This window comes from Hemitrygon akajei, chromosome 30, assembly GCF_048418815.1.
Source record: "Hemitrygon akajei chromosome 30, sHemAka1.3, whole genome shotgun sequence".
Taxonomy (NCBI): domain Eukaryota; kingdom Metazoa; phylum Chordata; class Chondrichthyes; order Myliobatiformes; family Dasyatidae; genus Hemitrygon; species Hemitrygon akajei.
Window position 1 is genome coordinate 30400948 of NC_133153.1, and position 72089 is coordinate 30473036.

Sequence of the window (72089 nt, forward strand, 5' to 3'; positions counted from 1 at the left end):
GTGTTCTGCGTTGCTGCTATCCCTCAACTCAGGATCTGTGTTCTGCGTTCCTGTTCTCCCTTAACCCAGGATCTGTGCTCTGCATTCCTGTTCTCCCTTAACCCAGGCTCTGTGTTCTGCGTTGCTGTTCTCCCTCAACCAAGGCTCTGTGTTCTGCGTTGCTGCTATCCCTCAACTCAGGATCTGTGTTCTGCGTTGCTGCTATCCCTCAACTCAGGATCTGTGTTCTGCGTTCCTGTTCTCCCTTAACCCAGGCTCTGTGTTCTGCGTTGCTGCTATCCCTCAACTCAGGATCTGTGTTCTGCGTTCCTGTTCTCCCTTAACCCAGGATCTGTGTTCTGCGTTCCTGTTCACCCTTAACCCAGGCTCTGTGTTCTGCGTTGCTGTTCTCCCTCAACCCAGGCTCTGTGTTCTGCGTTCCTGTTCTCCCTCAACCCAGGCTCTGTGTTCTGTGTTCCTGTTCTCCCTCAACCCAGGCTCTGTGTTCTGTGTTCCTGTTCTCCCTCAACCCAGGCTCTGAGTTCTGCGTTGCTGTTCTCCCTCAACCCAGGCTCTGTGTTACTGCGTTCCTGTTCTCCCTCAACCCAGGCTCTGTGTTCTGTGTTCCTGTTCTCCCTTAACCCAGGCTCTGTGTTCTGTGTTCCTGTTCTCCCTCAACCCAGGATCTGTGTTCTGCGTTCCTGTTCTCCCTTAACCCAGGCTCTGTGTTCTGCGTTGCTGTTCTCCCTCAACCCAGGCTCTGTGTTCTGTGTTCCTGTTCTCCCTCAACCCAGGATCTGTGTTCTGTGTTCCTGTTCTCCCTCAACCCAGGCTCTGTGTTCTGCGTTCCTGTTCCCCCTTAACCCAGGATCTGTGTTCTGCGTTCATTTTCTCCCTAGACCAAGGCTCTGTGTTCTTGTCTTGTCAAAGTGCCTTGCCCAGCCAGGTGCTGGGATTCCCTCTTCTTGTGCTGGGGTTCCCTTCTCCTGTCCAGGAGTCTCACATCCAGCCCTGCGCCTCTCCTCATCCTGTAGCCACGTCTTGACCTTGCCTGGTTCTGGGGTCCGAGCCCGAGTCAAGACCCAGGTTCTGGGTCCTTGTCCAGTCTCTGGCTCGGAGTCCAAACCCAGGCTCCTAGTTCCCAGTTCCATGTTTTGGTTCTGCTATCCTCGTCAAATCCTAGCCCAGTCCTGGAATCCTCGTCTTGTCCGGAACCTCTGTCATGTCCAGCGTCCTTTCTTCCTCACTTCCCCTGCTTCCTTCTCGCACCTAGCCCTGTTCCTGGTAGTTCAGTGTCTGTGTCTTGCTTTTGGGTCCACTCCCAATGCGCCCCTTTATGACATCATAGACCTTATAAAAGCATTTGACACTGTAAATCATCCTGCTCTTTGGCAGGTACGTTCTGTCCAAAGTCGGGTGGTCAGAAAAATACCTCAAGATCCTGCAGCTCCTACACAATGATATGAGTGAAAGAGTCATCAGCATCAGCAGCTCTGAAACGGCACCTTTTAGGTTTGAGACTAGGGTCAAATAGGGTCGCATCACTCCCCCCACTCTGGCATTTTCATTGTAACCATTCTTCACCTCACAGGCCAAGACCTCCCACAAGGAGTCCAGATTCTCTATAGGACAAGGGGGGGTGTGCTCTTTATCCTTAACAGGTTCAAAGCATAGAGCAAAGTGTCAACTACTTCCATCATGGAAATCCAATCTGCAGATGACAACTCAAACACTGCTCACTCTGAGGAGGATGTGCAGTACATAATGGATGCTTTTTCCAGAGCTTACAATCTCCTGGGACTTGAGCTAAACATCAAGACAAAACAGAAGTCCTGCACCAAGACCCACAAGTGACCAGATATACCAGCATGAGAAGAATCATACTCGACTATGAGCGATCGATGATGATGTGCAGAAGAGCATCTCTGAATACATAACACATTGAACCTTGAAGTGGATGGCTACAGCAGCAGATTAGAATGAACATGCACTCAGTAGCCACTTTACTAGGTATAGGAGGTCATTAATCAACTAGCTATTAGGTGCATAAAAACCAATTATAAGTGTATTGTACTCAAGCAAAAATCAATGCAATTATTAAAAAATCGATCAGGTGTCACACAGATGAAAGCTCCAGTCTGAACACATTTTAGGGCATCACAGTTTGGAGTGAATACAACAACCTTTAAGGGGTGATAGGATAAAATATGAGGAGAATTTGCATTGTCCAGGCTTGTAATGAATTGAATCTTGATATTGCAATGGAGTAGAGATACAACATTAATACAAGTGTAGGGGGGAGTTCAGGTGCAAGCATTTTGCATGTCACAAACTCAGGGCATTTTGAACTCTCTCCACAAAAGTTGCTTAGAACGTTACTTGATTGATGAGGATTGATAGAATTTTGAGCAAGTATGTAAAGGTTAATACATCCAAAACATTGATGGTATCTGAATGAAACAGCAGGCTTGAGGGACTGTGTGGCTCATTCCTTGTGAATCCTATGGATATTGCTACCCATATATGTGCAGATGATATATGTATATACATTTCTGCAAGATGAAAACTAATAGTTATATATGTTACTCGTGATCCATACAAGCAGCACCAAAGATACCCTTGACATTGAAATTTGACCTATGCTGCATCAGCAAATATATTTTAGACCAAGCTACCACTAGAATAAAATTAATTTGCCATGCACTAAAATGCCATTAAAATCAGAAATGTTTCAAATAAATATTTATTTATATACTGTTCAGCTCAATTAATTATGCTGTAACTATTTTAATTTTTTTTAAAGTACATTTTTGTACATAATCGGTGGCATTACATGGAATATGGCAAAGGAATATTACTTTATTAGCACAACTCAATTAGTTGTAACTATTTTAAAAACAAAAGTAATGTTTGTACATCATCAGTGGCATAACATGGGTGTCACAGCAGTGTAATGGAACCTGATGCTTAGACATCGAAGAAACATTCCAACATATGTGATGTAAGAAGTGACTGCCCATCATATGATCAACAAATCTGAGAAATGTAGCAATTCCTGCTTAGCAACACAATAGACAATAGGTGCAGAAGTAGACCATTCGGCCCTTCGAGCCTGCACCGCCATTCTAAGATCATGGCTGATCATCTACTATCAATACGCAGTTCCTGCCTTGTCCCCATATCCCTTGATTCCCCTATCCATAAGATACCGATCTAGCTCCTTCTTGAAAGCATCCAGAGAATTGGCCTCCACTGCCTTCAGAGGCAATGCATTCCAGACCCCCACAACTCTCTGGGAGAAGAAGTTTTTCCTTAACTCTGTCCTAAATGACCTACCCCTTATTCTCAAACCATGCCCTCTGGTACTGGACTCTTCCAGCATCTGGAACATATTTCCTGCCTCTGTCTTGTCCAATCCCTTAATAATCTTATATGTTGTAATCAGATCCCCTCTCAATCTCCTTAATTCCAGCGTGTACAAGCCCAGTCTCTCTAACCTCTCTGCGTAAGACAGTCCAGACATCCCAGTAATTAACCTTGTGAATCTACGCTGCACTTCCTCTATAGCCAGGATGTCCTTCCTTAACCCTGAAGACCAAAACTGTACACAATACTCCAGGTGTGGTCTCACCAGGGCCCTGTACAAATGCAAAAGGATTTCCTTGCTCTTGTACTCAATTCCCTTTGTAATAAAGGCCATTAGCCTTCTTCACTGCCTGCTGCACTTGCTCATTCACCTTCAGTGACTGATGAACAAGGTCTCCTAGATCTCTTTGTATTTCTCCCTTACCTAACTCTACACCGTTCAGATAATAATCTGCCTTCCTGTTCTTACTCCCGAAGTGGATAACCTCACACTTATTCACATTAAACGTCATCTGCCAAGTATCTGCCCACTCACTCAGCCTATCCAAGTCACCCTGAATTCTCCTAACATCCTCATCACATGTCACACTGCCACCCAGCTTAGTATCATCAGTAAACTTGCTGATGTTATTCTCAATTCCTTCATCTAAATCGTTGATGTAAATCGTAAACAGCTGTGGTCCCAATACCGAGCCCTGTGGCACCCCACTGGTCACCACCTGCCATTCTGAAAGACACCCATTCACCGTTACCCTTTGCTTTCTATCTGCCAACCAGTTTTCTATCCATGTCAATGTCTTCCCCCGAATGCCATGAGCTCTGATTTTACCCACAAATCTTCTATGTGGGACCTTATCAAATGCCTTCTGAAAATCGAGGTACACTACATCCACTGGATCTCCCTTGTCTAACTTCCTGGTTACATCCTTGAAAAACTCCAATAGATTAGTCAAGCATGATTTGCCCTTGGTAAAGCCATGCTGGCTGGGCCCAATCCTATCACTGCTATCGAGATATGCCACTATTTCATCTTTAATAATGGACTCTAACATCTTCCCCACTACTGATGTTAGGCTGACAGGATGATAGTTCTCTGTTTTCTCCCTCCCTCCTTTCTTAAAAAGTGGGATAACATTAGCCATTCTCCAGTCCTCAGGAACTGATCCTGAATCCCAATGCATCCGCAATTTCCAGAGCCACCTCCTTTAGTACCCTAGGATGCAGACCATCTGGACCTGGGGATTTGTCATCCTTCAGTCCCATCAGTCTACTCATCACCGTTTCCTTCCTAATGTCAATCTGTTTCATTTCCTCTGTTACCCTATGTCCTTGGCCCATCCATACATCTGGGAGATTGCTTGTGTCTTCCCTAGTGAAGACAGATCTAAAGTACTTATTAAATTCTTCTACCATTTCTCTGTTTCCCATAACAATTTCACCCAATTCATTCTTCAAGGGCCCAACATTGTTCTTAACTATCTTCTTGCTCTTCACATACCTAAAAAAGTTTTTGCTATCCTCCTTTATATTCCTGGCTAGCTTGCGTTCATACCTCATTTTTTCTCCCCGTATTGCCTTTTTAGTTAAGTTCTGTTGTTCCTTAAAAATTTCCCAATCATCTGTCCTCCCACTCACCTTAGCTCTGTCATACTTCCTTTTTTTTAATGCTATGCAATCTCTGATTTCCTTTGTCAACCACTGTGGCCCCTTTCCCCCCTTTGAATCCTTCCTTCTCCAGGGGATGAACTGATTTTGCACCCTGTGCATTATTCCCAGGAATATCTGCCATTGCTGTTCCACTGTCTTTTCTGCTAGGATATCCGTCAAATTAATTTTGGCCAGCTCCTCCCTCATGGCTCCATAGTCTCCTTTGTTCAACTGCAACACTGACACCTCCGATCCGCCCTTATCCTTCTCAAATTGCAGATAAAAACTATCATATTATGGTCATTACCTCCTAATGGCTCCTTTACTTCAAGATCGCTTATCAAATCCTGTTCATTACACAACACTAAATCTAGAATAGCCCTGTCCCTGGTCGGCTCTCGTACATGCTGTTCCAAGAATGCATCCCTTAGGCACTCTACAAACTCCCAATCCTGGGGTCCAGCACCAGCCTGATTCTCTCAGTTCACCTGCATGTTGAAATCCCCCATAACTACTGCGACATTACCTTTGCCACATGCCAATGTTAACTCCCTATTCAACTTGCACCCAATATCCATGCTACTGTTTGGTGGCCTGTAGACAACACCCATTAGGGTCCTTTTGCCCTTACTGTTCCTCAGTTCTAGCCACACAGACTCCACTTCTCCTGATCCCCCCTTGCAAAGGACTGAATCTCATTCCTCACCAACAGGGCCACCCCACCCCCTCTGCCCACATTTCTGTCCCTACAATAGCACGTAAACCCTTGTACATTCATTTCCCAGGTCTGATCTCCCTGCAGCCATGTCTCCGTTATCCCAACAACATCATAGTTACCCATTCGCACCTGAGCTTCAAGCTCATCCGCCTTATTTCTGACACTTCGTGCATTCAGATATAGAATTTTTAGCCCATTTCTCCTCTCTCTGTTTAAATCGCTGCCTATTGTGCTTAACCCAGCTCCCCAAACTCCCATCAGGCTATACGCCCCTAGAATTTTGTTGTCCTTCCTAAATTTACTTATTCTTTCTGCACATTTAACTCCATGTTCCATCAGACCATCCCTCTGTACATGTGTCCTCCTCATCACTTGTTCCGCCTCACCTTTCTCTACTACACACTTAATATTCCGGAACCGTGTAGTCCCCACCTGTCCTTTATTCTTCATCTCGCCATCCTCTCTCGCATTTTGGATCCCCGCCCCCTGCAAATTTAGTTTAAACCTTCCCAAGAAGCACTTGCAAACTTTCCTGCAAGAATGTTAGTACCGCTCCAGTTCAGGTGTAAACCGTCCCGTCGGAACAGATCCCACCTTCCCTGGAACAAAGCCCAATTATCTAAAAACCTGAAGCCCTCCCTCCTGCACCACCCTCTCAACCACATATTAATCTGTATAATCCTTCTGTTCCTTGCCTCACTCGCACGTGGCACAGGTAGCAATCCTGAGATTGTTACCCTGGAGGTCCTGCCCTTCAGCTTCACACCTAACACCCTGAACTCACTACGCAGGACCCCCTCACTCATCCTACCCACGTCGTTGGTCCCTACATGGACCACAACATCTGGGTTCTTGCCCTCCCTCTCGAGAATAACCTGCACCCGATCTGAGATGTCCCAGACCCTGGCACCAGGGAGGCAACATACAATCGGAGACTCCCGATCTTCCCCCCAAAATCTCCTATCTGCCCCCCTGACTATAGAATCCCCTATCACTACTGCTCTCTTCTCTTCCCTCCTCCCCTTCCTAGTCGAGGGTCCAACCTCAGTGCCAGAGACAGGACCACTGCAGCTTGCTCCTGGTAGGTATCCAAAACGGTATACTTATTGTTGATGGGAACAGCCACACGGGTGCTCTGCTCTCTCTGTCTGCTTCCCCTGCCTCTCATGACTGTCACCCATTTGCCTATCTCCTGATCTCCTGTCTTTTTGGTGTGACTACCTCCCGATAACTCTTATCTATCTCTGCCTCTGCCTCCTGAATGATCCGTAGTTCATCCAGCTGCTGCTCCAATTCCCTAACTCGGTCTGATAGGATAACACACACAAAATACTGGAGGAACTCAGCAGGTCAGGCAGCATCAATGGAAATGAATAAACAGTCAAAAAGAATCAACAGTGCTGATGAAGGGCCTCACCTCAAAATGGTGTAATGTTCACTTGTTACTATCGATGCTGTCTGACCTGCTGAGTTCTGCCAGCATTTGTGAATATTACTCTGGAATTCCAGCTGAATCTCTTGTGCTTATGAAATTCTACTCAGCTCCAACATTGTATCTATCTATCTGTAATTAATACTCCTTTATCAGAGCTTCAGTCAGATACTTGCATAATAATGCCCAGGGTTATTGATCAGAAAGTGTAGTTGGAAGATACTTCATTTACTTATGTGATGAAGAAAACTCCATTACTCATTCATCAGCTTCAGATAGACAAACCCGTGGGGAGGAATAGGTAGAGAAGAGAGTCACAAAGAGAAAGTGTGGAGAGCGTGGGATGGGGGGGGGCGGGGTAGGGAAAGATGTGCCTCCTGTGTAAATGGCGAAGTTACCAAAAATGATGTGCTGAGCGGAGTGACTCCAGGAGGATATGCATTTGATGAGGAAATATTACAAACTAGCTCAAACAACCAAAGAGGGACATTTTTGCCTGTTAAATCACGGCCTACAACAATGGTGATGAAGAACTGGAATGGGCAGCTATGACAAATTGTAAAGGGACAGCGATGTGACCTCTTACCATTTGTCAATTGATAGAGACATGACAGAATAGTTCGGAGAGTAGTCTTTCAGGCACAGAATTCCAAAGTTTTTTATGGTAGTATATGAATCACAAGGTAGTATATAATATTTTAAATAATCATAGATAACCCTGAGTTTTCCTGTTTGATTTCATTTAGGTATTTGCATTTTGTTCCTGTTCATATCTTTGTACAAAAGATTTAAATCCACTGATATATATTACTAATGTTTAAGAGGTTCACTACATTTACAATATCTGAAAAGGAGGCTTCATGTATTGAAAACAAGAAAATCCTATTTAATTAAGTTGAAACAATTTAGAGCACCATCTTCCAACACAAATTAGAGAAACCTTACTCATTCTTTTGCTTTTTCCTCCGTGCAATGTGACAAATTTTCTTCAGTGCTACAATCACAAGCACTGTGACCATGAGTAACATGGACAACAGAAAGACCATCACATCAACACAGTAGTAAACGTACCAGGGCAGTCGGTAGGATTCAGAGCGCAAATGCCCTGCTCCTTTGTGTCGGGCAACATACTCAATCCAGAAAACAGCTCGCTCCATTGGCGACTCTGGCTGGTCCCGGTGGAGGGCAGAGAGTTTCTTCATGTTGTCCTGGTAAAATGTGCCATTTATCACTTCATTCAGTACCTGCAATAGATCCGCTGAATGCATGGCTGCAACATTAAGCACCTTTGCTCCACCTCGAGATTCAAGTCGAAGTAAATTGTCAGACTGGTCTAAAATTAGAGGCATGCCAATCACTGGCACCCCATGGTAGATGGCCTCGTAAATGCCATTGGTACCACCATGAGAAATGAAGACTCGTGTGTTGGGGTGTCCCAGAAGGTCGTTCTGAGGGATCCATTTTGACAGTAGTGTATTATTACCTACATTGGGAGGGATTTCTCCATCATATCTCCAAATCACCTTCTGGGGTACTTGAGCAAATGCCTCAGCTATTTCCATTGTAATCTGCTTTGGCAAAGAATTGATAATAGATCCTAATGACATTACAATAAGTCCATGCTTTCCTGAGCTTTGAACAAACTCTTCAAACTCTGCCACTAGTGGTCTGGCTGCTTTACACTGGAAGCCTCCAATGTAGACAATATTTGGCATGGTGGGTCTTGGAAATTCAAATACAAAATCTACTCTCATCAGCCACACATCAGCCCTCAGCAGAATTGTCTTGATATCTGTGTCTGGACCCAAATATCGATGACAGAGCTCATTGTAGTTGGGATAAATGGTAAGTTCTACAATGGATTGAAAGATTAGATGTTGGATGAAGTTTTGTGTTCTTTGAAGAAAGGACATTTTGTCTGTTAGGTTTGAGCCTAAGGTTGGGACATAAGAAAGGGGGGATGGGGCAAACAAGAAGTGAGCCTCACCAGATTCTAACCATCGAACATTATACACCAAGGGAAGTTTTAAATAATAAGCAAGCATTGATCCAGTAACAAAAAAAGGGTCTGAAAGCACCAGGTCAAAGTTTGCCTTTTCAAGTTGGCTTAGTAATGTTTTGTTTTGAAATATTTCACTGGTAATAAAATGGAAAACCTTCTGACAGTTCTGAAAACACTGTAGAATTTCAGATTGGAACTCAATATTGTCACTGAAGCTCCACCCATCCTGCCCAAGCTGCAGTGCTTTTTGAAGAATTTTACCAACTATATCCTTTCTTTCAAGGTTTTTCATTGGAATTACAATAGATTGATATAGGTCGGGCCTTTCTTTGATGTACCAACTTTTCTCAACATAAATCACAGTGAAGTTGTGTCCACGAGGTTTCAGTTCCTCCAAGAGAACTCTCATGTTGATCCAATGACTTCCATCGACAGGTACAACTAATATATTAGCTGACTGAGCGATGGGACAAAGCAAACTGATGATAATACCAAAGACAAATGGAACAAGTGCTCGGCTTATCCATCCAGAACCTTCCATATTAAGACGAATATCCAAAACCTGTTTGACAATGGAAAAGAAATACTGTTAACAAAACATCAATTTGTTATTCAATTAAATGTGCTAGGTTTTCTAAAATTGACTCCTTCTACCTTAGGCCACAAACTTATCAATCACATCTCGTATGTTACATTCAACAATAGCTTATCAAATATTAGGCCAAAACTGATCAGTAAATGTTGCACTTCCATTTTGAACTTATGGTTCTTTTGGGAGCCAGCATGGATTCTATGGGCCTCTTCTGACCAATACCCCAACTTCTCTTCCCCGTTCCATGGACAGAGAAGTCCTTAAGTTTCTCCCACAATCTCTTATTCCATTTATGAAGGAGAAACTTGCTTGAGCACATTCAGCTAGTGCTGAGGAATCTGCCTGTTGGGTCTATGCCAACTTAGACCTAGAATGGAAGATCAACTTTGTGCTTTACAATGGAGGAGAATGGCTCCAGAAGAAATTAGTTTACATTTCATCATGCACTTAATTTCAAATATTTAAATATTTTACATACTTCATCATGATTGCTTCTGTAAGGTAATCCAAAGTCTTAACACGCATGAATTTGATGTGGATAAATCTCCCTGCCTCCGAGTCTTAATTGCCTTTTACATATATTAGTGGCATTTTACAATATGGTCAGTTTATTTTTTTTTATTTGGGAGATACAATACAGTATAGAATAGGTCCTGAGCAGCACCACCTACAAACTTCGATTTAAACCTAGATTAATCACAGGACAATTTACAATAACCAATTAATCTATTAAACAGCATGTCTTTGGAATGTTGTGGGAAACCGGAGGATATGGAGGAATCGCAACCATTCTATGGGGGTGGGGCTGGGTGTTGGATAGGTACAAATTCCTTAGAGAGGACACTGAGATTGAACTCCTAACTCCAATGCCCTGGGCTGCAATAGTGTTGTGCTAACTGCAATGCCACTCATTATCCACCCGCACTTTGTTGGGAGTTGGGAAGCAATTGACACACCCAGAGGACCACACTGTGGTCAAAGGGAGAATGTTTATACTACACAGAAAACACTCCACCCACCCCCCCATTATATTTGCTGTTCCAGTTTCCTTAGAGATCTGTGGTAGCTTGATTGTCCAATGTAAATTACCCTGGCGATGGACAAGTGGGATGGATGGGTTGGAAGACAAAATGTATGACAGAACATCGGGGAGATAAGGAAAGGAGCAAATGGGACCAATGTGTTTTTCTTTTGGGAGCCAGTGTGGACTCTGTGGGTCAAGCAACCTGACCAAAAGCCGACAGTAACTCAGATAACCTCACACCACAACAGGTACTTAATAAAGTTGCCACTGAGAGTATGTTTACTCTTAGATTGCACAGTTAATTACACGTGATCTGGTAAACCGTACTTTTGCTGTACATTTGGAGACGCTGACCCTGGCCAAATCTTTTGGATTTATGTTCATCCAAGCTTCCTGCTTTTGGCCATCTGACAGGTGCAGGAATCTGTTACTTTGTCAAATTGTAACCAGTAAAAACATCTTTACACCAGTAGGTAATTGTGAGTTTCAACTTACTGGTGTTTCAACTCTCCCAACACTCTCTGAATCCCGGAGAAGGAAACTAAATTCTATCCGTGTCCGCATCTTTTACAAAGTTGGTTTCTGTAAACGGAACATCGCCGCTCACCGGGACAATTAACATTTATCTCAAACATTATTTTCAGTTTTTAACAGTTATAACAACTTAATCCCCACGCTATTAAGTGAAGGAGAGGATAAGAGGGAGTCGAATATTCATCGGTGAACCAGCCTTTCCTCCGATGCTGCTTCTAAATATGTTCACATTGCGAGAACTAGGCACACAACTTCAGACCAGATTATGATTGCATCTGTAAGATTACTTGTACTTTAAAGTTTCTGTACTTTTTGTCAACTAAATGTAACATCTCACTTACTTTTTAAGCCAATATTGAGCGTCCGAGAAATCCTCATCCTGGAGATAGAGATCAAGCAATACGCAGCAAAATTCAAGACTTTCCACATGGACCGGATATTCCAGGATCGCCAGAAACCGACTGTAAAAATATCTAAATTGCCTAGTCTTTGGTTTATTTCGGTCAGAGCTACCTCATTCATAGGGCGTGCATTCGGGCCGAGTAGGCGATGCCGATCACTAATTGTTCTCCGCAAAGTTGCTGGCGACACACCTCCTTCAACTGCCGTAGTCCATGCCGAATCATTTCAGAGGGTAAAAAGCGATTTGCTGCGTCTTTGGAGGGGCGCATGTAGCACGGGGGATATCCATCACTGAGGGGATTCCTTCATCCAGAACCTGGAACCCAGCTGGCATCTCTCCCTCATACCCTCTTCCCTTGTGCTGCGTCCCGCACCTCCTGCCAAGAAAGACCCATTGCTTTCCAGAAACCAGATACTGCCGAGCACTCCCGATTGTTCCATGACATCCAACTGGAATGAATGTTACAGCACGTTACCAAAACAAGCCCGACTAACTTACACAGCATTCATAGGCTGAGCAAATGGCTCCTTATCTCCACCACATCCAAAAATCTAGTCTATGAAGGTTATCATAAGACACTGCGTTTGCAGAAAAGCTGTTGAAAGCGTAAAGGCATAGCAGTGGATATACTATAAAACAGGTTCTTAACTAGGGCATTACATAGGATAAGAACTGTTGTCACTTAGATGATCCCCAAGAACTGCCCATTAAATAAAGACAATTTTTTTCCCCTTCGTAAGGTTAAAAACTGAAGAGAAATACTCCTTGAGAGCCTCACACATCTTCTGTGATTCGCTATAAATATGTCCACTTTGGTCTTTAAGGAGCCCTAATTTCTTTCCAGTTACCAGTTTAAACCCTTAATACCGTTATAAAACTCTTGGATTTTCCTTCATCTTCTCTGTCACATCGATCTCATGCTCCCTTTTTTCCCTTCCTCACTCCCATTTGGATTAGACTCCTGCAAACTCCACACTCCTTCCAGGATTCGTTTGATCCCAGTTGCCTGAACCTGACCCATGGCTCCTTCATTCTGAGCAGAACCTCAATACTGCACAGTTAAGTTTAATTTCATACAGCTCCCCAGAGCAGAGTTCAATTTCTTTTTCTGTATTAAAGACCCTTCACTCAGTGGCAACTTTGGATGGTACACCTGTACACCTGCTCATATATGGAAATCTCCAGTTACCTATAAATGTGGCAGCAACTCAATGCATAAAAGCATGCTGATATGGTCAAGTTGCTGTTCAGCCCAAACATCAGAATGGCGAAATAACTCTAACCTTGGAATGATTGGTGGTGCCATTTTGGGTGGTTTGAATTTCTCACAAATGGCTGACCTCCTGGAATGTTCAGTCACAAATCTCTAGAAAATGGTGTGAAAAATGAAAATAGCATGTCTTGTTAATGTGTGAGGTTAGTGGTGAATGGCCAGACTGGTTCTAGCTGACAGGAGGGAGACAAAAACTCAAATAACCATGCATGACAGTGCTGTGCAGAAAATTCTATGAGACTTACTCAAGTTTTCCTTCCTGGGTCAGCGTGGGAACTGGTTGATAACTTCAATGTCAGCAGTTGTGTTATGATTAGCTGGATCCTGGAAGTGTTTCTTTCATCGAGAATTGATGGCATCATTGTCCTTTAGCAGCCTTTGCCCATCTTTGGAGCAAAGGGGGTTTAGGCCACAATGCTTTGGACCATACACTGTGTAGTGGCAAGAAAGAAACCCCTGTTTTCACCAGGGTCAACAATCTGCTGTATTTTTAGGGCCCTCTCCATCCACCACTGTTTCTTTATTTCCTTTACTCTACCCTGGACTATAGCTTGACTTTGGAATCAGCTTGTCTTTTTGCCTTGCAGTTGATGTCCTTCTGCCAGACACAGAACGCTTTCCTTTTGCTGTTGATTAGCTCTTGTATTTCATTGTCAATTTCATCAAACAAATCTGGGTTTTTTCCCTGGTCTTGTCTGCAACAATGTTTTTTGCAAGTATCAAGGATGGATGGCTTGCAAAAAATTGAGGAACAACAAGGCCACTGGTTTTGTAGAGACTTTTAACAGGATTCCTCAAGAAAGTTGGCACAGAACTTTTAAATCATACTCATGACATGCTTGTCAAGATCTGGGACCAGGAGTAGATTCCAGCTGAACTCAGAGACACTGTGATTGTCACACTCCTCAAAAAGGGTGACAGATCAGCCTACAGAAATTATAGAGGGATCTCCTTCCTCTCTACAACAGGAAAGGTACCCACCCGAATTTTAAGTGACTGGCTTTCACCTCTAACAGAAGATCTCCTGCCTGGGTCTCAGTGTGGCTTCCTTCCAGACAGAGCAACATCTGATATGATTTTTATAGCACCTCAATTGCAGGAGAAAGCCCAGGAACAAAGTGTCCCACTTTATTTGGCCTTCATAGACCTTATAAAAGCATTTGCCACTGTAAATCGTCCTGCCCTTTTGGTAGGCAGGCACTGTCCAAAATCAGGTGCTCAGAGAAATACCTCAAGATCCTGCAGCTCTTACACAATGATATGAGTGAAAGAGTCATCAGAGACTGGGAAATAAATACAAGGAAGACTCTATCACAGTTTGCCAGTTTGTTGGTCAATTCTCGTGTGATACTTTGTTCCCTGTTACGATTAGAACCATTAGTTCTAAGTTCTGCTCTAGTTTCTAGAGAGTCCCTGTGGATTCCATCTCCTTGTCAAGATCCCTCTGGTTTCCTGCTCTACGTTCAGGTCTACGCCAGCCTCCCCAACTGAGTCATCGTGCCAGTGTCCTGCACTTGAGTTCTCCTCCGTTGCCCTCGTGTAACAGTTTCCTGCCTCTAGCGTATCCAATGCCTTAATAATCTTATATGTTTCAATCAGAATGCCTTTCGTCCTTCTAAATTCCAGTGTGTACAAGCCCAGTGGCTCCAATCTTTCAACATATGACAGTCCCGCCATCCCGGAAATCAACCTCGTGAACCTATGCAGCTCTCCCTCAATAGCAAGAATGTCCTTCCTCAAATTTGGAGACCTAAACTGAACACAATACTTCAGGTGTGGTCTCACCAGGGCCCTGTACAACTGCAGAAGGACCTCTTTGCTCCTATACTCAACTCCCCTTGTTATGAAGGCCAACATGCCATTAGCTTTCTTCACTGCCTGCTGTACCTGCATGCTTACTTTCAGTGACTGATGAGCAAGGACACCTAGATCTCGTTGTACTTCCCATTTTCCGAACATGACACCATTCAGATAGTAATCTGCCTTCCTGTTCTTGCCACCAAAGTGGATAACCTCACATTTATCCACATTAAACTGCATCTGCCATGCATCTGCCCACTCACCCAACCTGTCCAAGTCACCCTGCATTCTTCTAACATCCTCCTCATATTTCACACTACCACCCAGCTTTGTGTCATCTGCAAATTTTCTAATGTTACTTTTAATCCCTTCATCTAAATCATTAATGTATATTGTAAATAGCTGTGGTCCCAGCTAGTCACTGCATGAAAATGCCATGAAAATCAGAAACATTTCAAAGGAATATTTATTTACTTACAGTTCAGCTCATTTAATTATGCTGTAACTATTTTAATTTTTAAAAAGTACATTTTTGTACATAATCAGTGGCATTACATGGAGAATGGCAAAGGAATATTACTTTATTAACACAACTCAATCAGTTGTAACTATTTTAAAAACAAAAGTAATGTTTGTACATCATCAGTGGCATAACATGGGTGTCACAGCAGTGTAATGGAACCTGATGCTTAGACATCTAAGCAACATTCCAACATATGTGATGTAAGAAGTGGCTGCACATCATATGAAGAACCAGTTTGAGAAATGTAGCGATTCCTGCTCAGCAACACACACAAAATCCTGGAGGAACTCAGCAGGTCAGGCAGCATCAATGGAAATGAATAAACAGTCAAAAAGAATCAACAGTGCTGATGAAGGGCCTCACCTCAAAATGGTGTAATGTTCATTTGTTACTATCGATGCTGTCTGACCTGCTGAGTTCTGCCTGCATTTGTGAATATTACTCTGGAATTCCTGCAGAATCTCTTGTATTCATGAAATTCTACTCAGCACCGACATTGTATCCATCTATCTGTAATTATTGCTGTACTTCTTTATCTGAGCTTCAGTCAGATACTTGCATAATAATGCCCACGGTTATTGACCAGAAAGTGTAGTTGGAAGATAGTTCACTTACTTCTGTGGTTTAAAAAAATTCCATTACTCAGTCATCAGCTTCAGATGGACACGAGAGAGTCTGCAAATCCTGGAAATCTTGAGCAATGCAGACAAAGAATGCTGGAGTAACTCGTCAGGCAGCAACTACAGAGAGGAATAAATAGTCAACGGTTTAGGCTGAGAACCTTCATCTGAATGGAAAGGTAGAGGGCAGAATCCAGAATAATGTGAGGATAGGGAAGGAGTACTGTCCGGCAAGGGAGAGTGGGAAACTCTCCTCTGGTGAGCTGCAGTTGGGCAGATGGGGGAGGGGTTGGTGTATGAAGCTGGATGGAGCTAAGTGGAATGGCAGAAGGGCTGAAGAAGAAGAAGTCTGATAGGAGATTTGGTGCCACACGGAAGTGACAGGGAGGTGAAGAGAAGAGGTGAGAGGGTAACCAGAATGGGGAATAAAAAAATAAGAGAGAAGGCGGAGAGAGGATGAAATACTGGAAGTTAGAGAACTCGATATTCATGTAATCAGATTGGAGGCTGCCCAGACGTAATATGAGGTGTTGGTTCTCCAACCTGAGGGTCAACTCTCGTGGCAATAGAGGAGGCCATGCCGATAGTAGATAACCCCCAACATACTTGCAGGTGAAGTGCTGCTTCACCTCGAAGGATTGTTTGGGACACAAAATGGTGGTGTGGCAGGGACGTGTAGAGGCGGGTGTAGCACTGTCTCACTGCAAGGTTAAGTGCCAGGTGGGAAACCAGTGGGGAGGGACACGTAGAAAAGAGAATCACAAAAGGAAAGTGTGGGGAGAGTGGGATGGGGGGGGGGGTTAGGGAAAGAAGTGCGTCCTGTGTAAATGGCAAAGTTTTCGAAAATGATGTGCTGAGCTGAGTGACTGCAGGTGGATATGCATTTGTTGAGGAAATATTGCAAACTAGCTCAAACAACCAAAGAGGGACATTTTTGCCTAACTCATATATTTATTGTTGCCTGAATCCGTAACAATGGGAATGGTAATTGGAAATGAAATGCTTGACTACTAGGAAGTTACAAGGTATATAGAGATGTGTCAAGGAGTAGGAAATCCCAACAACAATCTGCATCAAATTCCAGCACATATCAGAGCAGCAAATTTCAGCTGGTTGTAATAAAGTTAAATCCAGGAATCAGAGAATGTTGCGTAAAGAGTTTCTGAAATCAGAAAAGACAACACCTGCCTTGAAAAATATAGGACAGAGATTTGTTTTGCTTTTGTGTATATGTTACATTCAAGAATGTATTACCAAATATTGTATTAGGCCAAAACTGATTGATAAATGTTACAGTTCCATTTTGAACTTCTGGTTTTCTGGGAGCCAGCATGGCATAATTGGGCCACTTCTGACCAATACCCCAACTTCTCTTCCCTGTCCCATGGACAGAGAAGTCCTTAAGTTTCTCCCAGAATCTCTTATTCCATCTATGAAGGAGAAGTTTTCTTGAGCACATTGAGCCTAGTGCTGAGGAATCTGCCTGTTGGGTCTATGCCAACATAGACCTACAATGGAAGATCAACTTTGTGCTTTACAATGGAGGAGAATGGCTCCAGAAGAAATTAGTTTACATTTTATCATACACTTAATTTCAAATATTTAGAAGTTTTACATACTTCATGATTGCTTCTGTAAGGTAATCCAAAGTCTTAACACTTATGAATTTGATATGGATAAATCTCCCTGCCTCTGGTCCTTAATTGCCTTTTACATATATTAGTGGCATTTTACAATATGGTCAGTTTAGTTTTATTTATTTAGGAGATACAGTACAGTATAGAATAGGTCCTGAGCAGCAGCACCTACAAACTTCGATTTAAACCTACATTAATCACAGGACAATTTACAATAACCAATTAAGCTATTAAACAGCATGTCTTTGGAATGTTGGAGGAAACCAGAGGATACGGAGGATTTGCAACCATTTTATGGGGGTAGAGGGGAGGTGGTTGGGTACATACAAATTCCTTAGAGAGGACACTGAGATTGAACTCCTAACTCCAATGCCCTGGGCTGCAATAGTGTTGTGCTAACTGCAATGCGACTCATTATCCACCCGCACTTTGTTGGGAGGTGGGAAGCAATTGACACACCCAGAGCTCCACACTGTGGTCAAAGGGAGAATGTTTATACTACACAGAAAACATCACCCCAATTACATTTGCTGTTCCAGTTTCGTCAGAGATCTGTGGTAGTTTGATTGTCCAATGTAAATTACCCTAGCGATGGACAAGTGGGATGGATGGGTTGGAAGACAAAATGTATGAAAGAACATTGGGGAGATAAGGAAAGGAGCAAATGGGACCAATGTGGTTTTCTTTTGGGAGCCAGTATGGACTCTGTGGGTTAAGCAACCTGACCAAAAGCCGTCAGTAACTCAGATAACCTCACACCACAACAGGTACTTAATAAAGTTGCCACTGAGTTGCCACACTCCACCACCCCCCCCCCCCCCTCCCCTCGGGCTTGTTGATGAAAGGCAATTTACTCCCGACCGAACCGGCAGTGTATAAATCTCCGGCTTCAGCCGTTCGGCGTGAGGGCGTTAACGAAGTCACCGAAGCTAGTGCGGGAGAAAGTTCTCAAGCCAAGTCTCCTCCCGAAGCACGTGCCAGCAAGCCGCCTTCCCTCGCCAGAGCGGGTCCGGCAAGGTTAACCCGCCAGGGTGAGTCAAGAGCTCACCGCTGCTTGGAGCAAACTTGTGCCCAGTTATAGTACCGTCTATCGTTGTGTGGTCTCTGTATCCATATCCAGTGTTTAAAAGGGGTCCCGGCCCTGTACCTTAGAAGGGTCCTGACCCTGTGTCAAGAAGAGACCCGACTCCGTCCTGTGACTAAGGAGGATTCCCGGCTCAGAGTTTTATGTCCCGTGTCTTAGTCTGTCCCGTGAATAAAAAGAGTCCCGGTTCAGTGTTCTATGTCCTGTGTTCGAGTACCAAGTCCAAGCTCCGGGGTTCAAGTACCACGTCCTGGCTCTGATCCCCGAGCTCCGGGTCCAAGTCCACACCCCGAATCCAAGCCTAGTCCAGGGCCTGAGTCCTTGTCCATTACACCTATTCCCGTTTCCACTTTACTCTCCTTGATTTCTCTCTGTTCTATCCTTGCGTCACGGCTCTCCTTGTAACTAGTAATAAACTCTTTTTAGTTAACCCTACAAAACGTGTTTGGGTCCTACCCCAGCACCCTTGCCCCCACATTGGTACAGTTTCTTCGTCACATTTCTAACCAGTAAAAACATCTTTACACCAGTCCTGGGTAGATAATTTAGTCTAGTGTAGTTGAGTGCATTTTTTCTGTTTTTTTACGTACAAACGTTGCAGTTCAGTCTAGTTTCTATAATGTGTCACGTAACCCATGGTCCTGAAAAACGTTGTCTCATATTTACTATGTACTGTACCAGCAGTTATGGTCGAAATGACAGTAAAAGTGACTTGACTTGAGGTAATTGTGAGTTTTTAATTTACTGGTGTTTTAACTCTCCCAACACTCTCTGAAACCCGGAGAAGGAAACTAAATTCTGTCCCTGTCCGCATTTTTTACAACGCTGGATTCTGTAAACGGAACATCGCCGCTCACCGGGAAAATTAACATTTATCTCAAACATTATTTTCAGTTTTTAACATTTACAACAACTTAATCCACCTCCCCCACCCCCGCCCCGCAGTATTAAGTGAAGGAGAGGATAGGAGGGAGTCAAATATTCATCGGTGAACCAGCCTTTCCCCCGATGCTGCTTCTACATATGTTCACATTGCGAGAACTAGGCACACAGCTTCAGAACATGTTATGATTGCGTCTGTAAGATTACCTGTACTTTAAAGTTTCTGTACTTTTTGTCAACTAAATGTAACTTTTCACTTACATTGAAGCCGATATTGAGCGTCCGAGGAAATCTCGTCCTGGAGATAGAGATCAAGCAATACGCAGCGAAATTCAAGAATTTTCACACGGACCGGATTTTACAGGATCACCGGAAACCGAGTGTAAAGATATCTAAACTGCCTAGTCGTGATTTATATCGGTTAGGGCTACCTGAATCATAGGGCGTGCATTCGTGCCACGTAGGCGATGCCAATCACTAATTGTTATGGGAAAGTTGTTAGCGACACACCTCCTTCAACTGCCGTAGTCCATGCCGAATCATTTCAGAGGGTAAAAAGCGATTTGCTGCGTCTTTGGAGGGGCGCATGTAAGCACGGGGGATATCCATCACTGAGGGGATTCCTTCATCCAGAACCTGGAACCCAGCTGGCATCTCTCCCTCATACCCTCTTCCCTTGTGATCCGCCCCGCACCTGCTGCCGAGAAAGACCCATTGCTTTCCAGAAACCGGATACTGCCGAGCACTCCCGATTGTTCCATGACATCCAACTGGAATGAATGTTACAGCACGTTACCAAAACAAGCCCAACTAACTGACACAACATTCATAGGCTGAGCAAATGGCTCCCTATCTCCGCCACATCCAAACCTCTAGTCTATGAAGGTTTACATAACACACTGCGTTTGCAGAAAAGCTGCTGAAAGCGTAAAGGCATAGCAGTGGATATACTATAAAACAGAACTAGCGCTTTACATAGGATAAGAACAGATGTCATTTAGATGACACCCAAGACCTGCCCATTAAACAAAGACAAAATCTTATTTCCCTTCATAAGGTTAAAAACTGAAGAGAAATACTCATTGAGAACCTCACACATCTTCTGTGATTCGCTACAAAGATGTCCACTTTGGTCTTTAAGGAGCCCTAATTTCTTTCTAGTTACCATTTTAAATCCTTAATACCATTATAAAACTCTTGGATTTTCCTTCATCTTCTCTGCCGCATCTATCTCATGCTCCCTATTTTCCCTTCTTCACTCCCATCTTGAGTAGACTCCTGCAAACCCCACACTCCTTCCAGGATTCGTTTGATCCCAGTTGCCTGAACCTGACCCATGGCTACTCCTTCATTCTGAGCAGAACCTCAACACCGCACGCTTAATTTTGATTTCATACAGCTCCCCAGAGCAGAGTTCAATTTCTTTTTCTGTATTAAAGACCCTACACTCAGTGGCAACTTTAGATGGTACACCTGTACACCTGCTCATATATGGAAATCTCCAGTTACCTATAAATGTGGCAGCAACTCAATGCATAAAAGCATGGTTAAGAGGTTCAGTTGTTGTTCAGACCAAACATCAGAATGGTGAAGAAATGTGATCAAAATCACTCTAACCTTGGAATAATTGGTGGTGCCATTTTGGGTGGTTTGAATTTCTCACAAATGGCTGACCTCCTGGAATGTTCAGTCACAAATCTCTAGAAAATGGTGTGAAAAATGAAAATAGCATGTCTTGTTAATGTGTGAGGTTAGTGGTGAATGGCCAGACTGGTTCTAGCTGACAGGAGGGAGACAAAAACTCAAATAACCATGCATGACAGTGCTGTGCAGAAAATTCTATGAGACTTACTCAAGTCTTCCTTCCTGGGTCAGCGTGGGAACTGGTTGATAACTTCAATGTCAGCAGTTGTGTTATGATTAGCTGGATCCTGGAAGTGTTTCTTTCATCGAGAATTGATGGCATCATTGTCCTTTAGCAGCCTTTGCCCATCTTTGGAGCAAAGGGGGTTTAGGCCACAATGCTTTGGACCATACACTGTGTAGTGGCAAGAAAGAAACCCCTGTTTTCACCAGGGTCAACAATCTGCTGTATTTTTAGGGCCCTCTCCATCCACCACTGTTTCTTTATTTCCTTTACTCTACCCTGGAATATAGCTTGACTTTGGAGTCAGCTTGTCTTTTTGCCTTGCAGTTGATGTCCTTCTGCCAGACACAGAACGCTTTCCTTTTGCTGTTGATTAGCTCTTGTATTTCATTGTCAATTTCATCAAACAAATCTGGGTTTTTTTCCTGGTCTTGTCTGCAACAATGTTTTTTGCAAGTATCAAGGATGGATGGCTTGCAAAAAATTGAGGAACAACAAGGCCACTGGTTTTGTAGAGACTTTTAACAGGATTCCTCAAGAAAGTTGGCACAGAACTTTTAAATCATACTCATGACATGCTTGTCAAGATCTGGGACCAGGAGTAGATTCCAGCTGAACTCAGAGACACTGTGATTGTCACACTCCTCAAAAAGGGTGACAGATCAGCCTACAGAAATTATAGAGGGATCTCCTTCCTCTCTACAACAGGAAAGGTACCCACCCGAATTTTAAGTGACTGGCTTTCACCTCTAACAGAAGATCTCCTGCCTGGGTCTCAGTGTGGCTTCCTTCCAGACAGAGCAACATCTGATATGATTTTTATAGCACCTCAATTACAGGAGAAAGCCCAGGAACAAAGAGTCCCACTTTATTTGGCCTTCATAGACCTTATAAAAGCATTTGCCACTGTAAATCGTCCTGCCCTTTTGGTAGGCAGGCACTGTCCAAAATCAGGTGCTCAGAGAAATACCTCAAGATCCTGCAGCTCTTACACAATGATATGAGTGAAAGAGTCATCAGAGACTGGGAAATAAATACAAGGAAGGCTCTATCACAGTTTGCCAGTTCGTTGGTCAATTCTCGTGTGATACTTTGTTCCCTGTTACGATTAGAACCATTAGTTCTAAGTTCTGCTCTAGTTTCTAGAGAGTCCCTGTGGATTCCGTCTCCTTGTCAAGATCCCTCTGGGTTCCTGCTCTACGTTCAGGTCTACGCCAGCCTCCCCAACTGAGTCAACGTGCCAGTGTCCTGCACTTGGGTTCTCCTCCGTTGCCCTCGTGTAACAGTTTCCTGCCTCTAGCGTGTCCAATGCCTTAATAATCTTATATGTTTCAATCAGATCCCCTCTCGTCCTTCTAAATTCCAGTGTGTACAAGCACAGTGGCTCCAATCTTTCAACATATGACAGTCCCGCCATCCCGGAAATCAACCTCGTGAACCTATGCTGCTCTCCCTCAATAGCAAGAATGTCCTTCCTCAAATTTGGAGACCTAAACTGAACACAATACTTCAGGTGTGGTCTCACCAGGGCCCTGTACAACTGCAGAAGGACCTCTTTGCTCCTATTCTCAACTCCCCTTGTTATGAAGGCCAACATGCCATTAGCTTTCTTCACGGCCTGCTGTACCTGCATGCTTACTTTCAGTGACTGATGAGCAAGGACACCTAGATCTCGTTGTACTTCCCATTTTCCTAACATGACACCATTCAGATAGTAATCTGCCTTCCTGTTCTTGCCACCAAAGTGGATAACCTCACATTTATCCACATTAAACTGCATCTGCCATGCATTTGCCCACTCACCCAACCTGTCCAAGTCACCCTGCATTCTCCTAACATCCTCCTCATATTTCACACTACCACCCAGCTTTGTGTCATCTGCAAATTTTCTAATGTTACTTTTAATCCCTTCATCTAAATCATTAATGTATATTGTACATAGCTGTGGTCCCAGCTAGTCACTGCATGAAAATGCCATGAAAATCAGAAACATTTCAAAGGAATATTTATTTATTTACAGTTCAGCTCAATTAATTATGCTGTAACTATTTTAATTTTTTAAAAGTACATTTTTGTACATAATCAGTGGCATTACATGGAGAATGGCAAAGGAATATTACTTTATTAACACAACTCAATCAGTTGTAACTATTTTTAAAACAAAAATAATGTTTGTACATCATCAGTGGCATAAAATGGGTGTCACAGCAGTGTAATGGAACCTGATGCTTAGACATCTAAGCAACATTCCAACATCTGTGATGTAAGAAGTGACTGCACATCATATGATCAACCAGTTTGAGAAATGTAGCAATTCCTGCTCAGCAACACACACAAAATCCTGGAGGAACTCAGCAGGTCAGGCAGCATCAATGGAAATGAATAAACAGTCAAAAAGAATCAACAGTGCTGATGAAGGGCCTCACCCCAAAATGGTGTAATGTTCATTTGTTACTATCGATGCTGTCTGACCTGCTGAGTTCTGCCTGCATTTGTGAATATTACTCTGGAATTCCAGCAGAATCTCTTGTTTTTATGAATTTCTACTCAGCACCGACATTGTATCTATCCATCTGTAATTAATACTGTACTGTTAAGGTTCCGACCTGAACACGGGGTCAAAGGGCTCTGCTGACAGCTCTGGACCACTGCAGCCCTTAAATTCTACCTTCTTTCACCTGGTCATGTGGGTGCCCCTTCCCTAATCAGACTCTCGCCAATTACCCACTTATCTCCTCAATACCCGGTCCACTTAAACCCTGCGTCGACGCACACTTTCTGCCTGTTCGTCCCAGTCCTGAACTGAGTCGTTCTGCCTGTTCGTCCCAGTCCTGAACTGAGTCGTTCCAGCCTGCTATAGTGAATTTGTTGAATTATGTGTTTCCGGATTCTGCCTCTTTGGAACCCGATTCTCGCCTGAAGCATCCGTAATCGTCTGCCCTCGCCGGACAGCCTTTCTCGAGTAAGTCCTCCGCCTGCCATTCCGTCTTCGTGCCTGCCTCCTGGTGTTGAAAGACTGTTGCCCCTGGGGCCGCTACTAAAATCCTGGTAAAAGAACATTCTTTGGTCTGGACTTGAGTCCTACCGCAACCGGCCCCTCCTGACAGAACGAACAGGCCATATGGACCCAGCAGACACCAACCAGGGACGTGAGGCCCTTTCCCGACAGGGAGTGTTATTAGGGAGGCACGAAGCGCAGTTCGCCTCTGTCACCCAGTCAATGGAAGCCTTCTCCGCCTCTCTGACCAGTATGGCCTCCCAGCTACAGCAGATTCAGCTAGCGCCGAGACCTAACCCTCCGGTTGCGGCAACATCAGCCCCCCAGGCACCAGCCCTACCAACCCGAGAGCCCCGGGTACCTCCACCCGAAACTTACAATGGCGACCCAGGCACCTGCAGATCCTTCCTCGTTGATTTTTGAGCTGCAGCCCGCTAACTTTCCCACCGATCGATCCCGTATAGCCTATGTGATCACGTTGTTGTCGGGAAGAGCAAGAGAGTGGGGTACGGCCGTGTGGGACAGCAGAGCCCCGTTTTGCCACACTTTTGAAAACTTTTGTGAGGAGATGAACAGAGTCTTCGACCGCTCCCAGCAGGGGCGAGAGGCAGCTAGGGAGAAATTGCGGATTCGTCAGGGTACCCGCTCGGTTTCGGACTACGCCACTGAGTTCCGCACGCTAGCCGCCACTCCCCACTGGGATTCGGAAGCCCAATCGGACGTGTTCCTCTATGGATTGAGCGAGGAGGTTAAGGATGAACTAGCCGCCCGCGACCTGCCTAGCGACTTCCAAGAGCTGGTCGATTTGGCCATTAAAATTGACAGCCGCATAAAACAGCGTCAGCGGGAACGTGAGATCCGGGGTTCTCGAACAACCACCAGGGGACGTCTGACATTCTTCCAGCCCGCACCCACGTCTCCTTCACCGGATCCTCAGTCACCCCCATCCAGCCCAACAGAACCCATGCCGATCGATCATGCCTATCTGTCCCTTTCGGAGCGAAGGAGGAGACTTCGGACCAGCTCTTGTCTATACTGTGGTCAGGCTGATCACTATGTATCCAGTTGTCCTGCAAAAAGACCACGCTCGTTCGTAAAGAGGGGACTACGGAGGAGCAATGTTTCCTTTTCCCGATACCCCATCACTCGGACACTGTTACCCGCTTTTATACTGGCTGAAGGGAGGAGACATACTCCATTACTCGGTCATTAGCTTCAGATGGACACGAGAGAGTCTGCAAATCCTGGAAATCTTGAGCAATGCAGACAAAGAATGCTGGAGTAACTCGTCAGGCAGCAACTACAGAGAGGAATAAATAGTCAACGGTTTAGGCTGAGAACCTTCATCTGAATGGAAAGGTAGAGGGCAGAATCCAGAATAATGTGAGGATAGGGAAGGAGTACTGTCCGGCAAGGGAGAGTGGGAAACTCTCCTCTGGTGAGCTACAGTTGGGCAGATGGGGGAGGGGTTGGTGTATGAAGCTGGAAGGAGCTAAGTGGAATGGCAGAAGGGCTGAAGAAGTCTGATAGAAGATTTGGTGCCAGACGGAAGTGATAGGGAGGTGAAGAGAAGAGGTGAGAGGGTAACCAGAATGGGCAATAAAAAAAATGAGAAGGCAGAGAGAGGATGAAATACTGGAAGTTAGAGAACTCGATATTCATGTAATCAGCTTGGAGGCTGCCCAGACTTAATATGAGGTGTTGATCCTCCAACCTGAGGGTCAACTCTCGTGGCAATAGAGGAGGCCATGTCAATAGTAGATAACCCCCCAACATACTTGCAGGTGAAGTGCTGCCTCACCTCGAAGGATTGTTTGGGACACAAAATGGTGGTGTGGCAGGGACGTGTAGAGGTGGGTGTAGCACTGTCCCACTGCAAGGTTAAGTGCCAGGTGGGAAACCAGTGGGGAGGGACAGGTAGATAAGAGAATCACAAAGGGAAAGTGTGGGGAGATTGGGATGGGGGGGGGGGGGTAGAGAAAGATGTACTTCCTGTGTAAATGGTGAAGTTACCAAGAATGATGTGCTGACCGGAGTGACTCCAGGTGGATAAGCATTTGTTGAGGAAATACTGCAAACTAGCTCAAACAACCAAAGACGGACATTTTTGCCTGTTAAATCACAGCCTACAACAATGGTGATGTGGAACAGGAATGGGCAGCTATGACAAATTGCAAATGACAGTGATGTGACCTCTTGCCATTTGTCAATTGATAGAGACATGACAGAATAGTTTGGAGGGTAGTCTTTCAGGCACAGAATTCCATGTTTTTTATGGTAGTATATGAATCACAAGGTAATGTATCATATTTTAAATAATCATAGATAAACATGAGTTTTCGTGTTTGATTTGATTTGGGTATTTGCATTTTGTTCCTGTTCATATCTTTGTACAAAAGATTTAAATCCACTGATATATATTACTAATGTTTGAGGTTCACTACATTTACAATATCTGAAAAGGAGGCTTCATGTATTCAAAACAAGAAAATCCTATTTAATTAAGTTGAAAGAATTTAAAACACCATCTTCCAAAACAAATTAGAGAAACCTTACTCATTCTTTTGCTTTTTCCTCTGGGCAATGTGACAAAGTTTCTTCAGTGCTACAACCATCAGCACTGTGACCATGAGTAACATGGACAACAGTAAGACCATCACGTCCACACAATAGTAAGCATACCAGGGCAGTCGGTAGGATTCAGAACGCAAATGGCCTGCTCCTTTGTGTCGGGCAACATACTCAATCCAGAAAACGGCTCGCTCCATTGGCGACTCTGGTTGGTCCCGGTGGAGGGCAGAGAGTTTCTTCATGTTGTCCCGGTAAAATGTGCCATTTATCACCTCATTAAGTGCCTGTAATAGATCTGCTGAATGCATGTTTGCAACATTAAGCATCTTTGCTGCACCTCGAGATTCAAGTCGAAGTAAATTGTCAAACTGGTCTAAAATTAGAGGCATGCCAATCACTGGCACCCCATGGTAGATGGCCTCGTAAATGCCATTGGTACCACCATGAGAAATGAAGACTCGTGTGTTGGGGTGTCCCAGAAGGTCGTTCTGAGGGATCCATTTTGTCAGTAGTGTATTATTACCTACATTGGGAGGGGTTTCTCCATCATATCTCCAAATCACCTTCTGGGGTACTTGAGCAAATGCCTCAGCTATTTCCATTGTAATCTGCTTTGGCAAAGAATTGATAACAGATCCTAACGACATCACAATAAGTCCATGCTTTCCTGAGCTTTGAACAAACTCTTCAAACTCTGCCACTAGTGGTTGGGCTGGTTTACACTGGAAGCCTCCAATGTAGACAATATTTGGCATGGTGGGTCTTGGGAATTCAAATACAAAATCTACTCTCATCAGCCACACATCAGCCCTCAGCAGAATTGTCTTGATATCTGTGTCTGGACCCAAATATCGATGACAGAGCTCATTGTAGTTGGGATAAATGGTAAGTTCTACAATGGATTGAAAGATTAGATGTTGGATGAAGTTTTGTGTTCTTTGAAGAAAGGACATTTTGTCTGTTAGGTTTGAGCCTAAGGTTGGGACATAAGAAAGGGGGGATGGGGCAAACAAGAAGTGAGCCTCACCAGATTCTAACCATCGAACATTATACACCAAGGGAAGTTTTAAATAATAAGCAAGCATTGATCCAGTAACAAAAAAAGGGTCTGTAAGCACCAGGTCAAAGTTTGCCTTTTCAAGTTGGCTTAGTAATGTTTTGTTTTGAAATATTTCACTGGTAATAAAATGGAAAACCTTCTGACAGTTCTGAAAACACTGTAGAATTTCAGATTGGAACTCAATATTGTCACTGAAGCTCCACCCATCCTGCCCAAGCTGCAGTGCTTTTTGAAGAATTTTACCAACTATATCCTTTATTTCAAGGTTTTTCATTGGCATTACAATAGATTGATATAGGTCGGGCCTTTCTTTGATGTACCAACTTTTCTCAACATAAATCACCGTGAAGTTGTGTCCACGAGGTTTCAGTTCCTCCAAGAGAATTCTCATGTTGATCCAATGACTTCCATCGACAGGTACAACTAATATATTAGCTGACTGAGCGATGGGACAAAGCAAACTGATGATAATACCAAAGACAAATGGAACAAGTGCTCGGCTTATCCATCCAGAACCTTCCATATTAAGACGAATATCCAAAACCTGTTCGACAATGGAAAAGAAATACTGTTAACAAAACATCAATTTGTTATTCAATTAAATGTGCTAGGTTTTCTCAAATTGACTCCTTCTACCTTAGGCCACAAACTTATCAATCACATCTCGTATGTTACATTCAACAATAGCTTATCAAATATTAGGCCAAAACTGATCAGTAAATGTTGCACTTCCATTTTGAACTTATGGTTCTTTTGGGAGCCAGCATGGATTCTATGGGCCTCTTCTGACCAATACCCCAACTTCTCTTCCCCGTTCCATGGACAGAGAAGTCCTTAAGTTTCTCCCACAATCTCTTATTCCATTTATGAAGGAGAAACTTGCTTGAGCACATTCAGCTAGTGCTGAGGAATCTGCCTGTTGGGTCTATGCCAACTTAGACCTAGAATGGAAGATCAACTTTGTGCTTTACAATGGAGGAGAATGGCTCCAGAAGAAATTAGTTTACATTTCATCATGCACTTAATTTCAAATATTTAAATATTTTACATACTTCGTCATGATTGCTTCTGTAAGGTAATCCAAAGTCTTAACACGCATGAATTTGATGTGGATAAATCTCCCTGCCTCCAAGTCTTAATTGCCTTTTACATATATTAGTGGCATTTTACAATATGGTCAGTTTATTTTTATTTATTTGGGAGATACAATACAGTACAGAATAGGTCCTGAGCAGCACCACCTACAAACTTTGATTTAAACCTAGATTAATCACAGAACAATTTACATTAACCAATTAATCTATTAAACAGCATGTCTTTGGAATGTTGTGGGGAACCGGAGGATATGGAGGAATCGCAACCATTCTATGGGGGTGGGGCTGGGGGTTAGATAGGTACAAATTCCTTAGAGAGGACACTGAGATTGAACTCCTAACTCCAATGCCCTGGGCTGCAATAGTGTTGTGCTAACTGCAATGCCACTCATTATCCACCCGCACTTTGTTGGGAGTTGGGAAGCAATTGACACACCCAGAGGACCACACTGTGGTCAAAGGGAGAATGTTTATACTACACAGAAAACACTCCACCCCCTGTCCCATTATATTTGCTGTTCCAGTTTCCTCAGAGATCTGTGGTAGCTTGATTGTCCAATGTAAATTACCCTGGCGATGGACAAGTGGGATGGATGGGTTGGAAGACAAAATGTATGACAGAACATCGGGGAGATAAGGAAAGGAGAAAATGGGACCAATGTGGTTTTCTTTTGGGAGCCAGTGTGAACTCTGTGGGTCAAGCAACCTGACCAAAAGCCGTCAGTAACTCAGATAACCTCACACCACAACGGTACTTAATAAAGTTGCCACTGAGAGTATGTTTACTCTTAGATTGCACAGTTAATTACATGTGATCTGGTAAACCGTACTTTTGCTGTACATTTGGAGACGCTGACCCTGGCCAAATCTTTTGGATTTATGTTCATCCAAGCTTCCTGCTTTTGGCCATCTGACAGGTGCAGGAATCTGTTACTTTGTCAAATTGTAACCAGTAAAAACATCTTTACACCAGTAGGTAATTGTGAGTTTCAATTTACTGGTGTTTCAACTCTCCCAACACTCTCTGAATCCCGGAGAAGGAAACTAAATTCTATCCGTGTCCGCATCTTTTACAAAGTTGGTTTCTGTAAACGGAACATCGCCGCTCACCGGGACAATTAACATTTATCTCAAACATTATTTTCAGTTTTTAACAGTTATAACAACTTAATCCCCACGCTATTAAGTGAAGGAGAGGATAAGAGGGAGTCGAATATTCATCGGTGAACCAGCCTTTCCTCCGATGCTGCTTCTAAATATGTTCACATTGCGAGAACTAGGCACACAGCTTCAGACCAGATTATGATTGCATCTGTAAGATTACTTGTACTTTAAAGTTTCTGTACTTTTTGTCAACTAAATGTAACATCTCACTTACTTTTTAAGCCAATATTGAGCGTCCGAGAAAGTCTCATCCTGGAGATAGAGATCAAGCAATACGCAGCAAAATTCAAGACTTTCCACACGGACCGGATATTCCAGGATCGCCAGAAACCGACTGTAAAAATATCTAAATTGCCTAGTCTTTGGTTTATTTCGGTCAGAAACACCTCATTCATAGGGCGTGCATTCGGGCCGAGTAGGCGATGCCGATCACTAATTGTTCTCCGCAAAGTTGCTGGCGACACACCTCCTTCAACTGCCGTAGTCCATGCCGAATCATTTCAGAGGGTAAAAAGCGATTTGCTGCGTCTTTGGAGGGGCGCATGTAGCACGGGGGATATCCATCACTGAGGGGATTCCTTCATCCAGAACCTGGAACCCAACTGGCATCTCTCCCTCATACCCTCTTCCCTTGTGCTGCGTCCCGCACCTCCTGCCAAGAAAGACCCATTGCTTTCCAGAAACCAGATACTGCCGAGCACTCCCGATTGTTCCATGACATCCAACTGGAATGAATGTTACAGCACGTTACCAAAACTAGCCCAACTAACTGACACAACATTCACAGGCTGAGCAAATGGCTCCTTATCTCCACCACATCCAAAACTCTAGTCTATGAAGGTTTACATAACACACTGCATTTGCAGAAAAGCTGTTGAAAGCGTAAAGGCATAGCAGTGGATATACTATAAAACAGGTTCTTAACTAGGGCATTACATAGGATAAGAACTGTTGTCATTTAGATGATCCCCAAGAACTGCCCATTAAATAAAGACAATTTTTTTTCCCCTTCGTAAGGTTAAAAACTGAAGAGAAATACTCCTTGAGAGCCTCACACATCTTCTGTGATTCGCTACAAAGATGTCCACTTTGGTCTTTAAGGAGCCCTAATTTCTTTCCAGTTACCAGTTTAAACCCTTAATACCATTATAAAACTCTTGGATTTTCCTTCATCTTCTCTGCCACATCAATCTCATGCTCCCTTTTTTCCCTTCCTCACTCCCATCTTGAGTAGACTCCTGCAAACCCCACACTCCTTCCAGGATTCGTTTGATCCCAGTTGCCTGAACCTGACCCATGGCTACTCCTTCATTCTGAGCAGAACCTCAATACTGCACAGTTAAGTTTAATTTCATACAGCTCCCCAGAGCAGAGTTCAATTTCTTTTTCTGTATTAAAGACCCTACACTCAGTGGCAACTTTAGATGGTACACCTGTACACCTGCTCATATATGGAAATCTCCAGTTACCTATAAATGTGGCAGCAACTCAATGCATAAAAGCATGGTTAAGAGGTTCAGTTGTTGTTCAGACCAAACATCAGAATGGCGAAGAAATGTGATCAAAATCACTCTAACCTTGGAATGATTGGTGGTGCCATTTTGGGTGGTTTGAATTTCTCACAAACGGCTGACCTCCTGGAATGTTCAGTCACAAATCTCTAGAAAATGGTGTGAAAAATGAAAATAGCATGTCTTGTTAATGAGTGAAGTTAGTGGTGAATGGCCAGACTGGTTCTAGCTGACAGGAGGGAGACAAAAACTCAAATAACCATGCATTACAGTGCTGTGCAGAAAATACTATGAGGCTTACTCAAGTCTTCCTTCCTGGGTCAGCGTGGGAACTGGTTGATAACTTCAATGTCTGCAGTTGTGTTATGATTAGCTGGATCCTGGAAGTGTTTCTTTCATTGAGAATTGATGGCATCATTGTCCTTTAGCAGCCTTTGCCCATCTTTGGAGCAAAGGGGGTTTAGGCCACAGTACACTGTCTAGTGGCAAAAAAGAAACCCCTGTTTTCACCAGGGTCAGCATTCTGCTGTATTTTTAGGGCCCTCTCCATCCACCACTGATTCTTTATTTCCTTTACTCTACCCTGGACTACAGCCGGACTTTGGAGTGAGCTTGTCTTTTTGCCTTGCAGTTGATGTCCTTCTGCCAGACACAGAACGCTTTCCTTTTGCTGTTGATTAGCTCTTCTATTTCATTGTCAATTTCATCAAACAAATTTGTTTTTTTTCCTGGTCTTGTCTGCAACAATGTTTTTTGCAAGTATCAAGGATGGATGGCTTGCAAAAAATTGAGGAACAACAAGGCCATTGGTTTTGTAAAGACTTTTAACAGGATTCCTCAAGAAAGTTGGCACAGAACTTTTAAATCATACTCATGACATGCTTGTCAAGATCTGGGACCAGGAGTAGATTCCAGCTGTACTCAGAGACACCGTGATTGTCACACTCTTCAAAAAGGGTGACAAATCAGCCTACAGAAATTATAGAGGGATCTCCTTTTTCTCCACAAAAGGAGGGGTACGTACCTGAATTTTAAGTGACTGGCTTTCACCTCTGACTGAAGATCTCCTGCTTGGGTCTCAGTGTGGCTTCCTTCCAGACAGAGCAACATCTGATATGATTTTTATAGCACCTCAATTGCAGGAGAAAGCCCAGGAACAAAGTGTCCCACTTTATTTGGCCTTCATAGACCTTATAAAAGCATTTGCCACTGTAAATCATCCTGCCCTTTTGGAAGGCAGGCACTGTCCAAAATCAGGTGCTCAGAGAAATACCTCAAGCTCCTGCAGCTCTTACACAATGATATGAGTGAAAGAGTCATCAGAGACTGGGAAATAAATACAAGGAAGACTCTATCACAGTTTGCCAGTTCGTTGGTCAATTCTCATGTGATACTTTGTTCCCTGTTACGATTAGAACCATTAGTTCTAAGTTCTGCTCTAGTTTCTAGAGAGTCCCTGGGGATTCCGTCTCCTTGTCAAGATCCCTCTGGTTTCCTGCTCTACGTTCAGGTCTACGCCAGCCTCCCCAACTGAGTCAACGTGCCAGTGTCCTGCACTTGAGTTCTCCTCCGTTGCCCTCGTGTAACAGTTTTCTGCCTCTAGCGTGTCCAATTCCTTAATAATCTTATATGTTTCAATCAGATCCCCTTTCGTCCTTCTAAATTCCAGTGTGTACAAGCCCAGTGGCTCCAATCTTTCAACATATGACAGTCCCGCCATCCCGGAAATCAACCTCGTGAACCTATGCTGCACTTCCTCAATAGCAAGAATGTCCTTCCTCAAATTTGGAGACCTAAACTGAACACAATACTTCAGGTGTGGTCTCACCAGGGCCCTGTACAACTGCAGAAGGACCTCTTTGCTCCTATACTCAACTCCCCTTGTTATGAAGGCCAACATGCCATTAGCTTTCTTCACGGCCTGCTGTACCTGCATGCTTACTTTCAGTGACTGATGAGCAAGGACACCTAGATCTCATTGTACTTCCCATTTTCCGAACATGACACCATTCAGGTAGTAATCTGCCTTCCTGTTCTTGCCACCAAAGTGGATAACCTCACATTTATCCACATTAAACTGCATCTGCCATGCATCTGCCCACTCACCCAACCTGTCCAAGTCACCCTGCATTCTTCTAACATCCTCCTCATATTTCACACTACCACCCAGCTTTGGGTCATCTGCAAATTTTCTAATGTTACTTTTAATCCCTTCATCTAAATCATTAATGTATATTGTAAATAGCTGTGGTCCCAGCTAGTCACTGCATGAAAATGCCATGAAAATCAGAAACATTTCAAAGGAATATTTATTTATTTACAGTTCAGCTCAATTAATTATGCTGTAACTATTTTAATTTTTTAAAAGTACATTTTTGTACATAATCAGTGGCATTACATGGAGAATGGCAAAGGAATATTACTTTATTAACACAACTCAATCAGTTGTAACTATTTTAAAAACAAAAGTAATGTTTGTACATCATCAGTGGCATAACATGGGTGACACAGCAGTGTAATGGAACCTGATGCTTAGACATCTAAGCAACATTCCAACATATGTGATGTAAGAATTGACTGCACATCATATGATCAACCAGCCTGAGAAATGTAGCAATTCCTGCTCAGCAACACAGACAAAATACTGGAGGAACTCAGCAGGTCAGGCAGCATCAATGGAAATGAATAAACAGTCAAAAAGAATCAACAGTGCTGATGAAGGGCCTCACCTCAAAATGGTGTAATGTTCATTTGTTACTATCGATGCTGTCTGACCTGCTGAGTTCTGCCTGCATTTGTGAATATTACTCTGGAATTCCTGCAGAATCTCTTGTATTCATGAAATTCTACTCAGCACCGACATTGTATCCATCTATCTGTAATTATTGCTGTACTTCTCTATCTGAGCTTCAGTCAGATACTTGCATAATAATGCCCAGGGTTATTGACCAGAAAGTGTAGTTGGAAGATTGTTCACTTACTTCTGTGGTTTAAAAAAATTCCATTACTCAGTCATCAGCTTCAGATGGACACGAGAGAGTCTGCAAATTCTGGAAATCTTGAGCAATGCAGACAAAGAATGCTGGAGTAACTCGTCAGGCAGCAACTACAGAGAGGAATAAATAGTCAACGGTTTAGGCTGAGAACCTTCATCTGAATGGAAAGGTAGAGGGCAGAATCCAGAATAATGTGAGGATAGGGAAGGAGTACTGTCCGGCAAGGGAGAGTGGGAAACTCTCCTCTGGTGAGCTACAGTTGGGCAGATGGGGGAGGGGTTGGTGTATGAAGCTGGAAGGAGCTAAGTGGAATGGCAGAAGGGCTGAAGAAGTCTGATAGGAGATTTGGTGCCAGACGGAAGTGATAGGGAGGTGAAGAGAAGAGGTGAGAGGGTAACCAGAATGGGCAATAAAAAAAATGAGAAGGCAGAGAGAGGATGAAATACTGGAAGTTAGAGAACTCGATATTCATGTAATCAGCTTGGAGACTGCCCAGACTTAATATGAGGTGTTGATCCTCCAACCTGAGGGTCAACTCTCGTGGCAATAGAGGAGGCCATGTCAATAGTAGATAACCCCCAACATACTTGCAGGTGAAGTGCTGCCTCACCTCGAAGGATTGTTTGGGACACAAAATGGTGGTGTGGCAGGGACGTGTAGAGGTGGGTGTAGCACTGTCCCACTGCAAGGTTAAGTGCCAGGTGGGAAACCAGTGGGGAGGGACAGGTAGATAAGAGAATCACAAAGGGAAAGTGTGGGGAGATTGGGATGGGGGGGGGGGGGGTAGAGAAAGATGTACTTCCTGTGTAAATGGTGAAGTTACCAAGAATGATGTGCTGACCGGAGTGACTCCAGGTGGATAAGCATTTGTTGAGGAAATACTGCAAACTAGCTCAAACAACCAAAGATGGACATTTTTGCCTGTTAAATCACAGCCTACAACAATGGTGATGTGGAACAGGAATGGGCAGCTATGACAAATTGCAAATGACAGTGATGTGACCTCTTGCCATTTGTCAATTGATAGAGACATGACAGAATAGTTTGGAGAGTAGTCTTTCAGGCACAGAATTCCATGTTTTTTATGGTAGTATATGAATCACAAGGTAATGTATCATATTTTAAATAATCATAGATAAACATGAGTTTTCCTGTTTGATTTGATTTAGGTATTTGCATTTTGTTCCTGTTCATATCTTTGTACAAAAGATTTAAATCCACTGATATATATTACTAATGTTTGAGGTTCACTACATTTACAATATCTGAAAAGGAGGCTTCATGTATTCAAAACAAGAAAAGCCTATTTAATTAAGTTGAAAGAATTTAAAACACCATCTTCCAAAACAAATTAGAGAAACCTTACTCATTCTTTTGCTTTTTCCTCTGGGCAATGTGACAAAGTTTCTTCAGTGCTACAACCATCAGCACTGTGACCATGAGTAACATGGACAACAGTAAGACCATCACAATAGTAAGCATACCAGGGCAGTCGGTAGGATTCAGAAATCAAATGGCCTGCTCCTTTGTGTCGGGCAACATACTCAATCCAGAAAACGGCTCGCTCCATTGGCGACTCTGGTTGGTCCCGGTGGAGGGCAGAGAGTTTCTTCATGTTGTCCCGGTAAAATGTGCCATTTATCACCTCATTAAGTGCCTGTAATAGATCTGCTGAATGCATGTTTGCAACATTAAGCATCTTTGCTGCACCTCGAGATTCAAGTCGAAGTAAATTGTCAAACTGGTCTAAAATTAGAGGCATGCCAATCACTGGCACCCCATGGTAGATGGCCTCGTAAATGCCATTGGTACCACCATGAGAAATGAAGACTCGTGTGTTGGGGTGTCCCAGAAGGTCGTTCTGAGGGATCCATTTTGTCAGTAGTGTATTATTACCTACATTGGGAGGGGTTTCTCCATCATATCTCCAAATCACCTTCTGGGGTACTTGAGCAAATGCCTCAGCTATTTCCATTGTAATCTGCTTTGGCAAAGAATTGATAACAGATCCTAACGACATCACAATAAGTCCATGCTTTCCTGAGCTTTGAACAAACTCTTCAAACTCTGCCACTAGTGGTTGGGCTGGTTTACACTGGAAGCCTCCAATGTAGACAATATTTGGCATGGTGGGTCTTGGGAATTCAAATACAAAATCTACTCTCATCAGCCACACATCAGCCCTCAGCAGAATTGTCTTGATATCTGTGTCTGGACCCAAATATCGATGACAGAGCTCATTGTAGTTGGGATAAATGGTAAGTTCTACAATGGATTGAAAGATTAGATGTTGGATGAAGTTTTGTGTTCTTTGAAGAAAGGACATTTTGTCTGTTAGGTTTGAGCCTAAGGTTGGGACATAAGAAAGGGGGGATGGGGCAAACAAGAAGTGAGCCTCACCAGATTCTAACCATCGAACATTATACACCAAGGGAAGTTTTAAATAATAAGCAAGCATTGATCCAGTAACAAAAAAAGGGTCTGTAAGCACCAGGTCAAAGTTTGCCTTTTCAAGTTGGCTTAGTAATGTTTTGTTTTGAAATATTTCACTGGTAATAAAATGGAAAACCTTCTGACAGTTCTGAAAACACTGTAGAATTTCAGATTGGAACTCAATATTGTCACTGAAGCTCCACCCATCCTGCCCAAGCTGCAGTGCTTTTTGAAGAATTTTACCAACTATATCCTTTATTTCAAGGTTTTTCATTGGCATTACAATAGATTGATATAGGTCGGGCCTTTCTTTGATGTACCAACTTTTCTCAACATAAATCACCGTGAAGTTGTGTCCACGAGGTTTCAGTTCCTCCAAGAGAATTCTCATGTTGATCCAATGACTTCCATCGACAGGTACAACTAATATATTAGCTGACTGAGCGATGGGACAAAGCAAACTGATGATAATACCAAAGACAAATGGAACAAGTGCTCGGCTTATCCATCCAGAACCTTCCATATTAAGACGAATATCCAAAACCTGTTCGACAATGGAAAAGAAATACTGTTAACAAAACATCAATTTGTTATTCAATTAAATGTGCTAGGTTTTCTCAAATTGACTCCTTCTACCTTAGGCCACAAACTTATCAATCACATCTCGTATGTTACATTCAACAATAGCTTATCAAATATTAGGCCAAAACTGATCAGTAAATGTTGCACTTCCATTTTGAACTTATGGTTCTTTTGGGAGCCAGCATGGATTCTATGGGCCTCTTCTGACCAATACCCCAACTTCTCTTCCCCGTTCCATGGACAGAGAAGTCCTTAAGTTTCTCCCACAATCTCTTATTCCATTTATGAAGGAGAAACTTGCTTGAGCACATTCAGCTAGTGCTGAGGAATCTGCCTGTTGGGTCTATGCCAACTTAGACCTAGAATGGAAGATCAACTTTGTGCTTTACAATGGAGGAGAATGGCTCCAGAAGAAATTAGTTTACATTTCATCATGCACTTAATTTCAAATATTTAAATATTTTACATACTTCGTCATGATTGCTTCTGTAAGGTAATCCAAAGTCTTAACACGCATGAATTTGATGTGGATAAATCTCCCTGCCTCCAAGTCTTAATTGCCTTTTACATATATTAGTGGCATTTTACAATATGGTCAGTTTATTTTTATTTATTTGGGAGATACAATACAGTACAGAATAGGTCCTGAGCAGCACCACCTACAAACTTTGATTTAAACCTAGATTAATCACAGAACAATTTACATTAACCAATTAATCTATTAAACAGCATGTCTTTGGAATGTTGTGGGGAACCGGAGGATATGGAGGAATCGCAACCATTCTATGGGGGTGGGGCTGGGGGTTAGATAGGTACAAATTCCTTAGAGAGGACACTGAGATTGAACTCCTAACTCCAATGCCCTGGGCTGCAATAGTGTTGTGCTAACTGCAATGCCACTCATTATCCACCCGCACTTTGTTGGGAGTTGGGAAGCAATTGACACACCCAGAGGACCACACTGTGGTCAAAGGGAGAATGTTTATACTACACAGAAAACACTCCACCCCCTGTCCCATTATATTTGCTGTTCCAGTTTCCTCAGAGATCTGTGGTAGCTTGATTGTCCAATGTAAATTACCCTGGCGATGGACAAGTGGGATGGATGGGTTGGAAGACAAAATGTATGACAGAACATCGGGGAAATAAGGAAAGGAGAAAATGGGACCAATGTGGTTTTCTTTTGGGAGCCAGTGTGAACTCTGTGGGTCAAGCAACCTGACCAAAAGCCGTCAGTAACTCAGATAACCTCACACCACAACGGTACTTAATAAAGTTGCCACTGAGAGTATGTTTACTCTTAGATTGCACAGTTAATTACATGTGATCTGGTAAACCGTACTTTTGCTGTACATTTGGAGACGCTGACCCTGGCCAAATCTTTTGGATTTATGTTCATCCAAGCTTCCTGCTTTTGGCCATCTGACAGGTGCAGGAATCTGTTACTTTGTCAAATTGTAACCAGTAAAAACATCTTTACACCAGTAGGTAATTGTGAGTTTCAATTTACTGGTGTTTCAACTCTCCCAACACTCTCTGAATCCCGGAGAAGGAAACTAAATTCTATCCGTGTCCGCATCTTTTACAAAGTTGGTTTCTGTAAACGGAACATCGCCGCTCACCGGGACAATTAACATTTATCTCAAACATTATTTTCAGTTTTTAACAGTTATAACAACTTAATCCCCACGCTATTAAGTGAAGGAGAGGATAAGAGGGAGTCGAATATTCATCGGTGAACCAGCCTTTCCTCCGATGCTGCTTCTAAATATGTTCACATTGCGAGAACTAGGCACACAGCTTCAGACCAGATTATGATTGCATCTGTAAGATTACTTGTACTTTAAAGTTTCTGTACTTTTTGTCAACTAAATGTAACATCTCACTTACTTTTTAAGCCAATATTGAGCGTCCGAGAAAGTCTCATCCTGGAGATAGAGATCAAGCAATACGCAGCAAAATTCAAGACTTTCCACACGGACCGGATATTCCAGGATCGCCAGAAACCGACTGTAAAAATATCTAAATTGCCTAGTCTTTGGTTTATTTCGGTCAGAAACACCTCATTCATAGGGCGTGCATTCGGGCCGAGTAGGCGATGCCGATCACTAATTGTTCTCCGCAAAGTTGCTGGCGACACACCTCCTTCAACTGCCGTAGTCCATGCCGAATCATTTCAGAGGGTAAAAAGCGATTTGCTGCGTCTTTGGAGGGGCGCATGTAGCACGGGGGATATCCATCACTGAGGGGATTCCTTCATCCAGAACCTGGAACCCAACTGGCATCTCTCCCTCATACCCTCTTCCCTTGTGCTGCGTCCCGCACCTCCTGCCAAGAAAGACCCATTGCTTTCCAGAAACCAGATACTGCCGAGCACTCCCGATTGTTCCATGACATCCAACTGGAATGAATGTTACAGCACGTTACCAAAACTAGCCCAACTAACTGACACAACATTCACAGGCTGAGCAAATGGCTCCTTATCTCCACCACATCCAAAACTCTAGTCTATGAAGGTTTACATAACACACTGCATTTGCAGAAAAGCTGTTGAAAGCGTAAAGGCATAGCAGTGGATATACTATAAAACAGGTTCTTAACTAGGGCATTACATAGGATAAGAACTGTTGTCATTTAGATGATCCCCAAGAACTGCCCATTAAATAAAGACAATTTTTTTTCCCCTTCGTAAGGTTAAAAACTGAAGAGAAATACTCCTTGAGAGCCTCACACATCTTCTGTGATTCGCTACAAAGATGTCCACTTTGGTCTTTAAGGAGCCCTAATTTCTTTCCAGTTACCAGTTTAAACCCTTAATACCATTATAAAACTCTTGGATTTTCCTTCATCTTCTCTGCCACATCAATCTCATGCTCCCTTTTTTCCCTTCCTCACTCCCATCTTGAGTAGACTCCTGCAAACCCCACACTCCTTCCAGGATTCGTTTGATCCCAGTTGCCTGAACCTGACCCATGGCTACTCCTTCATTCTGAGCAGAACCTCAATACTGCACAGTTAAGTTTAATTTCATACAGCTCCCCAGAGCAGAGTTCAATTTCTTTTTCTGTATTAAAGACCCTACACTCAGTGGCAACTTTAGATGGTACACCTGTACACCTGCTCATATATGGAAATCTCCAGTTACCTATAAATGTGGCAGCAACTCAATGCATAAAAGCATGGTTAAGAGGTTCAGTTGTTGTTCAGACCAAACATCAGAATGGCGAAGAAATGTGATCAAAATCACTCTAACCTTGGAATGATTGGTGGTGCCATTTTGGGTGGTTTGAATTTCTCACAAACGGCTGACCTCCTGGAATGTTCAGTCACAAATCTCTAGAAAATGGTGTGAAAAATGAAAATAGCATGTCTTGTTAATGAGTGAAGTTAGTGGTGAATGGCCAGACTGGTTCTAGCTGACAGGAGGGAGACAAAAACTCAAATAACCATGCATTACAGTGCTGTGCAGAAAATACTATGAGGCTTACTCAAGTCTTCCTTCCTGGGTCAGCGTGGGAACTGGTTGATAACTTCAATGTCAGCAGTTGTGTTATGATTAGCTGGATCCTGGAAGTGTTTCTTTCATTGAGAATTGATGGCATCATTGTCCTTTAGCAGCCTTTGCCCATCTTTGGAGCAAAGGGGGTTTAGGCCACAGTACACTGTCTAGTGGCAAAAAAGAAACCCCTGTTTTCACCAGGGTCAGCATTCTGCTGTATTTTTAGGGCCCTCTCCATCCACCACTGATTCTTTATTTCCTTTACTCTACCCTGGACTACAGCCGGACTTTGGAGTGAGCTTGTCTTTTTGCCTTGCAGTTGATGTCCTTCTGCCAGACACAGAACGCTTTCCTTTTGCTGTTGATTAGCTCTTCTATTTCATTGTCAATTTCATCAAACAAATTTGTTTTTTTTCCTGGTCTTGTCTGCAACAATGTTTTTTGCAAGTATCAAGGATGGATGGCTTGCAAAAAATTGAGGAACAACAAGGCCACTGGTTTTGTAGAGACTTTTAACAGGATTCCTCAAGAAAGTTGGCACAGAACTTTTAAATCATACTCATGACATGCTTGTCAAGATCCGGGACCAGGAGTAGATTCCAGCTGAACTCAGAGACACTGTGATTGGCACACTCCTCAAAAAGGGTGACAGATCAGCCTACAGAAATTATAGAGGGATCTCCTTCCTCTCTACAACAGGAAAGGTACCCACCCGAATTTTAAGTGACTGGCTTTCACCTCTAACAGAAGATCTCCTGCCTGGGTCTCAGTGTGGCTTCCTTCCAGACAGAGCAACATCTGATATGATTTTTATAGCACCTCAATTGCAGGAGAAAGCCCAGGAACAAAGTGTCCCACTTTATTTGGCCTTCATAGACCTTATAAAAGCATTTGCCACTGTAAATCATCCTGCCCTTTTGGTAGGCAGGCACTGTCCAAAATCAGGTGCTCAGAGAAATACCTCAAGCTCCTGCAGCTCTTACACAATGATATGAGTGAAAGAGTCATCAGAGACTGGGAAATAAATACAAGGAAGACTCTATCACAGTTTGCCAGTTCGTTGGTCAATTCTCATGTGATACTTTGTTCCCTGTTACGATTAGAACCATTAGTTCTAAGTTCTGCTCTAGTTTCTAGAGAGTCCCTGTGGATTCCGTCTCCTTGTCAAGATCCCTCTGGTTTCCTGCTCTACGTTCAGGTCTACGCCAGCCTCCCCAACTGAGTCAACGTGCCAGTGTCCTGCACTTGAGTTCTCCTCCGTTGCCCTCGTGTAACAGTTTTCTGCCTCTAGCGTGTCCAATTCCTTAATAATCTTATATGTTTCAATCAGATCCCCTTTCGTCCTTCTAAATTCCAGTGTGTACAAGCCCAGTGGCTCCAATCTTTCAACATATGACAGTCCCGCCATCCCGGAAATCAACCTCGTGAACCTATGCTGCACTTCCTCAATAGCAAGAATGTCCTTCCTCAAATTTGGAGACCTAAACTGAACACAATACTTCAGGTGTGGTCTCACCAGGGCCCTGTACAACTGCAGAAGGACCTCTTTGCTCCTATACTCAACTCCCCTTGTTATGAAGGCCAACATGCCATTAGCTTTCTTCACGGCCTGCTGTACCTGCATGCTTACTTTCAGTGACTGATGAGCAAGGACACCTAGATCTCATTGTACTTCCCATTTTCCGAACATGACACCATTCAGGTAGTAATCTGCCTTCCTGTTCTTGCCACCAAAGTGGATAACCTCACATTTATCCACATTAAACTGCATCTGCCATGCATCTGCCCACTCACCCAACCTGTCCAAGTCACCCTGCATTCTTCTAACATCCTCCTCATATTTCACACTACCACCCAGCTTTGGGTCATCTGCAAATTTTCTAATGTTACTTTTAATCCCTTCATCTAAATCATTAATGTATATTGTACATAGCTGTGGTCCCAGCTAGTCACTGCATGAAAATGCCATGAAAATCAGAAACATTTCAAAGGAATATTTATTTATTTACAGTTCAGCTCAATTAATTATGCTGTAACTATTTTAATTTTTTTAAAAGTACATTTTTGTACATAATCAGTGGCATTACATGGAGAATGGCAAAGGAATATTACTTTATTAACACAACTCAATCAGTTGTAACTATTTTAAAAACAAAAGTAATGTTTGTACATCATCAGTGGCATAACATGGGTGTCACAGCAGTGTAATGGAACCTGATGCTTAGACATCTAAGCAACATTCCAACATCTGTGATGTAAGAAGTGGCTGCACATCATATGAAGAACCAGTTTGAGAAATGTAGCAATTCCTGCTCAGCAACACACACAAAATCCTGGAGGAACTCAGCAGGTCAGGCAGCATCAATGGAAATGAATAAACAGTCAAAAAGAATCAACAGTGCTGATGAAGGGCCTCACCTCAAAATGGTGTAATGTTCATTTGTTACTATCGATGCTGTCTGACCTGCTGAGTTCTGCCTGCATTTGTGAATATTACTCTGGAATTCCTGCAGAATCTCTTGTATTCATGAAATTCTACTCAGCACCGACATTGTATCCATCTATCTGTAATTATTGCTGTACTTCTCTATCTGAGCTTCAGTCAGATACTTGCATAATAATGCCCAGGGTTATTGACCAGAAAGTGTAGTTGGAAGATAGTTCACTTACTTCTGTGGTTTAAAAAAATTCCATTACTCAGTCATCAGCTTCAGATGGACACGAGAGAGTCTGCAAATTCTGGAAATCTTGAGCAATGCAGACAAAGAATGCTGGAGTAACTCGTCAGGCAGCAACTACAGAGAGGAATAAATAGTCAACGGTTTAGGCTGAGAACCTTCATCTGAATGGAAAGGTAGAGGGCAGAATCCAGAATAATGTGAGGATAGGGAAGGAGTACTGTCCGGCAAGGGAGAGTGGGAAACTCTCCTCTGGTGAGCTACAGTTGGGCAGATGGGGGAGGGGTTGGTGTATGAAGCTGGAAGGAGCTAAGTGGAATGGCAGAAGGGCTGAAGAAGAAGAAGTCTGATAGGAGATTTGGTGCCACACGGAAGTGACAGGGAGGTGAAGAGAAGAGGTGAGAGGGTAACCAGAATGGGGAATAAAAAAATAAGAGAGAAGGCGGAGAGAGGATGAAATACTGGAAGTTAGAGAACTCGATATTCATGTAATCAGATTGGAGGCTGCCCAGACGTAATATGAGGTGTTGATCCTCCAACCTGAGGGTCAACTCTCTTGGCAATAGAGGAGGCCATGCCGATAGTAGATAACCCCCAACATACTTGCAGGTGAAGTGCTGCCTCACCTCGAAGGATTGTTTGGGACACTAAATGGTGGTGTGGCAGGGACGTGTAGAGGCGGGTGTAGCACTGTCTCAATGCAAGGTTAAGTGCCAGGTGGGAATCCAGTGGGGAGGGACACGTAGAAAAGAGAATCACAAAGGGAAAGTGTGGGGAGAGTGGGATGGGGGGGGGGGGGGTTAGGGAAAGAAGTGCGTCCTGTATAAATGGCAAAGTTTTCGAAAATGATGTGCTGAGCTGAGTGACTGCAGGTGGATATGCATTTGTTGAGGAAATATTGCAAACTAGCTCAAACAACCAAAGAGGGACATTTTTGCCTGTTAAACCACGACCTATAACAATGGGGATGTGGAACAGGAATGGGCAGCAATGACAAATTGCAAGGGACAGTGATGTGACCTCTTGCCATTTGTCAATTGATAGAGACATGACAGAATAGTTCGAAGAGTATTCTCTCAGGCACAGAATTCCATGTTTTTATGGTAGTATATGAATCACAAGGTAATGTATCATATTTTAAATAATCATAGATAAACATGAGTTTTCCTGTTTGATTTGATTTGGGTATTTGCATTTTGTTCCTGTTCATATCTTTGTACAAAAGATTTAAATCCACTGATATATATTACTAATGTTTGAGGTTCACTACATTTACAATATCTGAAAAGGAGGCTTCATGTATTCAAAACAAGAAAATCCTATTTAATTAAGTTGAAAGAATTTAAAACACCATCTTCCAAAACAAATTAGAGAAACCTTACTCATTCTTTTGCTTTTTCCTCTGGGCAATGTGACAAAGTTTCTTCAGTGCTACAACCATCAGCACTGTGACCATGAGTAACATGGACAACAGTAAGACCATCACGTCCACACAATAGTAAGCATACCAGGGCAGTCGGTAGGATTCAGAACGCAAATGGCCTGCTCCTTTGTGTCGGGCAACATACTCAATCCAGAAAACGGCTCGCTCCATTGGCGACTCTGGTTGGTCCCGGTGGAGGGCAGAGAGTTTCTTCATGTTGTCCCGGTAAAATGTGCCATTTATCACCTCATTAAGTGCCTGTAATAGATCTGCTGAATGCATGTTTGCAACATTAAGCATCTTTGCTGCACCTCGAGATTCAAGTCGAAGTAAATTGTCAAACTGGTCTAAAATTAGAGGCATGCCAATCACTGGCACCCCATGGTAGATGGCCTCGTAAATGCCATTGGTACCACCATGAGAAATGAAGACTCGTGTGTTGGGGTGTCCCAGAAGGTCGTTCTGAGGGATCCATTTTGTCAGTAGTGTATTATTACCTACATTGGGAGGGGTTTCTCCATCATATCTCCAAATCACCTTCTGGGGTACTTGAGCAAATGCCTCAGCTATTTCCATTGTAATCTGCTTTGGCAAAGAATTGATAACAGATCCTAACGACATCACAATAAGTCCATGCTTTCCTGAGCTTTGAACAAACTCTTCAAACTCTGCCACTAGTGGTTGGGCTGGTTTACACTGGAAGCCTCCAATGTAGACAATATTTGGCATGGTGGGTCTTGGGAATTCAAATACAAAATCTACTCTCATCAGCCACACATCAGCCCTCAGCAGAATTGTCTTGATATCTGTGTCTGGACCCAAATATCGATGACAGAGCTCATTGTAGTTGGGATAAATGGTAAGTTCTACAATGGATTGAAAGATTAGATGTTGGATGAAGTTTTGTGTTCTTTGAAGAAAGGACATTTTGTCTGTTATGAGCTAGTGACTGGGAGATAAGAAAGGGGGGATGGGGTAAAGAAGAAATGAGCCTCACCGGATTCTAACCATCGAACATTATACACCAAGAGAAGTTTTAAATAATAAGCAAGCATTGATCCAGTAACATAATAAGGGTCTGTAAGCACCAGGTCAAAGTTTGCCTTTTCAAGTTGGCTTCGCACTGTTTGGTTTTGAAGTATTTCACTGGTAAACCAATGTCACATTATGAGCATTCTGCACATATTGCAGAATTTCATATTGGAACTCAATAATATCTGTGAAGCTCCACCCATCCTGTCCAAGCTGCAGTGCTTTTTGAAGAATTTTACCAACTATATCCTTTATTTCAAGGATTTCATTGGAATTACAATAGATTGATATAGGTCGGGCCGTTCTTTGATGTACCAACTTTTCTCAACATAAATCACCGTGAAGTTGTGTCCACGAGGTTTCAGTTCCTCCAAGAGAATTCTCATGTTGATCCAATGACTTCCATCGACAGGTACAACTAATATATTAGCTGACCAAGTGATGGGACAAAGCAAACTGATGATAATACCAAAGACAAATGGGACAAGTGCTCGGCTTTTCCATCCAGAACCTTCCATGTTAAGAAGAATATCCAAAACCTGTTCGAGAATTGAAAAGAAATACTGTTCACAAAACAACAATTTGTTATTGAATAAATATAGTGTTTTATCTGGACATCATAACCAATTAGTCCTGTGGTTAGATTGAGTTATCATAAGTATTCTTATGCCATGGAAGTGGTGGAGGTCTCAAGATGGCGCTTATGGAGTGAAGCGGTTTTAGGCTTTGCTCCAAACCTCTTACTTTTTTTTAACCTACAAACACCCCGTAATTGATCTTTTTATACCTATTCTAAAGGGGTTTAAACATATGAAATTTTTTTCAACTCTTTGAATCACTTTCAACTCGCTGAAATGTCTAAAGCAAAGGAATCGAAACAGACGAAAGAACCGGTAACTTTAAAAGCAATTGCGAATCTTATGGACGACAGACTTGGAAAACTGGAGAGTAAATTAACCGCAAAGCTTTCTACGTTTGATGAAATTTTAAAGAAATTTGACGTAAAACTTCAAGCACTTACACTGGAATCACAAAAACAACAAGCAAGTATTTTAGTTCTTGAAGAAGCCGCTCGCCAGAGAGATCGTATAATTGAAACTTTGCAACAACAGCAAACTTCGACTTCTCAACAGATGGATCGTTATAAATCTAAAATCACCAATCTTGAAAACTGCTCTCGAAGACAAAATCTTTGGTTAATTGGGATTCCGGAAAAATTTGAGAATGGCGATCTCACTGTTTTCTTCTCCAAATTTTTAGTGGATGTCTTTGGCTCAGAAGTACTGGATTCCCCTCTAATAATCGACCGTGCACATCGCATTTCTCGTTTTCATTCAGATTCAAGTTTGAAACCACGACAAGTAATTCTCCGGATCCATTACCCTCATACCAAAGAACGTTTGATTCGGGCTGCACGGAAAAAGGGTATGATCAGCTTTCAAGATTTTAAATTCCGTATTCTGGAAGACTACAGTCCCGAAGTTTTAAGGGCAAGACTGGCTTTTAAATCGGTTATGTCGGAAATTCATCAGAAAGGCTACAAGCAAGCACTGTTATTTCCAGCACATTTGAGAGTTTCTCTCGAAGACGGAACTTATCGGCTGTTCAAATCTCTAGCGGATGCTCAAAGATTTCTGGAAGAATAACATTTTATTGGGTTGACTAATGTAATAATTAGTCTATAGATTTGGATCTTTTATAAAATGATGTTTTTTTATTATGTATGGCTTACATGTATTTTTTATACATGGTAAAAGTTCGTTTTTGGTTTATTCTGTTTGTTATTTTTTCATATTATTAATCTGTTAGTTTTGAAAGTAATTTATTAGGGTTTTCTTTTAAATTCGTATATACTTTTTTATATTTTTAACATTTAAATATTAAGATTTTTAAAAAATAAAATGTTGTTTCTTCTTCTGAAAGGCTTTAGTGCTTGGAACGTCACATCTGTTTTGATGTGTTTGAATAAGTTTTAAATTTTCTTTTAAAACACTAATTCAGTATTATTCATTTATGGGTTTTATCATTTTAATTTTTATTTTTTAAAATCCTTTTGTTTTATTTATATATATATATATATATATAAATATAATACTAACTTTATATTTTAATTTTTGTCATACCAACCCTTATAATATGGGTGGTTTGTATCTTTTATTCAACTTTTTTTTTGTTTGAGTTGCCGTCTTGAGACATGGGGGTAATTTTACTGTTAGATTGCTTGCTTGCCTCTTTTTGGCTTTTTTCCTGGGGTTTTGAGGGTGGAGGGAGGGGGATTTTTCTTCTTTACTTTTGCTTGCTTTATGCTTAGTTTTACTTCATGGGCTCATATGAAACTACAAAAATGGTTGCAGTGTCGTGACTTCCGGTTCCTCCTTAAACTTACTTCCCTCTTCCAGATTCATGAGTTCATCTTTTTTTAACCTTATGTGTTAATTGTAATAAATATTGTCAATATGGATAGGGTTATTAATTTTGTTTCTTGGAATACTAACGGTTTAAATCATCCGATCAAATGGAAAAAAATATTCAAAGTATTCCATAGAATGAATGCTAATGTTATCTTTGTACAAGAGACTCATGTAATGAAGGTGGATAGTCAACGCTTTTGTGGGTTTTTGAAAGGACAACAATATCACTCGAATTCTCAAGCCAAAGTAAGAGGCGTTTCCATTTTTATAGATTCTTCAACCTCCTTTATACATCATGAAACAATTTCAGACCCACAAGGTAGATTTTTGCTTATTACTGGTCTACTTTTTAATCAAAAAGTTGTTTTAGTTAATGTTTATGCTCCAAATACTGATTGTCCTGAATTTTTTAAGTGTCTATTTACATCCTTTCCTAATTTGAATCAGTACAGACTGATAATGGGTGGGGATTTTAACTGTTGTTTAAACCCTTCGATGGATAGATCCAAGCCCACACAAGTTCTTCCAAATAAATCAGCCTCTCTTATTAACTCCTTTATGACTGATTCAGCAGTTTGCGAAATTTGGTATTTTTTACACCCCAATGACAAAGAGTTTTCATACTTTTCTCATGTTTATCATAATTATTCAAGAATTGATTACTTTTTCATTGATCACTGTTTACTTACAGATGTTATCGATTGTAAATATGACTCTATTACCATTTCTGATCATGCACCTTTGAAGTTATCTATTAAGATAATGGATTCATTTATTAATGCTAAATCTTGGAGGTTCAACTCTATTTTATTGCAGGACTTAGACTTTGTTAATTTTATTAAACAACAAATTGATTTGTTTTTCTCAACAAATTCTACAGCAGAGATCTCTAGTGGAATTTTATGGGACACTTTTAAAACATTTATTCGTGGACAGATTATTTCATACTCTGCTGGAGTTAGGAAATGAATGAATTCTAAAATATTAACATTGGTTGATAAAATCAAAGCAATTGATAAGATTTATTCAGTGACCCCCAGCAAAGAACTTTATAAAGAAAGAGTGGAACTTCAAATGGAGCATAGTTTGCTATTATCCTCTTCGATTGAAAATCAGTTAATTAAATCTAGAACCCAGTTTTATGTATATGGAGATAAGTCTGGTAAATTATTGGCTAATCAATTGAAAACTGCTTCAGTTAAACGACAGATTACTAGGATTCATAAACAAGATGGCACTCTGACGATCGACCATAAAGAGATAAATAAAGCCTTTCAAAATTTTTATAATTCCTTATATCAATCAGAATTTTCTGAGGATTCTTCTATAATAGATGAATTTTTAAGGAAATTGAATATTCCAAAATTAACAGTAGAGGACAGTGTATTCTTAGATGCACCTATCACGGAAACTGAAATAAAAAAGGCTATTTTTTCAATGAATTCCAGTAAAGCTTCTGGTCCAGATGGTTACTCTGCAGAATTTTTAAAATCTTTTTCCTCTATACTTTCTCCTTGGCTTTGTAAAATTTTTAAAGATGCGTTAATTATAGGCAAATTGCCACAATCTTTTTATGAAGCTTCTATTTCTTTAATTCTTAAACAAGGTAAAGACCCTATTGAATGTGCATCCTATCGGCCTATATCCTTGCTAAATATGGATTTTAAGATTTTTAGTAAAATTTTGGCTACTAGATTTGAAAATATATTACCTCGAATCATTTCTGAAGATCAGACTGGATTTATTAAAAATTGCTATTCATCTTTTAACATTAGAAAACTAATTAATATTATTTATACTCCTTCACCCAAAATACCAGAATGTGTCATTTCTTTAGATGCTGAAAAAGCATTTGATAGAGTTGAATGGCCATATTTATTTAATATGATGCAGCATTTTAATTTTAGTTCAAAATTTATATCATGGATTAAATTAATATATTATAAACCCTTGGCTTCTGTTTTTACCAATAATCAAAGATCTCCTTTTTTCAGTTATTCCGTGGTACAAGGCAAGGTTGTCCTTCAAGTCCTTTACTATTTGACATCACTTTGGAACCTTTGGCTATAGCCATTCATGAATCACCTAATATTTTGGGTATTACTTGTGGGGAGGGGATGTATAAGTTATCATTATATGCTGATGATTTGTTACTATACATATCCGACCATGAAAGATCTATTCCTGCTATTTCGTCCTTGCTTGCTCAATTTACTAACTTTTCTGGTTATAAATTGAATTTTAATAAGAGTGAATTATTTCCATTAAATATGCAAGTTCCAATTTATAAACATTTACCATTTAAAGTTGTTACAGATTATTTTACTTATTTAGGTATTAAAATTACTAAAAAACATAAAGATTTATTTAAAGTTAACTTTTTACCCTTAATTGACCAAATTAAGCAACTTGCTATCAGGTGGTCTCCACTATCTTTGTCATTGGTTGGTAGAACTAATGCTATTAAGATGATGGTATTACCCAAATTCTTATATTTATTTCAAGCATTACCAATTGTTATTCCTAAATCTTTTTTTGATGTTATTGACTCCAAAATGTCATCTTATCTGTGGCAGAATAAAAATCCTAGACTAGGCAAAAAATATTTACAGAAGCCTAAGAAGGAGGGCGGTTTGGCTTTGCCAAACTTGAGATTTTACTATTGGGCAGTTAATATACGATATTTAATATTTTGGACACAAGAATTGACTACAGCTGCTTGCCCACAATGGGTAAATTTGGAATGTAAACCTGTACAAGACTTCTCATTGTTTTCAATCTTAGGATTTTCACTTCCTTTTTCTTTATCTAAATTGAATAAACAAATAACTAATCCTATAGTCAAATATACATTGAGAATTTGGTTTCAATTTCGTAAATTTTTTGGTTTGAATAAGTTTATTTTATCATGCCCTATAATATCTAACTATTCTTTTTGGCCCTCTTATGGATCAAGCTTTTTTATGGAAAACAAAAGGTATAACATGTTTTCATGATTTGTTTTTGGATGATAGCATTATGTCCTTTGAACAGCTATCTAATAAATATAATTTCTCTAAAACCCATTTTTTTTAGATATTTGCAAGTTAGAAATTTTTTGTATAATGAGTTAGTCTTTTCCGAAACTATATCCATTGGACATTATGGAAAGAATTTTAGTTCTGAACCCTTGTCAAAAGGGTTTAGTAGCTGTTATTTATAATATGATCATGAAAATACAGCCAGAAGTATCAGAAAAAATTAAGAATGGGAAGAAGAACTTCATTGTCTTATATCCACTGAGCAGTGGGAGAAAATTTTACTATTAGTCAATTTGTCCTCTATTTGTGCTAAACATGCCCTAATACAATTTAAGGTTGTACATAGAGCTCATATGTCTAAGGATAAACTTGCTAGATTTTACTCTCATGTTAATCCAACCTGTGACAGATGTCATTCTGATGTTGCTTCATTGACCCATATGTTTTGGTCTTGCCCCTGTTTACAAAATTACTGGAAAGATATTTTCAGTATTATTTCAAGAGTTCTGAATATCAATTTCCAACCACATCCTTTTACTGCAATTTTTGGTTTACCAATGGTGGATAATAATCATTTATCCTCTTCATCTTGACGAATGATTGCATTTGTTACATTAATGGCTAGAAGATCTATTTTATTGAATTGGAAAGAAATTAATCCTCCAACTATATTTCAGTGGTTTTCTCAAACTATCTCTTAGAAAAAATTAGAAGTGTTGTTTTTGATCCTGCAGTTAAATTTGAAGAAACTTGGAGACCATTTATTCAACATTTTCATATGAGTTAAATTGTCTTTTCCTGAACCTCACTTTGATTATCCTTAATTATTTGGATGGAGGTTCGGAGTTATTGGCACTACTGTATGTATTTAACATTATGCAATGGCCCATGATGGTTAGTGTTTTTTTTCCTCTTTTGGGGTTTTTTTTCTTTTTGGCTCTTTTGTTCATAAATACCATGAGTTTGGGAGGCTATATATATTGATTATTATATATTTGAATGTCTACTTAAACTATTAATTATGTACTCTCAAACACTTTGTATTCATGTTTCATTTATGTTTGTTTAAAAAATTAATAAAAAGATTTCAAAAAAGAAAGGAAGTGGTGTTGTGAACCCTTTGAATCAGTGGGTGGCCCCAGTCCTATACACTCCACTTAACCTGAATATCGATAATTTACCGAATACTGGTCTCTTTTAACTGTTAATTTCTCCCTGAAGATTTTTTGTGCTGTTATTATTAACAACTGCAGGTTTCTTATGCAACCTTGTGCTATTTAAGTTAAATGTGCTGATTACCCGTTGTGACCCTTCTTCAGACCTTGCAAGGAAGGGGGAAGATGCCAGAATCAAAAGGCAGGGGAAGGGGAAGGAGGATGGGTAGTAAATGATAGGTGTAGCCAGGTGTGTAGGATGAAAAAGATTCTGCTTGGAGAGATGAATGAACCATAGGAGAAATGGAAGGAGGATGGGCACTGGAGTAGAGGGTGGGGGGGGGCAAATAGGCAGGTGAGAAGATGTAAGAGGCCAGAGTGTGGAATAGAAGAAGAGGAGAGTGCGTGGGGAATTCACAGACACTCATGCCATCAGTTTCAGGGTGACCCTGATAAGGTGTTGCTCCTCCACGCTTAGGGTGGCCTCATCTTGGCATAAGACTGACACATCAGAACGGGAATGGTAATTGGAAATGAAATGCTTGACTACTAGGAAGTTACAAGGTATATAGAGATGTGTCAAGGAGTAGGAAATCCCAGCAACAATATGTGTAGTGTTCCTAGTGCATAGAAAGAAAACATTTGTCGCGCTGATCCTGTACACATAAGCCCCCTCCTTCTCGTTTCTCCAAACCGGTATTTTCCCACAAGACGCGGCGTAACTGGGTGTGACGTCATCGCATGCCGCGATATATCACAGACAACGAACTTACTTTAAACAACCTTAACTTTAACTAGATAACGAATTACTAAAGCGGAAATATAATAAACTAAACAAATGCCTTAAAGGCAACACAATATGCATCAAATTCCAGTACATATCAGAGCAGCAAATTTCAGCTGGTTGTAATAAAGTTAAATCCAGGAATCAGAGAATGTTGCGTAAAGAGTTTCTGAAATCATAAAAGACAACACCTGCCTTGAAAAATATAGGACAGAGATTTGTTTTGCTTTTGTGTATGTTACATTCAAGAATGAATTACCAAATACTGTATTAGGCCAAAACTGATTGATAAATGTTGCAGTTCCATTTTGAACTTCTGGTTTTTTTGGAGCCAGCATAGCATAATTGGGCCACTTCTGACCAATACCCCAACTTCTCTTCCCCGTCCCATGGACAGGGAAGTCCTTAAATTTCTCCCAGAATCTCTTATTCCATCTATGAAGGAGAAATTTTCTTGAGCACATTCAGCTAGTGCTGAGGAATCTACCTGTTGAGTCTATGCCAACATAGACCTACAATGGAAGATCAACTTTGTGCTTTAGAATGGAGGAGAATGGCTCCAGAAGAAATTAGTTTACATTTCATCATGCACTTAATTTCAAATATTTAAAAGTTTTACATACTTCGTCATGATTGCTTCTGTAAGGTAATCTAAATGCTTAACACTCATGAATTTGATGTGGATAAATCTCCCTGCCTCCGAGTCTTAATTGCCTTTTACATATATTAGTGGCATTTTACAATATGGTCAGTTTATTTTTATTTATTTGGGAGATACAATACAGTACAGAATAGGTCCTGAGCAGCACCACCTACAAACTTCGATTTAAACCTAGATTAATCACAGGACAATTTACATTAACCAATTAATCTATTAAACAGCATGTCTTTGGAATGTTGTGGGGAACCGGAGGATATGGAGGAATCGCAACCATTCTATGGGGGTGGGGCTGGGGGTTGGATAGGTACAAATTCCTTAGAGAGGACACTGAGATTGAACTCCTAACTCCAATGCCCTGGGCTGCAATAGTGTTGTGCTAACTGTACCTGCACTTTGTTGGGAGTTGGGAAGCAATTGACACACCCAGAGGACCACACTGTGGTCAAAGGGAGAATGTTTATACTACACAGGAAACATCACCCCCCCCCCCCCCATTACATTTGCGGTTCCAGTTTCCTCAGAGATCAGTGGTACTTTGATTGTCCAATGTAAATTACCCTGGCGATGGACAAGTGGGATGGATGGGTTGGAAGACAAAATGTATGACAGAACATCGGGGAGATAAGGAAAGGAGCAAATGGGACCAATGTGTTTTTCTTTTGGGAGCCAGTGTGGACTCTGTGGGTCAAGCAACCTGACCAAAAGCCGTCAGTAACTCAGATAACCTCACACCACAACGGTACTTAATAAAGTTGCCACTGAGTGTATGTTAACTCTTAGATTGCACAGTTAATTACACGTGATCTGGTAAACTGTACTTTTGCTGTACATTTGGAGACATTGACCCTGGCCAAATCTTTTGATTTATGTTCATCCAAGCTTCCTGCTTTTTGTCATCTGACAGGTCCAAGGGCCTGTTTCTGTCATATCCGGATTGGGTCTTTTTCTCCCTCTCCCTCTCCCTCTCCCTCTCCCTCTCCCGCTCCCTCTCCCGCCCCCGACCCGCCCCCCTTAGATTTACCTTGTTTGCTTTACGATCCGAACCGTTAACTCATTGTTTCCCTTTAATTCCCTGTTTTCCCGTGTCCCTCGGGCTTGTTGATGAAAGGCAATTTACTCTCGACCGAACCGGCAGTGTATAAGTCTCCGGCTTCAGCCGTTCGGCGTGAGGGCGTTAACGAAGTCACCGAAGCTAGTGTGGGAGAAAGTTCTCAAGCCGGAGCAAGCCAAGTCTCCTCCCGAAGCACGTGCCAGCAAGCCGCCTTCCCTCGCCAGAGCGGGTCCGGCAAGGTTAACCCGCCAGGGTGAGTCAAGAGCTCACCGCTGCTTGGAGCAAACTTGTGCCCAGTTATAGTACCGTCTATCGTTGTGTGGTCTCTGTATCCATGTCCAGTGTTTAAAAGGAGTCCCGGCCCTGTACCTTAGAAGGGTCCTGACCCTGTGTCAAGAAGAGACCCGACTCCGTCCTGTGACTAAGGAGGATTCCCGGCTCAGAGTTTTATGTCCCGTGTCTTAGTCTGTCCCGTGTCTTAGTCTTTCCCGTGAATAAAAGAGTCCCGGTTCAGTATTCTATGTCCTGTGTTCGAGTACCAAGTCCAAGCTCCGGGGTTCAAGTACCACGTCCTGGCTCTGATCCCCGAGCTCCGGGTCCAAGTCCACACCCCGAATCCAAGCCTAGTCCAGGGCCTGAGTCCTTGTCCATTACACCTATTCCCGTTTCCACTTTTCTCTCCTTGATTTCTCTCTGTTCTATCCTTGCGTCACGGCTCTCCTTGTAACTAGTAATAAACTCTTTTTAGTTAACCCTACAAAACGTGTTTGGGTCCTACCCCAGCACCCTTGCCCCCACATTGGTACAGTTTCTTCGTCACATTTCTAACCAGTAAAAACATCTTTACACCAGTCCTGGGTAGGTAATTTAGTCTAGTGTAGTTGAGTGCATTTTTTCTGTTTTTTTTACGTACAAACGTTGCAGTTCAGTCTAGTTTCTATAATGTGTCACGTAATCCATGGTCCTGAAAAACGTTGTCTCATATTTACTATGTACTGTACCAGCAGTTATGGTCGAAATGACAGTAAAAGTGACTTGACTTGAGGTAATTGTGAGTTTTTAATTTACTGGTGTTTTAACTCTCCCAACACTCTCTGAAACCCGGAGAAGGAAACTAAATTCTGTCCCTGTCCGCATTTTTTACAACGCTGGATTCTGTAAACGGAACATCGCCGCTCACCGGGAAAATTAACATTTATCTCAAACATTATTTTCAGTTTTTAACATTTACAACAACTTAATCCACCTCCCCCCCCCCCCGCCCCGCAGTATTAAGTGAAGGAGAGGATAGGAGGGAGTCAAATATTCATCGGTGAACCAGCCTTTCCCCCGATGCTGCTTCTACATATGTTCACATTGCGAGAACTAGGCACACAGCTTCAGAACATGTTATGATTGCGTCTGTAAGATTACCTGTACTTTAAAGTTTCTGTACTTTTTGTCAACTAAATGTAACTTTTCACTTACTTTGAAGCCGATATTGAGCGTCCGAGGAAATCTCGTCCTGGAGATAGAGATCAAGCAATACGCAGCGAAATTCAAGAATTTTCACACGGACCGGATTTTACAGGATCACCGGAAACCGAGTGTAAAGATATCTAAACTGCCTAGTCGTGATTTATATCGGTTAGGGCTACCTGAATCATTGGGCGTGCATTCGTGCCACGTAGGCAATGCCGATCACTAATTGTTATGGGAAAGTTGTTAGCGACACACCTCCTTCAACTGCCGTAGTCCATGCCGAATCATTTCAGAGGGTAAAAAGCGATTTGCTGCGTCTTTGGAGGGGCGCATGTAAGCACGGGGGATATCCGTCACTGAGGGGATTCCTTCATCCAGGACCTGGAACCCAGCGGGCATCTCTCCCTCATACCCTCTTCCCTTGTGCTCCGCTCCGCACCTCCTGCCAAGAAAGACCCATTGCTTTCCAGAAACCGGATACTGCCGAGCACTCCCGATTGTTCCATGACATCCAACTGGAATGAATGTTACAGCACGTTACCAAAACTAGTCCAACTAGCTGACACAACATTCATAGGCTGAGCAAATGGCTCCCTATCTCCGCCACATCCAAACCTCTGGTCTATGAAGGTTAACATAACACAAGCTTGCAGAAAAGCTGCTGAAAGCGTAAAAGCATAGCAGTCGATATACTATAAAACAGGTTCTTAACTAGAGCTTTAAATAGGATAAGAACTGTTGTTATTTAGATGATCCCCAAGACCTGCCCATTAAATAAAGACAATTTTTTTCCCTTCATAAGGTTAAAAACTGAAGAGAAATACTCATTGAGAGCCTCACACATCTTCAGTGATTTGCTACAAAGATATCCACTTTGGTCTTTAAGGAGCCCTAATTTCTTTTTAGTTACCATTTTAAACACTTAATACCATTATAAAACTCTTGGATTTTCCTTCATCTTCTCTGCTGCATCTATCTCATGCTCCCTATTTTTGCCTTCCTCACTCCCATCTTGAGTAAACTCCTGCAAACCCCACACTCCTTCCAGGATTCATTTGATCCCAATTGCCTGAACCTGACCCATGACTCCTTCATTCTGAGCAGAACCTCAATACTGCACAATTAAGTTTAATTTCATACAGCTCCCCAGAGCAGAGTTCAATTTCTTTTTCTGTATTAAAAACCCTACACTCAGTGGCAACTTTAGATGGTACACCTGTACACCTGCTCGTATATGGAAATCTCCAGTTACCTATAAATGTGGCAGCAACTCAATGCATAAAAGCATGCTGACATGGTCAAAAGGTTCAGTTGTTCAGCTCAAACATCAGAATGGCGAAGAAACATGATCAAAATAATTCAACCTTGGAATGATTGGTGGTGCCATTTGGGGTGGTTTGAATTTCTCACAAACGGCTGACCTCCTGGAATGTTCAGTCACAAATCTCTAGAAAATGGTGTGGAAAATGAAAATAGCATGTCTTGTTAATGAGTGAGGTTAGTGGTGAATGGCCAGACTGGTTCTAGCTGACAGGAGGGAGACAAAAACTCAAATAACCATGCATTACAGTGCTGTGCAGAAAATTCTATGAGGCTTACTCAAGTCTTCCTTCATGGGTCAGCGTGGGAACTGGTTGATAACTTCAATGTCAGTAGTTGTGTTATGATTAGGTAGATCCTGAAAGTGTTTATTTCATCGTGAATTGATGGCATCATTGTCCTTTAGCAGCCTTTGCTCATCTTTGGAGCAAAGGGGGTTTAGGCCACAATACACTGTCTAGTGGCAAAAAAGAAACCCCTGTTTTCACCAGGGTCAGCATTCTGCTGTATTTTTAGGGCCCTTTCCATCCACCACTGATTCTTTATTTCCTTTACTCTACCCTGGACTATAGCTTGACTTTGGAGTGAGCTTGTCTTTTTGCCTTGCAGTTGATGTCCTTCTGCCAGACACAGAACACTTTCCTTTTGCTGTTGGTTAGCTCTTCTATTTCATTGTCAATTTCATCAAACAAATCTGTTTTTTTTTCCTGGTCTTGTCTGCAACAATGTTTTTTGCAAGTACCAAGGAGGGATGGCTTACAAAAAATTGAGGAACAACAAGGCCTCTGGTTTTGTAGAGACTTTTAACAGGAATCCTCAAGAAAGTTGGCACAGAACTTTTAAATCATACTCATGACATGCTTGTCAAGATCTGGGACCAGGAGTAGATTCCAGCTGAACTCAGAGACACCGTGATTGTCACACTCTTCAAAAAGGGTGACAAATCAGCCTACAGAAATTATAGAGGGATCTCCTTTTTCTCCACAAAAGGAGGGGTACGTACCTGAATTTTAAGTGACTGGCTTTCACCTCTGACTGAAGATCTCCTGCTTGGGTCTCAGTGTGGCTTCCTTCCAGACAGAGCAACATCTGATATGATTTTTATAGCACCTCAATTGCAGGAGAAAGCCCAGGAACAAAGTGTCCCACTTTATTTGGCCTTCACAGACCTTACAAAGCATTTGCCAGTGTAAATCATCCTGCCCTTTGGCAGGTTCCGTCCAAAACTGGGTACTCAGAGAAATACCTCAAGATCCTGCAGCTCTTACACAATGATATGAGTGAAACAGGCATCAGCATCAGTAGCTCTAAAACGGCACCTTTTAAGGTTGAGAATGGGATTAAGCAGGGGGTGTATCATTGCCTTAACATTGTTTGCCATTTTCATTACAACCATTCTTCACCTCACATGACAAGACTTCCTATATGGAGACAGACATTCTATCGACAAATGGGGGGGAGGGTGAACTTTAACCTTAACAGGTTCCAAGCAAAGAACAGGGTGTCAACCACTTCCATCACGGAAATCCAATCTGCAGATGACTGCGCCAACGCAACTCACTCTGAGGAGGATCTGCAGTACATAATGGATGCTTTTACCAGAGCATACAATCTCCTGGGACTTGATCTAAACATCATGAAAATCCAAGTCCTGCACCAGCCTGCTCCAAATCAAGCTCCTAAACCTCCAACCATCTAAGTTGGCAACAGCCCTCTGATTATTTCCCATACTTTGGCAGCCTTCTTTCTTCAAGAGCCAACATTGACTTTGAATTAAATTGCAGAATAAGCTATGCCAGGGAGCTTTTGCCAGCTGAGAAATAGGGTTTTTGAAGATTGGTATATCAAGACCAGTATTAAGCTTCTGTTCTCCAAAACTATAGTCCTCCCCTCCTTGCTATATGGAGCAGAGTCATGGACAACATACCATAGGCACACAAAATCCCTAAAAACTTACCAACAATGATGCCTCTAAAAAACTCTGAGGTTTAGCTGGAAGAGCAGGCATACTAACTCCAGCATCTTGGAGGAAGCTAACATTAACTCCATAGCCACAATCATGACTCAGAACCAATTGCGAGAGGTCAGCCACATCATCAATATGCCTGACTCCAGCCACCCTAAGCAACAACTGTTCGGCCAACTCAAGGATGCAAAGCGCCCTCCTAGAAGGCGGATGAAGTGGTTCAAGGACAATATCAAGACCCACCTGAGGGAGTGCCACATCAAGCTGAATGGATAGGAGAAATTAGCACAGGCTAGGAAAAGGTAGAGAAGGACTGTCTATAAGGGGACTGCACAGCTCAAAGAATGCCTCTACCAAGCCACTAAGACTAAATGGCTTCAACATTCAGAGACTGGGAAAGGCCTGATCAGCTACATCCACCACCACCTCAATGACCTACACCTGCTTACACTGCAATAGGACTTGTGGATCACAGATTGGCCTCTTCAGTCATCTGAAGACCCACAAGTAACCAGATCCACCAGCATGAGAAGAATCATACTCAACTATGAGTGATCGCAATGATGATGATAATGTTGATGATGATGATGTGCAGAAGAGCATCTCTAGATACACAACACAATGAGCCTTGAACTGGATGGGCTACAGCAGCAGATTAGAACGAACATGCACTCAGTGGCCACTTTATTAGGTGTAGGAAGTCATTAATCAAGTGGCTACTAAGTGCATATAAATGCCAATTATAGGTGTATTGTACTCAAGCACAAAACAATGCAGTGATTAAAAAAATCGATTAAGTGTCACACAGACAAAAGCTCCAGACAGATCACATTTTTAGGCCATTACAGTTTGGAGTGAATACAACAACCTTTAAGGGGTGATAGGATAAAATATGAGGACAATTTCATTGTCTAGGCCTGAATTCAATTGAATCTTGACATCACCACGGAGTAGGGATACAACATTAATACAAATGTTGGGAGATGGGTGGTTCGTTAGCATTTTGCATGTCACAAACTCAGGGTATTTGGAACTCTTTCCACAAAAGCTGCTTAGAACGTTACTTGATTGATGAGGATTGATAGAATTTTGAGCAAGTATGTAAAGGTTATTACATTCAATACATTGATGGTAACTGAATGAAACAACAGGCTTGAGGGACTGTGTGGCTCATTCCTTGTGAATCCTATGGATATTGCTGCCCATATATCTGCAGATGATGTATGTATATATATTTATATCTGCAGATGATATATGTATATACAATATCTGCAAAGTGAAAACTATCTGGTTATTCTGTAAACACGATGAAATCTGCAGATGCTGGAAATTGAAACAACAACTCACACAAAATGCTGGTAGAACACAGCAGGCCAGGCAGCATCTATAGGGAGAAGCGCTGTTGACATTTCGGGCCGAGACCCTTCATCAGGACTAACCGAAAAGAAAGATAGTAAGAGATTTGAAAGTAGTGGGGGGAGGGGGGAAAGCGAAATGATAAGAGAAGACCGGAGGGGGTGGGATGAAGCTAAGAGCTGGAAAGGTGATTGGCGAAAGTGATACAGCGCTGGAGAGGGGAAAGGATCATGGGACGGGATGCCTCAGGAGAAAGAAAGGGGGGAGGGGAGCACCAGAGGGAGATGGAGAACAGGCAAACAACTAAATATGTCAGGGATGGGGTAAGAAGGGGAGGAGGGGCATTAACAGAAGTTAGAGAAGTCAATGTTCATGCCATCAGGTTGGAGGCTACCCAGCCGGTATATAAGGTGTTGTTCCTCCAACCTGAGTTTGGATTCATTTTGACAATAGAGGAGGCCATGGATAGACATATCAGAATGGGAATGGGACGTGGAATTAAAATGTGTGGCCACTGGGAGATCCTACTTTTTCTGGTGGACCGAGCGTAGGTGTTCAGCGAAACGGTCTCCCAGTCTGCGTCGGGTCTCACCAATATATAAAAGGCCACACCGGGTGCACCAGACGCAGTATACCACACCAGCCGACTCACAGGTGAAGTGTCGCCTCACCTGGAAGGACCGTCTGGGGCCCTGAATGGTGGTGAGGGAGGAAGTGTAAGGGCAGGTGTAGCATTTGTTCCGTTTACAAGGATAAGTGCCAGGAGGGAGATCGGTGGGATGAGTGGACAAGGGAGTCGTGTAGGGAGCGATCCCTGCAAAAAGCAAAAAGAGGGGGGGAGGGAAAAATGTGTTTGGCAGTGGGATCCCGTTGGAGATGGCCGAAGTTACGGAGAATTATACGTTGGACCTGGAGGCTGGTGGGGTGGTAGGTAAGGACAAGGGGAACCCTATCCCGAGTGGGCTGGCGGGTGGAAGGGGTGAGGGCAGAAGTGCAGGAAATGGGAGAGATTCGTTTGAGAACAGAGTTGATGGTGGACGAAGGGAAGCCCCTTTGTTTAAAAAAGGAAGACACCTCCATCGTCCTGGAATGAAGAGCCTCATCCTGAGAGCAGATGTGGCGGAGACGGAGGAATTGTGAGAAGGGGATAGCCTTTTTGCAAGAGACAGGGTGGGAAAGGAATAGTCCAGGTAGCTGTGAGAGTCTGTAGGCTTATAGTAAATATCCGTAGATAAGCCATCTCCAGAGATGGAGACAGAAAGATCAAGAAAGGGGAGGGAGGTGTCGGAAATGGACCAGGTAAATTTGAGGGCAGGGTGAAAGTTGGAGGCAAAGTTAATGAAGTCGACGAGCTCAGCATGCGTGCAAGAGGCAGCGCCAATGCAGTCGTCGATGTAGCAAAGGAAAAGAGGGGGATGGATACCGGTATAGACTTAGAACATGGACTGTTCCACAAAGCCAACAAAAAGGCAGACATAATTGGGACCCATATGGGTGCCCATGGCTACACCCTTGGTTTGGAGGAAGTGGGAGGAGCCAAAGGAGAAATTATTGAGAGTAAGTACTAATTCCGCTAGATGGAGGAGAGTGGTGGTAGAGGGGAATTGGTTAGGTCTGGAATCAAAAAAAAAGTGAAGAGCTTCAAGACCATCTCGGTGGGGGATGGAGGTATATAGGGACTGGACGTCCATGGTGAAAATAAGACGGTGGGGGCCAGAGAACTTAAATCATTGAAAAAATTCAAAGCATGAGAAGTGTCACGAACATAGGTGAGAAGAGATTGAACAAGGGGGGATAAGACAGTGTCAAGGTATGCAGAAATGAGTTCAGTGGGGCAGGAGCAAGCTGAGACAATAGGTCTACCTGGACAGGCAGGTTTGTGGATCTTGGGTAGGAGGTAGAAACGGGAAGTGCGGGGTGTGGGAACTATGAGGTTGATGGCAGAGGATGGGAGATCCCCAGAGCTGATAAGGTTGGTGATGGTATAGGAGACAATGGCCTGGTGCTCATTAGTGGGGTCATGATCAAGGGGTAAATAAGAGGAGGTATCAGAGAGTTGTTGCTGTGCCTTGGCCAGGTAGAGGTCAGTAAGCCAGACAACAACAGCTGCCCCCCTTATCAGCAGGTTTTATAGTGAGGTTGGGATTGGTGCGGAGGGAGCGGAGAGCAGAGCGTTCGGAAGGAGTTAGGTTGGAATTGGAAGAGGGTGTAGTGAAGTCGAGACGGTTGATGTCCCATCGGCAATTAGCAATGAAGAGATCCAGAGCAGGCAGAAGACCAGAGCGGGGTGTCCATGAAGAGGAGGAGGGTTGAAGACGGGAGAAGGGGTCATCGGTGGGGGTAGGAGAGTCCTTGTCAAAGAAGTAAGCTTGGAGACGGAGACGGTGGAAGAAGAGTTCAGCGTCATGGCGTAAGCAGAACTCACTGAGGTGTGGGCGAATGGGGACAAAGGGACACACACTCTTTAGCCAGAGTGTGGTGAATCTGTGGAATTCATTGCTACAGACAGCTGTCTTTATGTATATTTAAGGCAAAGGTTGATAGATTCTTGATTGGTCAAGGCCTGAAGGGATGGGGGGATAGGCAGGAGATTGGAGCTGAGAGGAAAAATAGCTCAACCATGATAAAATGGTGGAACAGATATGATGGGCCAAATGGCCTAATTCAGCTCCAATATCTTGTGATCTTATTTTTCATATTTCTTGATGTAACTTAGTGATATTTTATGTATTGTGATGTACTGCTGCCACAAAACAACAAACTTCATGACATGTTTCAATGATAATAAACCTGATTCTGATTCTTATTCTCACTTCTACCATTGGGCAGGAAGTACAGGAACCTTGGGTTCCATATCATCAGGTCTAAGTACAGCTATTATCATGTTCCTGAACTTCAGTCACCACAACTCTGAACTGTTTGCACAACTTTTGACTCACTTTCAAGGAAACTTTACAACTTATGTTCTCAGTACTGTCTTTTTGCACAACCTGTCTTGCTTTGCACATTGCTTGTTTGTCAGTCACTGTGTCCTTCAAAGATTTGATATACATATCAAATAAAGCTGATCTAATCTTTAAAAGGTCTTTGAACTATCCTTTAGTCTTGTGTTAATAGAAAACATTACAACACTGATTCCTTTTTATTTGGCAAGTCTATTAAGGTTTTGGAAACAAAATGTCAAAGTCCAGTTGATCTTCATATCAACAAGTACATGTACATAGGGTTGCAATGAGAAACTTTCTTGCAGCAGCATCACGGGCATAAAACATCAAAGATGCAACATTTACATGAAAAGTATTCATTATCAATATAGATGACATAATTTTTTACAAGGAAGGCCACAATTAGAATAAAAAAATAACAAAGGTCATTAAAGTGCAAAGTAGTCATGTTGTTGTCATTAACTTGTGATTATGATCGTACAGGCTGAAGGGTAGTAGTGGTTCTTGAACCTGATGATGTGGGTCTTCAGGCTTCTGAACCTCCTGCCAAATGGTAGTTGTCAGAAAATCGCATGTCCCAGATGTTGCCTTCTTGAGGCAAAGAGTGGGGTGAGTGAGGAACACAAGCTGGCGGGTGACAGTTGAGTCCAGGTGAGGATGAAGGTAGAGAGGTGGGAGAGCTTGGAGAAAGGGAGTGATGTCAGTAGCTTGGAGATGATTGGTGCAGGAAGCAAAGGACTGTTGGAAAAAAAAAGAGGGAGATACGGCTTCTACTTCTTCCAGCGATTCTGAGTGAGGCACAGAGAGATCTGTATTTACTGACAATTACCTTTATTGTTCAAACTAACAAGTACATGAATTCATACACTAAATACCTTGTGTGCACACCTGCTAAGTATCCCTGACTCTCCTGGATAGTCAAAGAATAGCAAAGGTATTACCCGGGCAGAGGAATTTACGCTGGCCAGACGTTCCTTGTTCCTCGTGGTCCCGATTCACTCTCCATGTGCTTCACGCAGGGTTCTTCTTGCTTGTATCTGCTATGGTTATTCTTCGAAGTTACCGCCACCAGCACCCACAAAGCAACCACTTTTATATCCATTTCTCATCAATTCAAATGTCGCATTCCCGTGTCATTGGCCCGCAGGTCATGTGTCTGGCCTTTAACACCTAGTCATTGGCTCTGGTCCAAATCAGCATCCATCTATTGTCCTCTTCCCATCAAGCGACAGTTGCTGACTCATGGCTCTTTGTTCTCAGTCAGCAATGAGCTCGAATCACCTCAGGCATTCACAATCCTGCATGTTATAGCTAACCAAAGAACACGTCACAAATAACTCCTTATTTGGAAATGACCTCCAGTCCAGCAGATTACCTGAAGAGTCTTTGTTTCTTCTTTAAAACACTAATCAAGCCCAGCATGTCAAGCTCACAAAATGAAGAATAGAGTGTCTTCACAAAATGGAAGCCTCCATTCCCCAAGCACACGGCAAGAACAAAGACCACTTCCACTGTCGTTGATTCATTTGAATTCACTGATTTGAAGATTGTCATTCTTTCTGGCCAACATATCCCTCCCCTTGATCCAAAGATTTATCTTAGGATCACCATCCTCCTCTATTCTATTGACCATCCATTGGATTGCCATGGATCCCCAGCAGGTATGCTGCACATACATTATAACTTTTACTTACTAAATTCATACAATTTTTATACTGGCCATCATTTTTTCAGTAGTGCAAAATCATTCCCCTCTACCTTTTGCTTAATTTCAGCCTTCCATCTTCTGAGTTGATACACATTAAATAATACAATCATCAGTGTACAAAAAATTAATATTACTGCAGCATGTGAGATTATCCTCACCCATGGATGTATTTGAACATTTGATCCCCAATTCCAAAATTTATCCCAAAAGTCTAAGTCGCTCAACATTTCACTTGCCTTCTCAGCATGTGTCTTAATAACTCTTGAATGTTCAGTCCACGGATGAAAAGTCCAGGAAAGTAAAGGGCTGTATAAAAATAAAAGAGAAGTATAACATAGCAAAGATTAGTGGGAAACCGGAGGACTGGGAAGCTTTTAAAGAGCAACAGAAGATAACAAAAAAGGCAATACGCCAATAAAAAATGAGGTACGAAGGTAAACTAGCCAAGAATATAAAGGAGGATAGTAAAAGCTTCTTTAGGTATGTGAATAGCAAAAAAAGTAGTTAAGACCAAAATTGGGCCATTGAAGACAGAAACGGGTGAATTTATTATGGGGAACAAGGAAATGGCAGATGAGTTGAACAGGTACTTTGGATCTGTCTTCACTAGGGAAGACACAAACAATCTCCCAGATGTAATAGTGGCCAAAGGAACTAGGGTAAAGGATGAACTGAAGGAAATTTATATTAGGCAAGAAATGGTGTTGAGTCTGAAGGCTAATAAGTCCCCGGGACCTGATGGTCTGCATCCCAGGGTACTTAAAGAGGTGGCTCTAGAAATCGTGGATGCATTGGTAATCATTTTCCAATGTTCTATAGATTCAGAAACAGTTCCTGCTGATTGGAGGGTGGCTAATGTTGTCCCACTTTTCAAGAAAGGAGGGAGAGAGAAAACAGGGAATTATAGACTGGTTAGCCTGACGTCAATGGTGGGAAAGATGCTGGAGTCAATTATAAAAGAGGAAATTACAACACATTTGGATAGCAGTAGAAGGATCAGTCCGAGTCAGCATGGATTTATGAAGGGAAAATCATGCTTGACTAATCTTCTGGAGTTTTTTGAGGATGTAACTATGAAAATGGACAAGGGAGAGCCAGTGGATGTAGTGTACCTGGACTTCCAGAAAGCTTTTGATAAAGTCCCACATAGGAGATTAGTGGGTAAAATTAGGGCACATGGTATTGGGGGCAGAGTACTGACATGGATTGAAAATTGGCTGGCTGACAGGAAACAGAGTTGTGATTAATGGGTCCCTTTCAGAATAACAGGCTGTGACCAATGGGGTACCACAAGGTTCGGTGCTGGGACCGCAGCTGTTTACAATATACATTAATGATTTAGATGAAGGGATTAAAAGTAACATTAGCAAATTTGCTGATGACACAAAGCTGGGTGGAAGTGTGAAATGTCAGGAGGATGTTATGAGAATGCAGGGTGACTTGGACAGGTTGGGTGAGTGGGCAAATGTATGGCAGATGCAGTTTAATGTGGATAAATGTGAGGTTATCCACTTTGGTGGCAAGAACAGAAAGGTAGATTACTATCTAAATGGAGTCAAGTTAGGAAAAGGGGAAGTACAATGAGATCTAGGTGTTCTTGTACATCAGCCAATGAAAGCAAGCATGCAGGTACAGCAGGCAGTGAAGAAAGCTAATGACATGCTGGGTGTAGTGTTCTTGCACAGGTGTAAAAGAACTCTGAACTAAACACCAAGCATAAACCAGTCAATGAGGCGGTGCCAGTAAGATTAACCATTTACTGTTCACTCTTCCACATTAACGTATGGTGAAAACTGTTGATAAACAATACAAAATATATACAGTATTTGTTTCCTTCTTGACATCACATTTACATCATAAGTACTTGCAAAAGTAAAACTACAACAACTATATTACATTAAAGTGCAACATACAGTCAGAATCTACCTACACCATCGACTGGCTTTAAATCCACTTCAACACAAACTATCCGCAACTCTTTAAATAACAAAAAACATAAACTTTATCAACCGTCATTACTTTTAACAGAATCAGCATTAACATTTTTAATTCAACATATCGATTATCTTATGAACTTACGGCGTTGCTTCTCTGATGTTTCTAGCGCGTAGAAAGAAAACTTTTCTCGCGCTGATCCTGCACACACTTAAGCCCCCTCCTTCCCGTTTCTCCAAACCGGTATTTTCCCACAAAACGCGGCGAAACCGGGTGTGACATCATCGCATGCCACGATATATCACAGACAACGAATTTACTTTAAACAACCTTAACTTTAACTAGAAAATGATAACAAACAAATTACTAAAGCGAAAATATAATAAACAAATGCCTTAAAGGCAATACACTGGCTTTTATAACAAGAGGAATTGAGTATAGGAGTAAAGAGGTCCTTCTGCAGCTGTACAGAGTACCTAGAGTATTGTGTGCAGTTTTGGTCTCCAAATTTGAGGAAGGACATTCTTGCTATTGAGGGAGTGCAGCATAGGTTCACAAGGTTAATTCCTGGAATGGCGGGACTGTCATATATTGAAAGATTGGAGCGACTGGGCTTGGCTACACTGGAATTTAGAAGGATGAGAGGGGATCTGATTGAAACATATAAGATTATTAAGGGATTGGACATGTTGGAGGCAGGAAGCATGTTCCCGCTGATGGGTGAGTCCAGAACTAGAGGCCACAGTTTAAGAATAAGGGGTAGGCCATTTAGAACAGAGATGCCGAAAAACTTTTTCACCCAGAGAGTGGAGGATATGTGGAATGCTCTGCCCCAGAAGGCAATGGAGGCCAAATCTCTGGATGCATTCAAGAGAGAGTTAGATAGAGCTCTTATAGATAGCGGGGCCAAGGGATATGGGGAGAGGGCAGGAATGGGGTACTGATTGTGTATGATCAGCCATGATCACAGTGAATGGTGGTGCTGGCTAGAAAGGCCGAATGGCCTACTCCTGCACCTACTGTCTATTGTCTATTGTCTATTGAATTATTTCCTTTGCCTCCTCCACTACTCGTGTCCAGACTGCAGTCAAATGAGGAATCAGTGGCAACTCAGTTACAACATAGTCCTACAAATATCAATCCGTATCAGTTCGTTGGATTGAAAGACTTTCCTCCACCACCTTCTCCACTGCTGGTTTAGGCAAAGTTTGTCCTCCAATAGTCAAATTTAAAGTCACATCCTCAATTGCAAAATTGTGACTTTCCAAAGGACACTCTTTCCATCCCTTGGTATAACTCATAGCTGATGATGCTATATAATGTGTTTGTCCCACCAGTGCAAACTGCAGAAAAGAATCATTACCCACAGGCAAAATAGACAATGAAGACTTTTTGTAAGTATTAAATCCACAATCCACAAGTTTCTGTCTAGTCATCTCATCTGGACAAGCCCAGTGATTTCCCCCTCGAAGGCATTTCGATAAATCTATTCCTTTTCTGATACCATTCGTAACAATAGCATGTTTTGGTGGGTTGCTTAAGGATATCCAAGTATTCTCATGATATTTACCTACATTGTGAACCCTTTTCAAGGAGTAAGTTAAATTATTTCCATGATGAGGTATGTGGAATACTGCACCCACATAAAACCTCCCTTTATCATCATCACAAGTACCCAGTACCCTATTGATAGTAAGACTAAGATAGTACCCTATAGTAAGACTTCTAATGTGACATAAGGGAACCTCTTCTCCAACCCGTTCTTGTAACTGCTCATCTGATATCCAATCTGGTACATGATGTGCATCAAGTTGTAATAAATGTGTACCAACCATGGTGAGCAACCAACTAGTTTATGTAGCACAGATCTCTGCTCCTTTAGATAGGAAATCTATACAGTCAACTATCAAATTTGTTGTATCCTGAAGTGTTTTCAAAATTTTAAGTGAATCCAGTGTTACCTGTGATGCACTCCGACCAATTTGACCAGTTTGCATCTGATCCTGATAATTCTCCCCAGTAATATCCTGCATTTTTTGCTGAAGAGACTGTATCTGATTTTCCAATTCTGCTATATCTAAGGTATTGACTGGCGCTATCCCTGATGCATAACCTGCTCCCAGTAACTCCAATAGTCCTCTCTTTCTAGTTTTGACTGACCCAAATTCACTCCTGCTTAGTTGTCTCCCAAGAAGGTGAGTAAATAATTGTTTTGTTGTAGATGAGCACCATTCCGGCACCATTATTTCAGTTAAATTAAAAATTACCTGCACATGCTGGTACCCTGGTACCAGAGTGACAAATTCCCCTGTATCCTCTAACACATATGTATCAAACACAAGGCCCGCGGGCCATATCCGGCCTGCGAAATCATTTTAGATAGATCTATTATTTTAATTATTAATGGCCCGGCGATATGAAGCGCTGATAACACACAAACTACAGATCCCATAATGCAGCGCAACAGCTGCCGATAGGCTACCCGGGAACATTTCCGCGTCAAGCATCTGTTGCTGTTAACAACGCTATTCTGAAGTCAAAGCTAAAATGGCAAAGAGAAAAGTTGATCCTGAAAAAAGAGTCTTTCAAAACCGATGGGTTGCTGAGTATATGTTTACTGACATTGCCGGTAAACCTGTGTGTCTTATTTGTGGAGGCTAATGTGGCTGTAATTAAGGAATTTAATCTCAGACGGCACTACGAGACAAAACATCAGGATAAGCTGAAAAACCTGAACGCAGAGCAGAAGCTACAGAAAGTAGAAGAGTTAAAGAAGAATCTGACATCTCAGCAGACGTTTTTTACCAGAGCAAAATCACAAAGTGAAGCTGCTGTGAAAGCAAGTTTTATTGTGGCAGAGGAGATAGCCAAATCAGCCCGGCCATTTACCGAGGGAGAGTTTCTGAAGAGCTGCATGATGAAGGTGTGTGACGTCGTGTGTCCAGACAAAAAGCAGATGTTGGCTAATGTAAGCCTGAGTAGAAATACGGTTGCTGATCGTGTTTGTGAGATAGCCACTGATTTAAGAACGCAGTTGATTGAAAGAAGCAAAGACTTTATTGCATACTCGCTTGCTGTGGATGAAAGTGCTGATATGACGGACACTGCACAGCTGGCTATCTTCATCCGAGGAGTGGACTCCAATTTGTGCGTTACAGAGGAAATATTGAACATTAAATCGATGCACGGGACAACGACAGGAAAAGACATTTTTGAAAATGTATGTCAAAGTGTAACCGACATGAAATTGCCCTGGGACAAACTTATTGGACTTACAACAGATGGAGCACCGGCGATGTGCGGTGAAAAAAGTGGACTAGTGGGAAGGATGCGGGAAAAGATGCAGGAGGAGAACTGTACTGGTGAGTTAACAACATATCACTGCATCATACACCAAGAAACGCTGTGTGGTAAAGCCCTAATGGAACATGTAATGAGCACTGTAACACAAGCCGTAAACTTTATCCGAGCTAAAGGTTTAAATCACCGGCAATTTCAGTCTTTTATGCGGGAAATAGATTCAGAGTTTGCCGACATTCCTTATCATACAGAGGTGCGTTGGCTGAGTCGGGGGAAAGTTCTCAATAGAGTTTTTAAGCTCAACAAGGAAATCTGTCAGTTCATGGACAGTAAAGGAAAAGACTCCACAGTTTTGCGAGATGAAAACTGGAAATGTGAGTTGGCGTTTCTGGCTGACATAACAACACATCTCAGCGTCTTAAACCTTCAGCTCCAGGGACGTGACCGCATGACCACTGACATGTATGATGCAGTGAAGGCATTTCAAGTGAAGCTGCTCTTATGGGAGACACAAATGCACCAGTGCAACTTGCCTCATTTTCCCTGTTGCCAAGTAATGTTGAACCAGGTCGGCGCAATGACGTTCCCAAATG

General features: G+C 42.2%; 4 pseudogenes; all 4 read right to left on the bottom strand.

Annotated features, from left to right (window-relative positions):
* Window positions 1-2706: 2706 nt before the first annotated feature.
* Window positions 2707-20143, bottom strand: LOC140718921 (UDP-glucuronosyltransferase 2A2 pseudogene; annotated as a pseudogene).
* Window positions 20144-26727: 6584 nt separating this feature from the next.
* LOC140718922 (UDP-glucuronosyltransferase 2A2 pseudogene) lies at window positions 26728-34880 on the bottom strand (annotated as a pseudogene).
* LOC140718924 (UDP-glucuronosyltransferase 1-2 pseudogene) lies at window positions 34881-44084 on the bottom strand (annotated as a pseudogene).
* Window positions 44085-45328: 1244 nt separating this feature from the next.
* Window positions 45329-46942, bottom strand: LOC140718923 (UDP-glucuronosyltransferase 2A2 pseudogene; annotated as a pseudogene).
* Window positions 46943-72089: the final 25147 nt, after the last annotated feature.